Here is a 72,089-nt window from a genome sequence, read left to right on the forward strand (position 1 = left end):
GCCCTCCCAAAATCATCAAGGAATGCGCCAATGACCTAGCACCCCTGTTTACCTCCTTCATTAACGCATCTTTCCAAACAGGAACTGTCCCAAACAATCTCGAGGAAGCCTGGGTGCAGCCATTTCTAAAAAAGGCCACACTTGACCCAGCGCAACCCAACAACTACAGACCAATAACGACAGTCCCGTTCCTCCTAAAAATCCTGGACAAAGCAGCTCACATCCAGATCCAATCATACATAGAAGCTAACTCCATACTAGGCAAAAGACAATCTGGCTTCCGTGTCGGGTATGGAACAGAATCCGCCTTATTAGACCTAAAAAATCAAATCTCACAGATCATGGACAAAGGCAAACCTGCCTTGCTCCTCCTCCTCGATCTATCAGCTGCTTTTGACCTGGTAGATCACCAAACACTCACCACCCACCTCACCCATGCAGCCCATTTCTCTAATCAAGCAGCATCCTGGATCACTTCCTTCCTTGAAGGAAGAGCCATGAAGCTCTACTCCGACACAGCTAACGCAGATCCTACCACTATAAACTGCGGTGTCCCCCAAGGATCTTGTACAGCCCCCACCCTCTATAACCTCTTCATAAAACCCCTCTTTGACCTACTTGACTCCATGGGTGTTGCATATACAAACTATGCAGACAACACTCAAGTACTTTTACCCCTATCTGGACTCTATCACCAAGACGCCACGGCCTTTCACAACATCTATGCCACTATCCAAACTTGGATGGCAATCAATGGCCTCTGTCTTAATGGGGAGAAGACTGAAATTCTCATCCTGGGCCAGACAAACACATTATCGAAACTAAGCCCCCAATACAACAACTTCAACATAGACAACTCAACCATCTCTGTATCATCCTCTGTCAAGACTCTAGGTGTTCACATTGATGCAAATCTATCGATGAACAAACAAGTCAGCGCCACAGCCTCTGCATCAGCGTTCAGCACCAAACTCATCAATGCCATTAAACCCTACTTATCAACCCCCAACCGCTTGGCCATGGCTAGAGCAACTATAGGAGCCAAACTCGATTATTGCAACGCCCTTCTAGCTGGCACCTCTGCCAAAAACATTCACAGACTGCAAACCACACAAAACAATGCCCTCAGAGCCACCATGAGAATCCCTAGAAGAGACCACATATCCCACGCCAGACGTGAAGCACGGTGGCTCCAGGTCAAAGACCGTATTACTCTGAAAATCATCACCATCACTCACAGGTGCATCAACAAAACCGCTCCAGCATACCTATCTGAAGCAATATCAAGGACCACATCCACTCTCCCCACCAGAGCTCAGTACATCAACCAGCTACACATACCATGCATAAAGAGAGCCACAGCGGGAGGTCTAGGCTTCTCCTATATTGCACCGAAACTCTGGAACTCACTCCCTGCCACCCTTAGAGCTGAAACCTCTATCTCTGTCTTCCGCAACAACCTCAAGGTCACTCTCCTTAACTAGCAAGTGGAGGACTGCCTCCTCTACTTCTGCCATGTATATTGTAATATAATACAAATGTAATATAACTGTATTGTAACCTATATATATACTGCTAATGACTATGTAACTATATTGCAACCTGTATATATATTGCTAATGACCATGTAACTAAGTAACTAAGCTTTGTACTGTAACAAGTGCCACCATGTCCTCGGGCTGTTGTGCGCTATATAAATACAAATAAAACAAAACAAACAAACAAAACAAACAAACATCTGGACTAGGAATCTCCAGGTGTCCTGGTGCACTACTGATAGAGATTGCCATCTAAAAAGATGCTATCAATGGTACTTATAGTGGTGGTCACGAAGGGTCCCCACGATCATGAGGGGTTTTTGCTGCCTGCACCATATTGATGACTTGGTGTGCGGCGAACTGAGTGTGATGTTGCAATTTCATATGTATCAAGTGTAGTTAATTATAGATAGGATACGTTACTTTTAGTGTTACTTTTTGGTTAGAACTGCTACATATTCGATTTACATGCATTTAGAAAGATAAAATGTTAAAACCGCCAAATGTAACATGAACACGATTCACACACGCCATTCTCTGAAGTCTGTGGAAAGTGGGAGCCAGAGGGGGTTTTAATGCACATGCAGAGGAGGGCCTGTCCTGAAATCCTGCATTAAAGAAGGAATAAAATGTTTAAGACAATACACATGCTGAAACATATAAAAGGAGTTTAACTAGGGGTTTATATCAATCTGCATATAGTGTTTTTTTGTGAATTTATTCAGACTTTGCAGTTAGAAGTTTCACAATGAATTTCATGTAACTGAGAACTTCTGGTTTCGCAAGCTTGGGGGTTGATGGAGGAATAATGAGTCATCCAGTAGAAGGTCATCTGGCGAACAGGATGCAGTGGTGTATGGCTTAACAGTTCCGCAAGGAACAGATGTAATCTTGCCCATTGCATTGAAGTCCCGCAGAGGGGTTTGGACATTTTTCTTGGGCCAGCAATAATGGTGGAGCCCGAGGCCATGGTGTTCGGTGTTCAATTGTTTTCTCAGGGTGAAACTAGAGGCTATACATGCTTGAGTAGTAGTCGCATAAATTAGAATGACTTAAGTGGGGTCCGTAAACTAGGGGGGATGGCATAGCAATCAGTAGTTCAAAGAGATCCTATTTGCTCAGCTTTTCCTTGTGTTGCCAAGATATCCGTGTGGACCATGTGCAATCACACAGGTTAAAAGGCCATAGGCCAGTTGTTGCTAGTAATTCATTATGTTTATATGTGAATGTTTTATTATATCATGATGTCACGACCTACCACAGACCAATTCCTAGCAAAGGTGGACTTTAAACATGAGCTGAAGATGGTTGCAAAGATTGTCGATGACCAATGAGAAGGAAAGAAACACATAAAGATAGAACTTCTTTGTAAATATTTTGTCCAATCATGTATGAGGGGTGGGAGGTAATAAAGTATCTGGGAGTGTTTCAATTGTTGAGAGAATATATACAAAGTTATCAATTGATCTGTTTCAATGAGATTTGGGTTAGTGTGATCCCGTGGTACCATCTAAAGCAAGGTTGTCCAACATACGGCCCGCGGGCCACAATGTGGCCCTCCAAGCCATTTCATGTGGCCCGCGAGGCTGTACAGACAACATTGAACAAATAAAGAAATAAACCGGCCGTGGTGGAGGACTGTTACTGCCTCTGGTGCCCCCTAAAAAGGGGGAGGGGGGGTAACAGAGGCAGTAACAGGCCACGGCCCGGTTTATTTATTTATTTGTTCAATGTTTGTCGGGTCCATGGACCCGATTAATTTATTTATTTCTGCAATGTTGGGCGGACCCAACATTGCAGAAATAAATAAATTAATTGGGTCCACGGACCTGGCAAACATTGTACAAATAAATAAATAAACCAGGCCGTGGCGGAGGACTGTTACTGCCTCTGCCACGGCCCGGTTTATTTATTTATTTGTTCAATGTTTGTCGGGTCCGTGGACCCGATTAATTTATCTATTTCAATGCAGAAATAAATTAATTAATCAGGTCCACGGACCCGACAAACATTGAACAAATAAATAAATAAACCGACCGTGGTCTGTAACTGCCTCTGGTGCCCCCAGCACCAGAGGCAGTTACAGGCCACGGCCTGGTTTCAGGGGCGCAGAGTATGCGGGTGCTCCGGCCCCCCTAGACCAGAGAGAAGAGACGCAGTATGGATGGCCCTTTGTTCCACCCATACTGTGTCTCTCTCTGGCTGTCCGGGTAAAAGCCGGGTAAAAAACAATGTTTTAAAATTGTGGGACGGATGCAAAGCAAGATACTCTTGTTTTGCATCTGTCCCTCAATTTCTAAAAATCGTTTTGGTTCGGGTATACTTCTACATCTGTGTGCACGGATGTAGAGGTACACCCAACCCAAAACGATTTTTAGAAATGGAGGCACAGATGCAAAGCAAGTCTGTCCCCCAATTTCTAAAAAATCATTTTGGGTTGGGTGTATTTGTACATCTGTGCACCCCGCTTAGCAAGAGGGGTGCACAGATGTAGAAGTACACCCAACCCAAAACGATTTTTAGAAATGGAGGCACAGATGCAAAGCAAGTCTGTCCCCCTATTTCTAAAAAATCATTTTGGGTTGGGTGTATTTGTACATCTGTGCACCCCGCTTAGCAAGAGGGGTGCACAGATGTAGAAGTACACCCAACCCAAAACGATTTTTAGAAATGGAGGCACAGATGCAAAGCAAGTCTGTCCCCCAATTTCTAAAAAATCATTTTGGGTTGGGTGTATTTGTACATCTGTGCACCCCGCTTAGCAAGAGGGGTGCACAGATGTAGAAGTACACCCAACCCAAAACGATTTTTAGAAATGGAGGCACAGATGCAAAGCAAGTCTGTCCCCCAATTTCTAAAAAATCATTTTGGGTTGGGTGTATTTGTACATCTGTGCACCCCGCTTAGCAAGAGGGGTGCACAGATGTAGAAGTACACCCAACCCAAAACGATTTTTAGAAATGGAGGCACAGATGCAAAGCAAGTCTGTCCCCCAATTTCTAAAAAATCATTTTGGGTTGGGTGTATTTGTACATCTGTGCACCCCTCTTGATAAGAGGGGTGCACAGGTGTAGAGGTACACCCAACCCAAAACGTTTTTTAGAAATGGAGGCACAGATGCAAAGCAAGTCTGTCCCTCAATTTCTAAAAATCGTTTTGGGTTGGATGTATTTGTACATCTGTGCACCCCGCTTAGCAAGAGGGGTGCACAGATGTAGAGGTACACCCAACCCAAAACGATTTTTAGAAATGGAGGCACAGATGCAAAGCAAGTCTGTCCCCCAATTTCTAAAAAATAATTTTGGGTTGGGTGTATTTGTACATCTGTGCACCCCTCTTGGCAAGAGGGGTGCACAGATGTAGAGGTACACCCAACCCAAAACGTTTTTTAGAAATGGAGGCACAGATGCAAAGCAAGTCTGTCCCTCAATTTCTAAAAATCGTTTTGGGTTGGGTGTATTTGTACATCTGTGCACCCCTCTTGATAAGAGGGGTGCACAGGTGTAGAGGTACACCCAACCCAAAACGATTTTTAGAAATGGAGGCACAGATGCAAAGCAAGTCTGTCCCTCAATTTCTAAAAATCGTTTTGGGTTGGATGTATTTGTACATCTGTGCACCTCGCTTAGCAAGAGGGGTGCACAGATGTAGAAGTAACCCAACCCAAAACGATTTTTAGAAATGGAGGCACAGATGTAAAGCAAGTCTGTCCCTCAATTTCTAAAAATCGTTTTGGGTTGGATGTATTTGTACATCTGTAAACCCCGCTTAGCAAGAGGGGTGCACAGATGTAGAAGTACACCCAACCCAAAACGATTTTTAGAAATGGAGGCACAGATGCAAAGCAAGTCTGTCCCCCAATTTCTAAAAAATCATTTTGGGTTGGGTGTATTTGTACATCTGTGCACCCCTCTTGATAAGAGGGGTGCACAGGTGTAGAGGTACACCCAACCCAAAACGTTTTTTAGAAATGGAGGCACAGATGCAAAGCAAGTCTGTCCCTCAATTTCTAAAAATCGTTTTGGGTTGGATGTATTTGTACATCTGTGCACCCCGCTTAGCAAGAGGGGTGCACAGATGTAGAGGTACACCCAACCCAAAACGATTTTTAGAAATGGAGGCACAGATGCAAAGCAAGTCTGTCCCCCAATTTCTAAAAAATAATTTTGGGTTGGGTGTATTTGTACATCTGTGCACCCCTCTTGGCAAGAGGGGTGCACAGATGTAGAGGTACACCCAACCCAAAACGTTTTTTAGAAATGGAGGCACAGATGCAAAGCAAGTCTGTCCCTCAATTTCTAAAAATCGTTTTGGGTTGGGTGTATTTGTACATCTGTGCACCCCTCTGTGCACCCCTTTTGGCAAGAGGGGTGCACAGATGTAGAGGTATGATATACCCAGAGGGATCGAACCTGTGTTTCTCCTTGTCGTCTTGCTTCCAAGGCGAGGACGTTGCCCCTGAGCTATCCTCCCGAGACTCTGAAGATCTGAAGTACATTTAATGATACAGAACCAGAACTATTGAGCAAGTCTAACATCATCTTCATCATCATCAGAATAAATCAACACTGTTGTGGTTATACAAGAGCTAATATATTTAAAGGGATGGAATTACTCCGAATGTAGCAGCACTATTCAATAACCCAAAGTGCCTAAGCATAGTTAATGTGAAAATATGACACTTCTCACCAATGGGACAGTACTGCCTTGGACAGAGTTTCACAGTGAAGAAGTGAGCAAGTGATCTGGGTTATGAAGCCCACACACACGCATGGCATTCCCATGAACCCACTTACGCGATTTGCACCAAATTAGTGAGATTGTGCTCCAAGGCACACACACAGTCTTTGCTCTGAGGTTTGACACACTCACAGGATGGGATGGCATTTTGTTCTCCTATCCTAGTTGTGTTTCTCTGCCTTTTGAGGGCTACCACAACCTGGATGATTATAGAGGGGTGGAGTAGGGTCAGTATTGGCCTACTGGAATGCAACTGGAAGGCTTAAACCTCCTTCTTACTTGCCTTTAGTATATGCAATACATGCTAACCAATGTTTCCACTGTTCTACACCCCCCGTCCCCCTCGCACCAAGTTGGCGACTACATACAAATGCGGTCATGTAAGTGCTGGTTATGTCACTTCCTATATTTGGGCACCACCCGGGAAATTCATAAGTCGGCTCCCCTGCCCTATTTATTTATTTGTTCAATGTTTGTCGGGTCTGTGGACACAATTAATTAATTTATTTCTGCAATGTTGGGTCCGACCAATAAACCGGGCCGTGGCAGAGGACTTTTACTCCCTCAGGTGCCCCCTGGAATTGGATTATGCTTCTTTCATTAACACAGAAGTAATGAATGTGTATTACAGAGATAAGCTGGCATATGTATTGGACACACTGCACATGCTCAGGCAGCATCAATCATGCTTTGTAGAGGACAATGCTGGCCTAAATTGGGAACAGCCAGCATAGACATGTTGCTACAGAGGCATATTTTGGGCACAACCAGCATGTCAATGTGTTGTATCAGTGACAGTGCTGTCTTACACTGTGGACACATTGATCATTAAAATGTGTTGTGTTCTACAATGTTCTTGTCTGCTGTTAGAGACATGGAATGTACATGTTCCCCTTTACAACTGATTGTAAATTTATGGCTTTTTGGTCACTTTTCCTGCTGTAAAATGCACAATTTCAGCCCCATATTTGGAAAAAAAATCTTGGGGGGGAGACCCCCCCAAAGCCTCCCTAGATTGTTATAGCTCCCTGGCTATGCTCGGTCGCCCCCACTATTTTTGAGAAATATCAACACATACACACTGGAAAAAAAAACACAAGAAACTAACTTTGATCACTGCCCCGACACCAAAAGCTATCTTTGGGACTGCATGGCTATGCCTGTGATGATATTGTGTCAAAGGTCACACACCATCGCTTTTGAATATACTGCTTTGGGTCAGGGTGTTCACTTTTGGCTCGCCGGCCCTCCGGGTGACAAAAAGTGAATGCTTCGGCCCCACATTCAAAAAGGTTGGACAAGCCTGATCTAAAGGCTCCCCAGATGAGTGTACAATAAACTTGCTTTACGTACAAAACATGCACTTGTTCCTCAGGTGGTGGACCCGGTTTGAGCTGAGGTAATTAGGGGTCCACCCCAACATACCTGAAAGGGAAAAAAACAGACATAAAACAATCGAAGATGGTCCAATAATCACTGCACCTATTCGTACCAAGTCACATCATAATCCCAGCACCCCCATTGGCTACCACCTATAGTACATGCTAATTCCCCCTATAGTCCCTTGACCTATTGGCCACATCTACCCTACCCACATTCCTCTAGACACATGGCCCCCTACACTGTCACTGTCGACATGTCGACATGGTCCCTTACACTGTCACAGGTATTCAATTGGTGGGTTCTTATCACTAAATTCATACATTTGAGACCATCACGTGATATGCACCCTTCAGTTCCAGATATGATCAAAGGAATTGGCTTTTGATGAGACAATATGCTTCCTCATTAACTCATTTTATTGGCATCACTTTCATTCCTCCTGTCCTGAATCACAAGTCGTTCCAGACACGGTTCCCCCCTTATCTCTTCCCAGCCCAAGGTACCCAAGAATGATGTGACCACTCCTGCCCTATTACCATTAATGTATCCTTCAAAGGGCGCATCTCTTCCTGCTCTTCTAACAACTAACATACCGTTCATACCCCGCTTGAGTTCCGTAGCTGGGTACAATTAGTGCATATCTGCACACCATGGTTGCCTGTGACCTGTGGCTTCTCTCCTAAGGGATGGGAGAAAGGGATATGTTTTTGGAGCTGTACTACAAGAGCTGCTGCTCCACACCAGCCTGCATTCTCTGCTGTTAATCGTGTGCTAGGCCTTAACACTTAAAATGGCGTTACTTCTGTCACGTTTGCATACTGATCTTGCTCCTTCCACACTACCTTACTGACTCCATCTTCCGCTTGTTTCAACCCTTGCCGTACATCACGCTATACTACATCACTGTCACTACAACAATGAAACACCAGGCCTATAATACTTCCCTAGCTATACATTCGGCAACCGCAACATCAATACATTTGTTGCTCTTTCTATGTTGCTCTATGTGGGTATCTAATATGTATCAGGCCTAAAACAATGTATATACTGTTTGTGGTGCAATCTTCACTCTGCTCCCACAATGTTGCATTCCAATATGTTTTCCTCAACCTGAACCTCTTTGCCTGGCTGGGATGCTCTACTTGCATCCCAACATTACCCCCTCTAGTCACCTTATTTCTCCATAGTGATCCTCAAATTGTGGAGGGCCCCTATTGCATGGGACAAGGACCTGTTGTCTGCATCGTTTGGGATGATACGTGCAACAGGACAGACCAATTTTCTTGCACAAGCCCCCTTCCATAGCTGTAAGCAGATCCAGAACATATCTGTTCGGAGGGTGATCAATCTTAAGGCTCGCAGTTCACTTTTGATCAAATTAAGTCCCTGCTCAGTCTGGTCCACCATCTGAGTCATCTCCCATCTAGTTATCTGCAGCCATTTTGCATTGGCTGCAGTCTGGATACCAGGCACCAGGAGTGAGGCAAAAATGTCTCTATTTGTTTGAACAACTGGTACTGATCTGGGATCTCTTTCGGTTTCTCGGATGAGTCTTTGGACAGGTAATTAGATCTCTCCTGACGACTGCCTCTTAGAGAGCGATGAACACGCTTGATGGTGGGGCTTAGTTGGTTCTGAGCCCGGCACATTTACAACCAACAGATGTGAACCAGGAACTACCAGAACCGTGGAGTGCAGGGTGGTCAGCAAACATAGACCTCTCCATGATGACAGGAGTTGTAAATTTGCGCATTGTCCACACATCCATCAACACTGCTGTACCTTCAGTGAGACATGCGATAAACAGTGTTTATTGCAATGATTATTTGTTCTTATGGGTATAGAGCCATTCCCTCAAAAGCAAAATGAGTATGCTGCTGACCCATATTTTGCCACAGTTCTTGTTCTTGCGTGCCACCACGTCTTCAGGAAACCCCAGTAAGCCCCCTGCTGCACAGCTCACCAGTCCTGCAACCCACCTATTGTTGAAAAATCAAGCGCCGTCCATCATCAACAAGGGTTACACCTTGCACCGCGCCTTTTCTTTCTTCTTGGCACATTCTTCATTAACCCTGTGCATAATTACTGCTTGGGAAGTGTGCCCTTGGAAAAGACTCTGTTCCCTGCACAGGGCTAAATGTACCAGGCACTGGGTTATATGAGGCATCAATTCTTGGGTATAAACAATTTGGGTGCACCTGTCGCATGAGGTATCAAAGAGCATACGTAGCAGCTCTCATTTGACCTCTCCCTCCCTACCTCACGCATGTCCGATTCAGGATGATGCACATCAGCTACGGTGTCAGATATAAGGCCCTTATATTGGTTGCACTCCATTTCCTCCTCTGTTTCCCTTCTGATTCATGTTATTCCCAAGTGTTTCCTTCTCAAATTCAAAAACATTCCAGAATCCACCTATTCCCCCTTTTATATGCCCCACCACATGAAATAGTCTCACAAAAACAATACACAACCTGCAAAGCAAAAACAACATATATATTACACAACGTCTGTTGCACCTGCAGAGGGACAGAAAGAGCAGACATCTACACAAACAACCCCAAATTCTTCAAACTGAACTGGAAGCAGAATGTGGTGCACTATGCACTTTAATGATAATGAGCAACTGAATCAACAAATGGAACTTAACTTTTGAATGGGACGATGATGAATGTGATGCGAAATACTACTGATAGGGGGGCAAGAATTTGGGTCAGTACATATTCAGATAGGGCAATAAGGATTGTGAAGAAATGTATACTTTTATTGTGGGTCAACAGATTGTCAACAGATTGTGGGTCAACAGATTGTTCTTGCTCATGGGAAGTGGGGGCAGTGGCGGTTGCCTTCTGAACGCCGGAAAGGTAAACCCAATAACGCATTCACTTTAACTGCAAAGGGCATGGTGTAGACCACAGTGAATGGCCCCTGGAACCATTTTTGGTTCCAGCGGCGAATGAAATTACAAACACATCGTTTTTCTCCTGAAAACACCTACGGCGGCGGCAAGTTCAGTGCATTGGTCCCCGATTCTGTAGCTGCATCTTATCTTCTATGAGCAATCTGTCGATAGAGCACTTTAATGCATTTTTTTATTTCACGCAAATACCCATGAAACTCCTCCCGCAAAACTCTGGCTGTCCTGTTAGCATCTGATGCTGTGTGTGTGTAAGGGTAAGAGGCACATGCATTCTTCTCCCTGTCACTATTTCGTGCAGGGACAAGTGGTGATCTTTGCTGGGCTGCGTTCTCAGGGTAAACAAAGCCAGAGGGAGACATTGCACACAATTCCTCCCTAATGTTACACACATTTTGGACAACTTGCTCTTTAAAAGCCTGTTTAGTTTCTCAACAATCCCATTCACTTAAGGATGGCATATTGAGCACAGTTTGTGCTGTATCCCCAATCGGGACGCTATCTCCTTAAATAGGTCATTAAAAAAGTGGGTCCCATTATCTCATTTTAGCACTTCACACACCCCGAAACAATGAAATACCTTGCGGACCAGAAATCTGGCAGCTGATTTTGCAACAGGTTGTGCACAGGGACCAGCCTCAACTCAACGGGAGAATGGGCACACAACAACAATAAAGTAACAGTAATTACTGCACCTGTTAATCATATCAGCAAAATCAACGTGAAGCTCCTGGAATGGCCCAATGGGACGGGGCAATGTGCCACACAAAGTCGTCAGTGTCTGGACGTTGCTGTAAAGGTGGCACATCGTGCAACTGGCCACAAATGTGTTATAGAATTCATGCAAATTGGGGACAAACCAGTCCTCCGAGATATCTGCAGCAGTATGCTGCTTAGAAACATGTGCCAGGTAGGGCAGCTGCTCAAAAGCAACTGTTAACATCTTCTGTGGCATAACCACCCTACCTGTAATATTTTGTCCCCAAATAAGATCAATTGGGGATTGGAAGCTGTAGTGAAAAGAGGAACCCCCCCCCCACCCCACCGGGGCCAGCCCTTGGTGCAATATGACTCCTAATCACCTTCCCTCACAAGTAGGAAACTATGCGAGACACAATGAGCTCAGTCTGGAAGAGAGCCACTCACTCAGAAGATTTTCTGCTTGCATTTATTTACTACATAGACTAATTAATATCAAGCAGAAGTTTTCAATAGTATGGGAATTAAAGTGCAACCTAAGTAATACGAATTATCAATCACAGATGAATATGCAATAATTCTTATGCTCCTAGGAATCGTTGATGCTGATACGATAGAATCACATCCAGGACCCACGCCACTCAGTACCCAGCACCGCTCAGGGACTGGCCTAGCCCCCGAAGGCCTGCGCCCAAGCGGAAATGTGATGCCAGGAGCCTCTGCCCTCTAGTGCTAGCTGGTTGTCCAAGCGCTGTTTCTCTCTGTGGGCGCGTCTCACAAACAGCCCAGGAAGAGTCCTCCTCTAACTGGCCAAGGTAATGATATCTTATTAGGGGCTGCACGTCAATCACTATGACGTACCAGCTCATCGAGAATCTTCTAGGCCCAACCTTCTATGCAGCGAAACATGTTTTTTACTGGAAAGTTTCTGCCAGTCTTGGCTCCCAGGCTCTGTGTAAATTGATGTGGGAAGCGCCTTTTATATTCCTGTGTTATCAGTGCACCTGACAAGTGCAGCGCGCAGAAGCGAATGGCAGTGTTTGGCTCCTAAACGCTGTGCAGGGCTTCTTGCAAAACTAGTTATTTATGTCTCAAGAAGGGCCTTCACATTTAACCCCTCGCAAGCATGCTGGCTCACGCAATCTTAGAGGCCTGGCTGGTTCAGCATTTTCCTCCACGCTTCGAATAAGCTTTAAATACACGTTAGATAGCTCAGTAGGTTAATGCAAGTGCAGGTTAATGCAAGTGCCTAGATACTATTCATGACATTCCACACCTTTCGAAGTGAGGCCTGAAAATGCTGACTCAGTTCCATGATCTAGATGCGTGTACTGTGTGCTGTAGGCCGATCAAACGTTTTTCTAGCACAGTCATTCTATTATAGAGGAAAGTCATTCTGCGCAAGAGCCCAATGAAAATGATAGTAATTAGTATTAGGGAAATCAGCAGCCACAGCAATGGATGCAACATTATATTACGCAGCTTAGTGGAGGAATGTGACCATCCAGTGAATATATCCCACCAGTGGTGAGTAGTAACTGATTGCAGATGATCAGCAGTTTTGATTAATTGGTTCCTGTCTATCGTCATCTTGCACTCTGCAGAGATAACCAAGGTAGCTAACGTTTGGAAATCTTTCCAAGTGGTCTGAGCAAATTGTCTTATAGCTTGAAGCCGGGCAGTAATCACCCCATAGGGTAGAGTCCAGTTAAGCAGATGTGTAAGCTCGGCATGTAGCGTGGTGTGAGACCATCGGGTCAATTAATATAAGGTGTGAGTAACAATGTCTAAGATAGTCACAACCTGATCTACGCAAAATACTTGAGGGTTTCCAGCAACCTATAATTATTAATAAGCAAGGAATGGTTAATAACTATACAGGCCTTGTGCTGGTCTATCTGGAAAATGTCAGTCCCATTAATGTGGTACTGCATCCATGTGCACTCCCCTGCTATGGGATGCATGCATGGGTCCGGAACCCTCCCAGTTAGGGGACACACCCACCCCTGATCCCAGGGCATGCAGGTTTGACTGTGGATGGTGTATTTTGGCTGTCTAACCATTCTCCTCGTATTTGCGGTACCCACCAGGAGCCATTTATTTTCATAGGCAAGACTATAAAAGGGCACCTTATTTCTAAAGCATAAGCAGTTCTACTAACTTGCATTAAAGCGTGGCATGTGTTATTCATGCAATCAAAAGCAAGCGGTTTAATCCATATGTTTGCTGGTAACTGTAGCTCTCTGTGCCAGTGGGTTGAGGATAGTCACCCCCACTCAGAGCGAAAAGCCAACACCTGATGATTTAACAAGGTTTGCCATAAAATGCATCGGGTGTCTTTTACAGTCTTATTGACCTGCCCTACGGCAGAAAAGATGCCTTCATAGCTAAAATGCTGCCATCTCCAATGGTTGCCAATACTTGTAGCAGTGTTTCGCAGGGTAGGGCTTATCAAGGGGCCCCACTGGGCCAGAGGTTTTATGGCAGTACTGGCATCAGAACCCATGGTGGCTAACTTATTGTGCACAGTTTCTATGTCAAAGGCGTTTAAAGCTTCCGTTCCCACCCCCGCTGCTCCCACAATCAATGAATCTAGCCTCGTAGCTACACGCAATTTGGTGATGGGCCATAAAAATGGACTCCATTTGTAGCAGCTTGGTTGTAATAATAAAAATGTTGTCTTACTACTGGAAAATCTAACATGTGCACAGTTAATACCTTTTGTGATTTAAAGAACACCATTCTCCAAGTGGCATGCCTGCCATATACAATATTAGTTTTAGATACAAACACCATACTACCATCCGGCAGTGGCTGTTTCATCGCACAATTGTATGAAATGCATTTAGTCAAGTTATAGTTCACAAAATCTTGGTGAGTACACTCACTGCAGTTCTTGGGGCAGAAAAAAACATGAAACATCAAACAAATAGTTGGATCCATTCACTGAAACATTTGGGCCTAGGATTTCATAAGCACCAGTCATATGAGTCAGTGACAAAAGGTGTCCGACAATATGCCAAGCCAGTACTTTAGCAGTTCCATGTGGATACTCATTTGTAGCGCTTTTCTCACAGGGTGCTGTGTGATTATCATCACGCAGGACTGGACCATCAGGTGTAGTGCATGCAATTCTCAGAGTCCATGTAGCGTCTTGCATCAACCCATTCTGTACAGAGAAAGCGTTTGCTTGGCAGGTCAGGAGCACCCACAGCAAGGCAAGTCCCATCCCCGTCATGTCGCACTATGTTCGCGGTGTGAGTCTAGTAGCAGGGATATAAACAGGCATTTCAGAATTCTGCAATAGTACAACATAAGTACTTCCAACACCTTGACGCAACACTTCCACAGCCTCAGGCTTTTTGTTTGGATGGTGAACCCACACCTTTTTCCCTGTGCTACCGAAGCCTCCCTCACCCCTCAGTGTGGTGTCTGGGGCTTGCTTACTTTCAATCACTAGGGGAACAACTGCTTGCTCACAAATCAATTGTGCAATTCGATCATATTTGGTTAATGGTACCTCAGATGCATAAGCATTATGTAAAAGTACCGAAACAGTCCTTCGATAATCAGGATCAATCACACTTCCCAAAATGTCAATGCCTTTTTTTCGCCAGGCTGGATCGGTAAGCAATGCGTCCATAAGTGCCAGCCTGCAATTTGATGCCAATACCCAGCGATATGGATTTGGTTTGCCCCGCTGGTATAACATCATCTTCATAGGTAGATAAATCAAGTCCAATGCTGCCCGCAGTAGCTTGCACAGGCAGTTTTGCTTCTTTGTCTGTTTTCCACACAATAAGAGTCTTTGTGAATTCCACCTTCTCACTTGTCAGTCTCACAAAGGGTGTCTGCCGGTTTCCTAACGGACGATTGTTCAGTTCAAACAGTGCTTGTGCCAGGTGTTTGGACCACCCCTTGAGAGTGTGAGTCTTAGTCAGTTTCTTTATTTGTTGCTTGAGCAGTCCGTTGCTGCGCTCCACCAGAGCAGAGGCTTCGGGGTACCGACTGATGTGCAGTGTTCATTTGATGCCTTGCCCTAGTGCCCAGTTCTGCACATTATGTCCAGCAAAATGGCTGCTTTGATCTGATTGGATTTCATCCGGAATGCCATAGTGCCTGATGAGGTATTCCATTCCTTGCAAGGTAGCCCGATGACCTGCATGGGCAACTGGATAGGCTAACAGCAGTCCAGAATATGTGTCTACCATGGTCAACACATAATGCTTTCCATTCTCAGGCGGCAAAGGACCAATGTAGTCAACTTGCCATACGCTAGCAGCTCATTCACCTCTTCTCAAAGGGCCTTGAGGCTTCCTCTCCAGTGGATAGTGCTTCACTTCGCAGCACACGGAACATTGGGAGGCAGCTTGCTTGTCATTATCCATGGTAATGGGCAATTGTCTCCTCTTAGCCCACTCATAGGTTCCTGTTTGCCCTAGATGCCCTGAGGTTTGGTGTGTCCAGTCTGCCATTCCTTGCAATACTTCAGCTTCTGCAGGTGTTGTCACTGGGCGAATCTTTGCCATTTGATCCACTTCGTTGTTGAACAGGGCAGCCAGTGAGGTGTCAGGGGGCATGTGTACATCGACATGCCCAATGCAGATTTTGTCCCTGTCACCTTTGCGCCACATCTCTTCCCAGATGTCCGTCCCTCCCCAGATCTGAGTGTTTTTGATCTGCAAGCCATCTCTTTTCCATGCTGGTGCCCAATGTGTCAGGCCTTGATATGTGGCCCAACTGTCCGTGTATATGTATGCAGTCTCTGTCTCTTTCACCTGTTCAATCACAGAGGCCACCACCTACAGTTCAGCATATGGACTGGATCCTCCCACACCTTCTCTCATCAGCAGTGTTTCTCGGTGGGGCTGGAATGCAACAGCTTTCCATTGTCTTTGCCCTTTATCATACTTTGCTGTGACGTCTGTGAACCATGCAGAATTCTGTTCTTCCTCCGTCACTGTATCATAGGCGGGCACACATTTGAAGGGAGATTCTGGCAATGCAACTGGGGTGCTCGGTTCAGGCATTGCTTCCAGATTCACTGCCTCCAGCATTTGTTCTTGCAGTCTGGAAACCCCTGTGCGGCCAGCTTTCACATGTTGCTCTAAATACTATTTCCATTTGACATGAGTGTTGTCTTGCGCCCTGCCACTTTTCCCGCTTGCAGCAGTGTCGCACACCCAGCCCATGATCGGAATTTGTGTGCAAATTGTCACTGGTTGCTCGCCTGTGATTCTTTCAGTCTCAACTAGAGCCCAGTACACTGCAGCAACTTGTTTCTCAAGCGGAGTGTATCTTGTCATAGGATCTGTGAGTTTTCTTGACCAGAAACCTTGCGGCACCCTTTTCTGTCCTTGCTTTTGCCACAAGCTCCACACAGCAACATCATTGTAGACCAGAATTTCCAGTTCAAAAGGATCAGTTTTCGTCATGGGGCCCAGCGTGATGTAATTCTGCATCGCAGGTGCACTGATAAGGCCGCATTCCAGGGAATGTTTCCCAGAAGAAAGAGGAGGAGGCTCGAGCGCTAAGGAGAGTGGAAGTTTCCTATCAAAAGCATGTTTTTGCACAAAGAGGGTTTTGCCGAGAAGCTTCTAGAAAGTCCAGTGCATCACACTGATTGACAGGAAGGCCCTAATAAGAGGCCCTAACCTGCTCCAGGGAGGGGGGACTCATCCTGGGCTGTTCAAGATAGACGTGCACGTAAAGCAGCACCTGGAAGCCAGCCAGCACTGAAGGGCAGAGGCTCTTGGCTGTCGCATCCCACCTTTGTGCAGGCTGCAGAGTGGGGCTAAGCCAGACCCAGGAGAGAGAGGCGCCAGGCGCGAGGGTTGCGTGGGTCCTAGATGTGACAAGATCGTGCCAAAATCAACGATACCTAGGAGCGTAAAATGATTTGCATTTCACTTGCAACTAATGACTTATATTGCTTAACTTGCACTTTATCCCATGTTGTTGAAAACTATTGCTTAGATATAATTGGCTTATTAGTAAATAAATGCATGTATAAAACAGTTGTGTGAGTGGGTTTCTTCCAGATTGTGTACATTGTGTCTCGCATAGTTTCAAACCTGTAAGGGGGTGGTAGGGTGTTATAGTGCAATCAGGGCTGGTCCCAGGGTGAGCAAATACCCTTCACACGACAGTCTGCTGAGCCAATGCAGCAGTCAGTTCTTATCCCTTTGAATATGAGAATAAATAGAATTCTCTGGTGTAATTAGGGGTTCCTAATACTGGAGCATTACTTATGGCATTTTGTAATGCCGCAAAACATAAAACCATCTCACCTGTCCATGTCAATGATCCTTTTGTTTTTTGTGGTTCTTTAAGTCCCTGCTGGAGAGGATTTGTGTAACTAGAAAAGTCAAAAATCCACGCTCTACAATAATTACACAAACCCAGAAATGGTTGCATTTCTTTAACAGTAGTGGATTGTGGTGTGGTCTGTACAGCAGTGACCCTTTCTGATCTTAGTCTTTTCCCTGCTGATGATATTATATGTCCCAAATATACATCCTCTGTCTGGCAATATTGAATCTTCTCCTTGTCTACTTTGTATCCTTTGTCTGCGAGCAATGTCAGTGTGTCTTGCTCCTTACAAGATGGCCGCCTGGGTGGCTTTGGATCATTGAGTCGCCCAAGCTGCTGCCCGCGAAGCTCACCCCTCTGCAGCAACATCTATTGCAGTCTACACAAACCGTGATTGGGGGGTGCGTGAAGAACCTCCTCCTGTGACTGAAGCTGGTAGGCTTCGCCGGTGGCCCACCTCAAGGTGCCCTTAAAGCCAACTCCTGTCTGGGTCTGTCCAGGCTGGTCGGCAGCTCGCTGCAGCATATTCTTCCCCGCAACTTGTGCTCAATTCGACAATCTCGCTCATCCCTTGCCTAGCCTCCTGGTGTCTTCCTCCATATGTGATGAAGACATCTGTGATATGTGAAATGTGATATGTCATCCATATGTGAACACTCTCAACGATGGATAAAACGTACATCGCCTGAAGCCAGGCCGACTGATATGGATAAGTATTAGACTTCCATTCCTGTAGGATGAGTTTCTTTGTAGTCAACGATGCCCTATAAAGCAGGCACTTTTGTGGGTAGGACAAATCCCCCAGCAACGTCTCTTCACCTAAAATGTAAGTAGAAAAGTTGTATTCCAAATGCGTATTTAACAGCTTATTCAACACATCTGCAATGTCATACCACAAGTTTCACACCCTCTGACAATTCCAAAACCTATGTTCCAAGGTACCAGATGCATTCGTACATACCCAGCACACGTCCAAATCAATAATTCCACACTTCTTCATCCTTTCCAGGGTCCAATGAACCTGTTTCAACAGTTTAACCTGTTTTACCAGTTCTCCTAAGCTAAAATACATGTTGGTAATATTCCCACAAATAGAGACCCATCTTGTCTTTGTTATTTCGGAATCAAGGACATTCAGTCTAGCAACTTGACATTCCACTTCTGATTACTGCTCAAAAGTTTGTAAACCAAAGAGGCCATATGCTCCTGCTTCCCCATCTGTACAATTGCATCCATTACCAAGGCAGTGTTATCACCCTGACTCAATCGCCCCAATGCAGATCTCAGGGACTTGTACTCCCTAAACATGCAATCCTGAAGACCATGGATATCCCTGAGTTCCCTGAAGGAAAGCAGTCTCTCATCCTCAAACAAATCACCAATCCAACATATGCCTTCTGCATACCAAGTGGGCCAGGACAAGTATTAATGAGCCTAATGGTCGAGTTAAGACACAAGGAGGCCTCTCCATTTAGTATCTTACAAATGGTACACTATGAATCTCTTAAAAAATCTGTAGGTATCTCTGTTGCACATCCCTTGCTATCCTAGTCAACAGCATTGCAGACGGTTCCAACGGGCCACATACACTGGCTTCAGCAAGTGTCCAAACATCTGAATCATTCTCCAGGAAAAGCAGAATAAGTCGTGCAAACAACGGCAAGTGGTATCGTGAAAAGTCAGGGACACCCAAACCGCCCCTATCACAGGGTAACTGCAATTTCCACAACTTCACCATTGGTGTCTTGTGATTCCACAAATACCTTTGGTTCCACCTATCTATTTTCAGCATAGAGGTTTTAGCAGCCAGGAGGGGAATCATGCCAAGAATAACACAACATATAATTAATACGTTGAGCAGCCGTCATCTTTAACGCATTCTTCTTTAACCCATAGCGAGAGCTTTAAAGACTCCCATCTCATCAAGTCTGCCAATAATCTATCTACTGTAGATCCTTCATCATCGCACCCACCTCTGAATTAACCATACCCGTAGGTACCACATCCTACACGTTAATTCAGATACCTGGCATGCCTCAGAACAAGACATTGCCTCAGATTTCAGCAAGTTTACTTTGTAATCCGAGAAGGCCCCAAACCTCTCAATCTGTTGCATAAGGGCAGGCACTGAGGTCAGAAGATCTTGTAAAACTAGCAGAAGGTCATCAGCATACAGTCATAATTTTTGCAATGCCCCTGCAATGCCCTGTGGAACCGAAAACCCTCTATTCTCTCATCTTCCCTGATAGCAATCACAAGTGTCTTCAGTGCTATACCAAATAACAGAGGGGACAGAGGACAGCCTTGTCAAGTACCTCTACCCGATTCAAAATTCCGCGAACAAACACCATTAGTCAACACTGCTGCTGTCTCTGCAGATTGGAACTCAGGCCCAAAATTCATTCTTTACAGAATTAGAAACATGAACTTCCAGTTCACTCGATCAAACGCCTTCTCTGCATCCAATGAGAGGGCGACAGCACCAGATTCAAGCTTACCCGCCTCAACCAGTCAATATCAGTCTCCTCATTTTCATCACAAAGTGTCTTCCTTTAACAAAGCCAGGCTGATTTATGCTAACTAGGCAATGCAAAATTATTTCCAACCCGCTGACAATATTTTTCCATCTGAATTAATAAGGCTTATGGGCTTGGAACTTCTCAAGGACTCTGCGGTAAACCCTTTTTAAGCAAAACTGAAAAGAAGGCATGACAAACAGATTCAGGGAGCAAAGGTCAAATACACTGGACCTCATTACAAGTTTGGCAGCAGCCTTGCCAGTAAAGCTGGCAGGCTGCCGCCAAACTTGCAAAGTTTTCCAGCACCCGCGAATGGGCAATTACCGGGTCACTACGGCCCCGCCGGACCCGGTAATTGCCCGCTCACGGGGCGGCGGAATTTTAATGCTCCCATTCTCATTTGAGCCCAAAAGGGCTCAATGGGAATCGGGAGGTTGGATGCACAGGCACCATTCAGAATGGTGCCGGTGCCTCCGACATGCTCTGCTTGCGGGTGCCGCTCGGCCCGCCAGGTCAGACCTGGCAGGAGAAAAGGCACCCGCGAGCAGAACTTGTAGTTTGCCAGTCCTGTAACAACGGTACCGGCAAGCTTACCGGTACCGTTGTTACCAGACTAGCAAATTTATAATGAGGCCCACTGTCTGGCATGATCCTATAAAATTCTGCTGGGAAACCATCTGGCCCTGGACATTTCCCCAAATTAAGACTGAACGCTGCTTTTTTGATTTAATCTAATCCGAACCCTGAGTCCATATTCATCTGTCCTCCCCTGACAATTTTGGTACCTGCAAGCCATCCAGGAACTGTAGGGCCTTATGTCGCACATTAGAATGTTCCTCAGAATACAGCTTCTCAAAGTAATTCCCAAACTCTTAATTAATAGAGGTATGGTCATATGTCACAGCAAACCCCCTTAACCACCCCAAGCGTCTCCCTTTAGCACATATAGCCCTGCTCCCCTCCATAATCCTCAATCGTTGAGTAAGCAGACAACTGCATTTCTCACCATTTTCAAAGTATGCACACCTTGTCTTAAAAAGAGTTTCTTCGTACCTGCAAAATTCTTCCTCAACAGGATCATCACCCCTCTTGAGCAAGAGGAAATGGATGAATAGAAAACCTGCCTTTGAGAACTCTTGATCCGCACTCTGTTTGCTATGAACACTGAATCAATCCTATCATGAGAGAGAACACATTTAAGGGTGTCAGACTGTCTAAATATGTAGCAATGTGTCTTTCGGACTGTGCCAACTTGCCCTGCCCACTTGTTATCCACCTTTCACACACTCTGCTCTTTACTAGCCCACACTTCTATGTTAAGGTTTACTATGGGAAAGTGCCAAGATAATCCTGGGCAAAAAGCCAGCACATTCCAAGGGTCCACTTGAGCACATCTTCTATCCATCATGCAGCCAAACACTATTAGGGGGGTGGGCGGTTCTTTCAAGTTGGCAGGGGTTGTTTTTTCAGGGAGAGGGGAGGAGGGGATGTTTGGGGTCAGTTTTAGGGCCCCTGGGGAGGGAGCAAGGGAGAATCCAAGCAATCTAGAAGCGAAACAAATGAAGCAAGACTGGTTTTTTGACATGATGTGGGTGGCCAGCCGGGAGAGTTACATAGATAATGGCTGATGGCTTGCCGGCCCTGGGGGAGGGCACCTTGAATGTGCGAGGTCTGAATACCCCCACAAAGAGGTCCCTGGTTCAGAAGAGCTAAGCTAGACCTGCTTTTCTTGCAGGAGACTCATTGGGCCCGGGGGAAGGAACCCAAGATGAGGGGAGGAGGTATCGGCGAGATTTTTTGTGCATCACATAGGTCTAAGAAGAGGGGAGTGGCCATTTTGCTAGCAAGGAGCGTAGGCTTTGAGCAGGAGGCAACCCTGAAGGACCGCGAGGGCCGCTACCTAATGGTGAGGGGTTCACTACAGGGGGCCCCCTTAACCCTCGCAGTTGTATATGGCCCAAATGAAGGCCAAGCCCAGTTCTGGGAGGAAGTAAGGGACAGGCTTAAACTCTTTGTTCACGGTAGAATAGTGGTAGGGGGGGATTTCAACATGGTCCTAGATCCGGCCTTAGATAGGAAGCGACTTGGCCCTCCAAACGTCAGACCTGTGGACGAGGCCACGGCACGCTGCTTCCGGAGGGTCAACAACGAGCTGGGCCTGGTCGACACAATTCCATCCCCCAGGTCCGACATCCCCTCGTTCACATACTACTCGGCCATTCACACCTCATTCTCCAGAATCGATTATATTCTGGTGGACGAGACGCTTCGTCCACACGTCTCGGGCTACAGTGTGGACTCGATCCCCTGGACGGACCATGACATGGCCCGCGTCACTATAGCTGAGGGCTGGCACGCGGAACGCAGAGGCCGCTGGAAATGCAATGACTCCCTTCTCAAAGACGAGGTCGTTGCACAGGAAGTGCTAGATGCCATAACGGAATTCTTTGACTTGAATGACAATGGGGAAGTCGGCATACACACACTGTGGGACGCCTTCAAAGCGACCCTACAAGGCGTGCTCATTAAAATAGGAGCCCAGAAGAAAAGAGAAAGGGAGGCCCTGGAAAAGACCCTAAGGGATAAGATAGCCCAGCTCCAGCCTGGTGGCCCTCCGGAACGGCCGCTTGAGCGTGACCAGGTCACTGCCCTGGAGGATTACAGACTCCAACTAAAAAACCTCCTCCTGCACAAAACGGAGAGGAGCCTCCAGATGGTGAAACAAAAATATTACGACAAAGGGGATAAGGCAGATAGTATCCTAGCCTGGAAACTGAGGGAAGTCCAACGAAGCAGAATGGTCAAGGCAGTGAAGGACGCCCAGGGGACGATAGGCTATGACGCTCCCCACATAGGAGAGGCCTTCCGCCACTACTATGAGAAACTATATACCTCAGAATATGACGAGGGCGATGCCCAGATAGAGGGCTTCCTGGAATCTATTCAAGTTCCGGCCCTAACAAAAGAGATGTCGGAGGGGTTAGAGGGTCCGGTCACCGAGGAGGAGATAGACAAAGTGATTAGCGGGATGAAGGTGGGAACCTCCCCTGGGGAGGATGGTTATACAGTGTACTTTTACAAGAGGTTCCGCTCCAGTTTGGCCCCGCATCTGGCGAGAGTCTTCAATTCTGTCCTCGAAGGAGGCACTCTCCCCGACTCCATGATGGAAGCCATTATAGCAGTACTGCCCAGGGAGGGGAAAGATCCCGCAGAGTGCTCCTCATACCGCCCAATATCATTATTGAACACGGACGTCAAGATCTTGGCCAAGGTGGTGGGGAGGCGGATGGAGGGGATAATGCTGAGGTTGGTTCATGGGGACCAGGTGGGCTTCATAAGAGGGAGACAGAGGTCGGACAATATTCATAAAACAATAGATCTGTTCCACTTCGTACAGGAATCTGACCTGGACGCATGTGTCCTCTCTCTAGACTCCGAAAAAGATTTCGACAGGGTGGAGTGGAGATACATGGAACTCCTTCTCCAGAAAATGGGCTTCGGGTCGCACATTAGGAACTGGGTATCGGCACTCTATAGAGCCCCCACAGCGAGGGTCCAGGTGAATGGGAGGTTGTCCGAGTCCTTTGCACTTTCACGAGGGACCAGGCAGGGCTGTCCCCTCTCCCCCTTGATATACGTCCTCACGATAGAACCGTTAGCTATAGCGATCAGAGCGCATGCGGGCATCAGGGGGATTAGCAGAGGCGATGTGGAATTTAAGCTATCCCTCTTTGCAGACGACATCCTTGCTTATGTGGTGGACCCGGCCACCTCGCTCCCCCCCTTTTTGTCCCTGGTGTCCACATTTGGCCGCTTCTCCGGACTGAGAATCAACACAACCAAATCAGTCCTGCTCCCAATGAAAGTACGAGACCCCGAGTTGGACCCCCTGGACAGGTTCGAGGGAATCGCGGTGGGAAAGACCTTCATCCGATACCTGGGAGTCCTGCTAACTATCTAAACTAGCCTCCACCAACTATGACCGTATAATTGCAGGGATCAGGTCAGACCTGAGGAGATGGGACAAGATGATCCTGTCCTGGTACGGCCGGATGACAGCGGTCAAGATGAATGTCTTACCGAGGCTTTTGTACCTGTTCACAGCGCTCCCCACCATCATCCCAGAGCAGACCTTCAGGGTCCTACAAAACGCAGTCCAAGAATTCATATGGCAGGGGAAAACCCCGAGGACCGGGAGAGCGACCCTGACATTGCCGAGGGAGGAGGGGGGATTTGGGCTCCCTGATTTCCGCCTGTACTTCCGGGCTGCACAGTTGGGGGTACTCTTGGAACACATGAAAGAAGGGATGGGGACATACTGGTCTTACTTAGAGGACATGGACGCCCACCCCCTGAAGGTCAGGGACCTCCTGTGGGCCCCACGCAAATCTATCCCAGGGAAGTTAAGAGGTCACCCGACCCTGGGAGTTCTTTGGGAAATTTGGAAGGAGGGCCCACAGACAGCCTACCTCACTTCATGGCCGTCCCCGATGTCCTCCCTTTGGGGACTCCCCCTTGACCTGGGCGGGAGGGGGTTTCGGAATTCCCAGATCTGGTCCGACTTGGGGATGGAATGGGCTGGGCAGATGTTCAGGGAGGGAGAGTTTCTCTCATATGAGGACCTGAGGGAGGCCCTCAGCCGGGGGTCCCTCACCATCTTTGAATACCTCCGTCTCAAGGGCATACTGTGTGACCAATCATGGGGCCAAAACTTGAGGAGGCAGCTGACCCCCTTTGAAAAGTTCTTAGATACAGCGACCTCGAGAAAGGGCGCGGTGTCGAACATGTATAAAATCTTGAACACTTTCAACCTCCCTGGGAGAAGGGGCTTCCGCTCATTCTGGGACGATTTGGTGGGGGAGGTCATTTCGGAAGACACCTGGTCAAGAATTTTCAAAATCGCTTTCCATGGGAACCTGTTCACCGCAGATATGGAGCATAACTTCAAGGTATTGCAGGGGTGGCATAGGGACCCAGTAAAACTGTCTAAAATGTTCCCAGGTGTTACTCCAATGTGCCCGAGGGGTTGTGGCCAGAGGGGATCCAGGAAGCACATGTGGTGGCTCTGTCTGAAAGTTCAGGTCTTCTGGGGAAGAGTACGGACCTGGATCGCGGAGGTGTCGGATGAGCCTCTCCCCCAGGACCCTTTGTCAATGTTGTTGGGGGTACCCCCGGAAGATATGGAAATATATAGATATCCAAGGATGATGGAAAGAAAGCTGCGGGTGGGGAGGGTGTCCCTGGCACAGAAGTGGAAGAGCCCGGAACTCCACTCCAAGGAGGAATGGCAGAAGAAAGTAAAGAATATGTTCTTGATGGACAAACTCACAGCTATGGTGAACAATGACTCAGGGCCTTTCATGGCTCATTGGCATGGGGTGCAACAATCTTGGGGATGGGACGTCCACTGACTTGAGACACTGGCCCGCACCGAGGGAGGGGAGGAGGGCCCGGAGCCCAGCTGGGCTCGCTTTGAATGCCCACGACCGGGGGAGCGGCAACATCGAGCACAGCCGGAAAAAATGGTCACCTCCCACATCGTCTCCTGAGCACAGGGGAGGATAAAGCCGCTCATTGTCTCTCTCATTTGAAGTTATATCAGGATTGCGGGGGGGGGGTTTGTTGGGAGGGGGGTGGAGGGAAGGGGGGGGTTAAGGGTTGAACGGGACAGTCAATCGCTTTGCTTTGTGTGCTTTATGGGTTACTCAGCCCGGTTTGTAAAACTAATAAAATGCCAATAAAACCAAAGTTTAAAAAAAAAAGAAAAAGTTTGAGTCTTAGTTTTCTCAATAATCTATGGAAACATATTTTTGCCTCAAACAGTGTGGTGTTGCTTGTAGGTACAAATGATAGTCCACGGTTGAGCATATCTAGTTGACCACTCGACAACTTTTTACTGGATATATTTACCACCAGATTTTCGGTCATTTGTTTTTTCTTTTGTTTGGACCCTTTCCCTCTCCTCGTTTTTCTTTTGACTTGTCTCTTATTCCTAAAAAAAAACACCACCTGAGGCCCCAGGGCTGGCTGGCGTTGGTGGGGTTACTGTGTTTGCAGCGGCAGAATCTCTGGGATCGGTGTCAATGTTCACAGTTTCCTTGTTGGTAGGTCGACGTCTATCATCAGATTGGATTGGGTCCCCAATACTGCTGCTGCTGCTTTCACTACCGGAATTAGATTTATTCGGAAAGCGAGTTTTGCACTGTTGATCACGGTGGTGGTAAAACTCTTGCCACGTATAGACAATATCGTTGAGGTAGTCGAAAGTATCTCTTTTGAACTTCCTCAATTTACATTGTTCTATGTCCTGTTTATATCCTGAAAGTTTGGAAATGATATCACTTAAAAGTGCAGCAAGTTCTTCAGATGATTTAAACTCACTTGGTTGGGTTTTGAGTGTAGTGATTTCTGTGTCAATTGAGGTCAGGGATTTCGACAGTTCTTCGATTGTCAACAGTAGGTCGAGAGAGCACTTGTTTAGAATTTGGTCCCACTTTTCAACAAATGATTTACTTTCACTGCATAGAGTTGGACGTAGGTAGACCCTTAGTCCACGAGGTATCTTCTGCGATTTATAATACTCTACTAGGGTTGTCGCGTGTAGTTTTTGAGAGATTTCATGTCGGATAGGTTTCTCCAGTTGAAATATTAGTCTTTCCGGGTTAGCTCTACATTGTAGCGATTTCCCTGTATCCTTGATCAGAGACAATATGCGTTTGACTTCAGACAGTCAAAGGCAAGTGTAGTGGTGCGTTTATCTGTTAGATCATTAATGCGTGAGAAAGACATATTATCCAAATTATATGAAGAAGTGGGTGCTATCTTCGATTTGTGCCACACTGGTATATGGTACCAGTGAGAAGATATCGGAACAAAGAGGGATAGAGGGTGCACGCTCACTGATTTAGGAATAAGAGGTAACAAACTTTAAGGAACAAATAACAATGACTTCTAGGTGCGGGGGAGGAAAAGTGGCCCTGGCACAGGGCTACCTAGATATACAAAGAAAGAGGAAAGAGGATCCAAACTGGAACCCTCTCATCCCGTGCACACCGTAGTGATGCGTCAATACGACGCCTTAATGTCACTCCGGTATTTTACGGTCTCCCGAAGATCCACAAGAACCCAAGCAACCCTCCATTAAGACCCATAGTAGCTAGATCTCATAGCATTTTCGATCCCCTAGCTATCTATCTAGCTATCTATGTGGACAGATCACTTCAAAAACTTGTCCACGATACTCCCACATATCTGAGAGATACAACCGACTTTCTAAACTGTATTCAAAAGATCACAGCTTTGAGTGCTGACTGTATAATCTTCACCATGGATGTGTGTAGCTTATACACATCTATCCCCCACGATGAAGGCATCAGAGCAGTCCAATGGTTAATCTCCAATAGCTCTAACACCACGGGTAACAAGAATTTGATTTTGAAGTTTTTGGACATTACACTCTACAATAGCTATTTTAGATTTCAGGGGAAATTTTTCCTACAGACAACTGCCACCTCGATGGGCTCCTCTATGGCCCCAGTTTACACCAACACATTTATGTACAGACTGGAACACCAACATGTACTGGATCACCCTGAGTGGTCATACAAGATCCTAATATGGAAACGATATATCGATGACATTTTCGGTATCTGGTGTGGTACACGCGATGAACTGGACTCTTTCTTCAATTACATGAACACCATCCACGATAACATCAAATTTACCATGGAGGTAGGATCACCTCATCTACCCTTTTTGGATGTGGACATGGAAATTAAGGAAAACCGCATTAACACCACTGTTTACCATAAACCGACCAATGAAAATAATTTGTTGCATTTCACAAGTCATCACCCAAAATCAATGTTGAAGAGTCTACCATACAGCCAAATTTTGAGATTGAAACGCATAATTTCAGATCCTGCAGGCCTGGACATAGAAAGCAGCAGATTATTTGAGAAATTTGAAGCCAGAGGATACCCAGAGACAATCCTAGAGGGAGCCAAAGAAAGATCATAACTCATCAGTAAAGAACAGCTCCCTGTCCCTAAAATAAAAACCAAGGAAACACCATTACTGAATATTACTAAATATTCCAGACAGAGTTTCCAAATAGGAAAAACCATCAGAAAACATTGGAACATTCTCCACAATGATCATACACTCAAAGAACTTTTCCCCAAAGCACCCATGATTGCCTTCAGACGTGGCAAGAATCTCAGAGATAAACTCGTCAGAGCAGAAATACCTCCTAAGGACAAAAAATGGTTTTACAAACCAAAAAAATGTGAACTTTCCCCTGCCTCTGCTGCTCACACTGCAACAACATCACCAAAGGTGACCATATCATTCATCCATATACAGGCAAACAGAACAAACTACGGCTCTATGCCACCTGTATGTCCACTGGAGTGATCTTTGCGATCAAATGCCCGTGTGGCAAACTCTATGTGGGGCAAACTACAAGATCCGCTAAAGAAAGACTTACAGAGCACAAATCGAACATCAGGTGCAAAAACATGAAATCACCCCTCTCGAGAAACTTTATGGAGAACAACCACACTGTGGCTCATATTAAATTTCAAGTCCTAGAAGTAGTTAAAAAATTCTATAGTGTTGGTGACTACCAATCAATACTTTCCCGTAGAGAGAAATACTGGATTCATGCATTAAACACACTACTCCCTAGGGGTCGCAACGATGAATTTTCTTTAAAATGTTTCATCTGAAGAGGTTTTCATGTCTAATTTCTCCTTTTTTTCAATCAGGATCTGTATGTGTATAGTCTACCTCTGCCCACTTCACATTATAAATATCTGCACTTTATTACTGTATAGAAACCTCATTAGGTTATCTAATAATGTATGTAATCGTATAGACAGTGATTGCCCATCTGTCTCTGAATACCTGAATACATGAACTACATCACTATGTGGAAACTGTCTACACAATGTAGTTGGATCTGTCATATCAGCCACATAATCTCTCTGTACATCTTGTAAATGCAAAGCCACCCAACCTGAACCTCTATATTTGGATCTCTCTCATTAGGTGATCCGATCTATATTGAATATTGTCAAATTCAGATCTCCTCCTGTACCTTTTACCTATTATCTGTATGGGATATATTTTCAAACATGGCCGCCGGGTTGCACAAGTTCTTAACGTGAACTCCACTGTAAGTCTGTCATCTATTTCGATGCGCCACGCACTATACGGACTACCTAATGCATGCATGGGGGTCTTTTCTGCTTCGTGGGAAGCGTCTCTCTCCTAGCAACAATCTCCACTAACGAACGTGCACCCACGACCGAGCTGCGCGATACACACTGGATAACTGCACGCCGGGTATAGGTTGCATGCTTTGAAGATCGCACTTAGCTGGACTGATAGCAAGTTCCATTGCTCTTACAGTGTTAACGATCAACTCATTATTTTGTATATACGCGCTCGCTCACAATCTAACACGCAGCACCATTGGGTTCCCCACAGGTCCTGCCACTGTGCTCTAACCAGCACTCGATTTACGATCACACGCCATCCACGGCGCCCATTTTACAAGACTCAGACGACCGTAGGCGGACATTCACCTTGCCAGGGTGAGTGCTTGTATTTTAAATCTTGTCCTTTTAATTTAGACCAATTGAACTATCACTCAGTGACACTGTACTGACAATAGATCACTCACATTATCTATTGCAGCCCATTGGACATCCGCTTCACGCTGAACCACTTCAGTATTCACCATTCAATTGAACCCTCTGTTCTCACAGAGTCACCTCTAAATGCACTAACATAAAGGACTTTTTGAGGAATGGTGAGCATCTGTCCACCTTTTTTAAGAACATTCATTCTCACTGAACCTCCCTCTTTGAATTGACCATTTGGCCTTTTTTGAATCTGGTTGCCTGTGGCTTTGGATATATCTCAATCCAAAATTGTGTTATTTTAATTCAAATATGTTTCCGTTGCTGACAATATGATCGTGGAGATACTGTGTGTGTCATTTTTCTGGCAGTATTCGACTGTATGATGATAAAGACTATATAGGTTGTGGAAGCGACTGTGTAGCAACACTATCCTGATTGTTCTTTTCTTGATTTTCTCTACATTTTTTACATTTAGTTCTTATACATGAACTCTGGCTCATGAAGAAGAGAATATACTTCTCGAAACGCGCCAGCCGCCCTCAATGAAATGAACGGAAGTTTCTCTGTCTTTTGCGTTTGGAATAAAAAACGCTTGTTTTCTATATTTAAAAAATGGACTGCATTATTAGTTCAATTAGATGTGCTCTTTTCCATTAAAATGTATGCAATGTTGATATCCATTACAATTTTCTTGAATTGACATTAAGGCGTCATATTGACGCATCACTACGGTGTGCAGGGGACGCGAGGGTTCCAGTTTGGATCTTCTAGCCATTAAGTGGGCCATTATCAATCTCAGGTACTATCAATTAGGAAGAAAGTACATAGACCACTCACCCTTAGTCTGGATTAGCCAACGCAAAGAGTCCAACCCTCCGGTCATACAATGGTTTCTAGACCTACAACCCTATTGTTTCATGGTGGAACACCGGAAAGGAAAAGACCAGGAGAACGTGGATTTCTTTCCCGGTTCCCCTGTGAAAGAAATGTGACTTCATCGCATGGAGGAAGGGTATGTGAAAAACGTGAATGTGTCTCCCTAGCGAGTCCCCGGGGATCCATCATCCAGGTGGCCAGGACACGCCCAGCACTATTGGAGCCAGTTTCTGGGGGTGGACCAATGAAGGAGGATCACCTGGATGGGGGGGTCCTCGGGGAGTGGGACACCAGCGGGTTACATGCGGTATCCCCCTTCCTTTAACACCTTTACCCATCCTCTCACGTAGGGCATTCCAAACCACTGCCCTCCCCTTTTTCACGTGAGCACTTTCGCACAACACAACGGACTAACACTAGAGCCGTTTACCTGACATGTCCCAATACCCCCAATACCAGTGTCAGGCAAAGTCAGGCAATTAATCAGAATCACACACACCTGACGAACCTTTCCCTTCCCCACAGAGATAAAAGGTTGAGCCAGAGAGAACAGTACGAGAGAGACGAACACGGCAGACAAAATATTGAGACGGCTACCAGGCGGCAGTTCAAGAGAAGGAGAAAGGCAGCGGGAAGCGAGAGGGTGGCGAGGAGAGAAGTAACCTTGCCCTTTTCGTCCCAGGCCCCTGGAACCTTTGTGGGGGAGAAACTAAGTTGTGAAACAAACCTGATGAATTATAATTGAACTGTAAAAAGTGTGAAGGGGAGACCAGCGGCAGAGGGAAACCGACACCATGTGGGCACCAACTCAAGAGACTCTGATCGAGTCCCATGTTGAGAAACTACCGAAACCAGAAGGCCATAGGAAAGCCGCCAAAGGAACTCAAAGTGGTCATACGTGAGGGTCGAGCAAAAGCCAGGTACAATCGAAAGACTTTAATCCATAAATTGGCTGAACAAAAGAGTAGTAAATCCTGCAGTGAGAGGAAACCCGGGAAGTGAATCCCAAGAGGAGCCGAATCTAGGGTCCCAAGAAACCGTGTGTTTTGGAACTGTTTAAAAGGACTTTGAGATTTGTGGATTACAATTGAGAAGGGTCAGCCCAGAAGAGGGGGACCCAGGGGCGAGGACCCGATATGAACTGTGAAGTACGACTGACAAGGGTCAGCCCAGAAGAGGGCGATCCAGGGATGAACCTATCACCCAGCGAATATTGGGAACAAACTTTAATTTGTTAATGGAACTTTTGTTTTTGGTTATCTGAAAATGTCAGACTCGAAGGCAAGAGACTGTCTGAGGAAACAAGACTTGCCCATTGACGCAGTGGAGTAACTTTGCTGAAAATTTTGGGGGGACATGACACCTGAAGAAAAGGTGCCCTATCCAAATTAATGGGGACAAAATGGTGTGCCATGCAAGTTGGGGGGGACAAACACCCCCGTCCCCCCCTAAAATTACACCCATGCATTGACAGTCCTAAAAACTGCCATTGGAACGGTTGTCTCATGCTAAAGAAGCATGGGACTGTACTGTGCTCCACCTTACCCCGTGCTCAAACCGTGGGGATGGGAGACCCAGGCTACTGCCTCCTGACTCATCATTTCAGAACACTCCCTTTTTTTTTAAAACTTAACCCCAAGCGTAAGGAATTTTCTTAGTATAGGTTTTCTTAGTATAGGCCCTTTCATTTTGACTTGTCACCACGAGGACTGCTTTATTTTCATTTGATGGTCGACACCTGTCCCATCTTAGATTTAGGTTTAGATTAGACGTTTTTTCCGACCCGCATTTAAACTTTCATTGTTCAATAAACACCCTTGAACTGTGATCACTTGTGTCTCTCTTACTTGTGTAACCATGAGTTTCTCACAACCATAAGGTGAGGCTTTGCCAGTCTGCATTCACTCACACCTACTTTGTCTCATTCATCTTTCTGCATGTCTGATGTAGCTCCCAGTTCCATGAGGTGAGGCTTTGCCAGCTTGCACTCACACACCTATTCAAACTGTAACCAATATGCGTGTTCTTACACTTCGCGATTTGTGCTACGCACTTTCTGTAACTAGCGCCTAGATGCCTATGGGTTTTATGTGCTGAAATAAATGTAAAAAAAAACAATAATGTAATTGAATCTGCTATACACATCTCTTCTGTGGAGCTGCACAGCAAAAGGTTGTCTACATACTAAATGATCGTACTTGGTACATGTTTGTTGCCTAGATCTGTGTGTGGTACTCTGTTAAAAATACTAGGGGACTCACAGTACCCCTAAGGAAGTCTAGTGTGTTGGAATATTTGGCCATGGTAACTAAATGCGGTAAGACACTGAGAATCAGGGTGCAATGGAATCAAAGGCATGTGTAGCCTTTTTTGGTATGTTGAAAGAACTGTCGCAGGATTCGGTACAAGTGGGAATTCAGCTTCAACTATGCTATTCAAGGGGTGTCAATTTTGTATGAATCTCCAAATGGACTCCTTTGCTTTCTTGACAAGGTATAACCCAGTATTACTGAGAGATTCTGATGGTACAATGACTTGTTGCCATAGTGCAACAATTGTTTTGTGCATCCCTTCATCTGCTTCTCTGGACAACAGGTACTGGCGTACTCTGGGTAACACAGCTCCTTGTTTTAACTTAATACGTACTGCTCCTTCACTTTTCAAGAGTCCTACACCGTGAGGGATGTCCGTCCATAAAGTGCTTGGGACCTGTAATATGTCTTTGTGTAAATGTGCAGACATGCTTCTAGCAATCAATACAGGACATGGGACATTCCTAGATTTGCAATATCATCTTACCGTCATTATAAACATCTTCAAACAACCGTCCATCTGATATCCCATTCGATGGTTGGCCCGGGTCAATACACAAAATGGTTCACCATTCAGCTTCGTCTTCATCAATCCCTATGAGTACTACTTTGTAATCCGCAATTACCACTCCTTCCAAAACTAACGAAATAATGGTACCTGGGACATGGTCTTGTTGCACTGCAGGTCTAAACAAAAATTCTGATGGCACTCTTCATGGCTTGTTTTGGATGCCTGGCACTAAACTCAGCAACACAGTTACTCCATAGGTAAACAAATCCGGATGCATGGGACTCCTCTAGTAACACCATCACTGAACAATGCTCTTGTTATCGCCAGGACCCTAGCATAACAAATCCCTCGCATGGAATATATCACCCCCTCCTCTGAAAATGAAATGGTCATATTTTATTTACTCAGCAAATCCCTCCCCAACAAATTTACTGGTGTTGCCTTTGAAAACAACAGTGGTGCTAATATCTTTTTATTACCTGCCTTGATATATAAGTCTTCTCTGAATTGAACCAAATGCATTGCCCCAGTGAATCCCTGCATGTCCATTACTTTACCTGATACGGGGAATTGTCCTTCCTTAATGCATGATTTTGTAGCACCTGTGACAGCCATCCACACCTGCCATGGGTATCTCTTCCGGGTCGGCAGTGACTGACAGGACTGGGCACATCAGGGCTCGCTGGGATGTCTGTTCGACCCTGGGAATACGAAAGGGTTACCACCGACCACACTCGGCCCTGTGTATGGCATCATTGTGCCGTGCAGCAAAACATTTTTCCCCAAACTTGTGGGGATGGTTGTTGTGTCTGCTGCTGCGCATACACGGGTACATTATTGGTTATTGGGGTGGCATCTGCTGGGGTATGCTTTAATCTTTTATGTCATTCCTCAATATGTCACTGAGGGGGTATTTGTTCATATGAAATGGCCACATTGACCTTCCAATGACATCATGTGATTAAGTCCTAAATGGTTGGAGCAGTTTTAATAGGTCTGTTTAGTCCTAGTTTTTCAAAAAAGCCAACTACAGCTATGACCCACCGCATTTTCTCACCACTCATCAACCTGTTCCACCATTCTTCTTCGTCGTAATAATTCAAGTTTTTGAAAAGGTTGGCCAAGTGAACTGCACAAGCTCATTTTGTCCCTGGGCAAGTCAGTAGGAGATGTCTTATCATTTCTATCTCCTCGGATTGTGTATAAAAGCTGCATATATTTGTTTCTGATTGGTTTCTTCTAGCCAAGACTTCTTTTGTGTAGAGCAGATTTAGGCAGATCCGGAGAAAGTTTTGACTTAGTTTTTTATCCGGGCATTTGGCCAGGTATCCTCTAGTTTGATTCACTTTCATCGTGTTTGGTGGCAGATGTGCTGTCAATTTTGAAATTCCCACTTCCTCTGGCGCTCTGGTCCAGTCTCTTTCTAGAATGTGTTTTTTTACTTTGATCGGGTTGTTTTTTAGTTCCTCTTCAGAACGTCCCACCCAGTCTAAGAGCAGTTTGTTTTTAGTTGACCATTTCAGCAACATCTTACAAGGTTCAGCTTCTAGTTCCTTGTTGATGGCCTTGAGGATCAGTGGTGGGGAAGGAAGGGTTGTTTTTCTGTATAGCATTACTTCATTCCGAGCTATGATAGCTTTTAGTGACTGCAGGCTCAGCTCTCTTCTAATTAGGGATACTGGTAACTGACAGGTTTAATTCCTTGCTCCAAAATGACCCCTCTAGTTTATACCAGAGGGTATCCGAAGATATGCCATTGCTTCAGTGCCGTGGGTAAGACTTGTTTTCTCTTGCAAATGTCCACTTACAACTATGCGTTCTTCCGAGTTCCTTTGATACAGGGTCCGGTCAACGGCTTGCACACTGTGGGAGCAGTGCCCCATTCCAAGGAGTAGACACAGGCCTTCTGGTCAACACGGTGTTTGCAAACCTCTTCAGATTGTGCACGGGGGAACTGTTCAATGTAGACGGGTGCCGCACCCCAGAGAACTCCAGCCAAGGGTGGCATCAGGGCCTTTCAAATCTTTCAAACGAAATGGGCCTGGAGCCTCACAAGGGGGGCCAGAAACAGCCCCCATGCTGCCAGTCAGCAGTTTTGTACCAGCACAATATGTTAATTTCTCTATTTTCTCTCTGGTACTTAAAATGTGCACTTAGCAGCATTCATATTACACGTTGTGTTTCTGGGGCCCTTCTGGCTGTCACTTATCACAGGATACACAGAAGTGTTATCACCTCATTGCCTTCTGACACTGCTGGGTGTGCTATTAACCTTATCTGTGTCTCCATTGTAATGTATGCACCCCATGGGTGCCTCAGACTCTTTTTGTTCTATTTAGGGGCCCCCAACCATCCTGTTGAAAAGGGCCCCAACACATCCTCAGCCGTTTGGATTCCAACTAAACTATATCCTTTTACCTGACCCCATACTTGCCAAGCCTACCGATTTAGGTGGTAGGATACAACTCTTTAAGTAGTCCTACCTACTGCCTACCGATTTAGTGTCAACAAATACTGATGTAAAAATATATATATATTTTTTTTTTTGGCCTGCATTAAGCAGCCTGTTCAGCTATGGTTGCAGGGTGCGCAAGTACACAGAATCTGAGAAACGTTCTTCAGTAGGGATGCGTCCAAACTGCTGATTTTATAATGGTGTGTTCTTACTGGCAGCAGTTAGCAGACCAGTGCGCCAGTGCAACCTCCCCAGACTGTCAGAGGCGCCCGTGAGATCCGCTCCAGCACTTCTGGATATCAACAGCCACATGGTTCACTGTACCTCAGCTCCCCGGTGCCAGTCCTCTACATGCTGGGGCGAGCCGCTGAAGCAATGGCGAGCCACTCCTCTTAATGCATAGCTCTCAACTCACCTGCTTTTGGCTCATCTGTTTCACTCACCTTGGAGCCATGGACTAATTTTTGCCGGGACCCGATTTCGAAATCCTGAAATCGGGTCCAGGCGCGACTCTTCCTGCGTGAATGGGGGTGTGAAAAGCAAGTGAAATGCTTTTCACGCCCCCATTTCCTCCACCTTCCCCTCCCCGGCGCTCTCCTCCAATGCATAGCTCTCAACTTACACGCTTTTGGCTGGTGTCACCCGCTTTGCAAAGGGCTGACTCACCCGCCAAGCCTCCTGCAAGCCCATTCATTCCAACGGGCATCTCACCCGCCAAAAACAAAATCTGGTGATTTCACCCGCCTTTGCAACACAAATGGTTGAGAGCTATGCCATTGAGAGGATTGTGCCTGGAGCAAACCACCATACATGCCAACCCTCCCGATTTAGGCGGGAGACTCCCAATTTTTCAGTGAAAAATATTGCTATTTTTCACGGTATCACGCCTAAAATAACTATAGCCCCAATGCATTCCTATGGGCAAATGTGTGTCTCCCGATTACCCTATGGAAATGTCCCTCCCGGGTGCGTCTGAATGTTGCCATATTCGATCCTGGTTATGTTTGATATTATGTACCTGAGTAGAAGGAGGTGCGATTTCAGAAAGAGTGTGAAACGGGCAGCTGTAAGTACTGAGACGAGGAAGAAGGGGGCGGAGGTAATATTCCATGTATACTAACATGACCGCTAATAAAGTAGGTTGCACCGCAGGCTTCTGAGTCGTGGAGCAAGATGGCGCCCGAGGAACACGTTGCGGGGGTTTTGACGTACGGCGCAGGTGTGGACCGCCGCGGGGCATCATGGGAATGGGCGGCGGTGCATCACGGGAGTGGGCGGCGGTGCATCATGGGAATGGACGGTGCATCACGGGAATGGGCGGCGGTGCATCATGGGAATGGACGGTGCATCACGGGAATGGGCGGCGGTGCATCATGGGAATGGGCGGTGCATCACGGGAGTGGGCAGCGGTGCATCATGGGAATGGGCGGTGCATCACGGGAGTGAGCGGCGGTGCATCACGGGAGTGGGCGGCGCTTGTGTGCCTGGAGCGTTCATTTCGCTGGGGGACTTTGCGGAGAGAGGTCGCAGTTGAGGGAGCGGAGTGGGCAGAGTTGCAACATGGAGGACGGTAAGAGGCCTGGTCACTGGCGGTTCGGGGAGAGGGTGTGTGCCCTTAAACACGGGTATTCGGCTCCGCGGGAGCTGGCTCGGGGGTGTGGGTGTTCGGGAGGGCCGGGGAAGATGGCGGACCTGGAGTGGGGGCCGCGGCTTCCGCGCGCCTTCAATATCCGGCCAGTGCGCGCTGTAACCCCCGGCAGGAGCGGGGGGAGGGGTGGGAATGCGGGGAGCCAAGCGTGCAGGCCCGGCGCCCCGCCATCCATGTGCGAGGCCCGGCGCCCCGCCATCCATGTGCGAGGCCCGGCGCCCCGCCATCCATGTGCGAGGCCCGGCGCCCCGCCATCCATGTGCGAGGCCCGGCGCCCCGCCAGCCATGTGCGAGGCCCGGCGCCCCGCCAGCCATGTGCGAGGCCGTCTGCACGTGGCCCGGGCGCCTACTCGCACTACTGCTGGGCTTCAACCCGCTTTCTCCCCTTCTCACGTGTAGGTTCTGCCAAGAAGCACAAGAGGAAGCACAAGCAGATCCTGGGCGATGCAGCCGTGGCGGTAAGTACCCCCGCAGCCCACACGGGCCCCAGCACGCCCGCCTCTTGCTTCACATTCATGCTCGGTTGGAGGAAGGTTACTTATTTTTCTCACCACCACATTAACGGGTGCCCTTTTAATGGGAGGTGTGCACTAATTGAATCTTGTATCTGGCATATTCTCATCTGGGTGGGGATAGTAACTGTTAAGTCATTTAGTTGGATTACTTTCCAGGCGACTTTTTGTAGCTCCCCTTCGATTCACTTTTGTTTTGATCCTTGCGTTTACAGACAATTTTTTTTTTTTTGGTACAGTTTTTTTCAATCAACTTTAGAGACTGCGAAACCTACTCTTTAACATCTCAATGGTTCCCTTTGAGTCAATCGAGTCTTTCTCCAGAGCTAAGTGCCAACCTTGCTGTCTTCCAAGCTCAGTCCACTGTGCCCGTATCTTTGTTTTGATCGCATTTTCCCTATTGTGCAGGAAATCCAGAGTGCGGGGGAGTTCCTCATCCAGCCCTCCAACAAAGTGGCCCAGCTGAACACGTCTCAATGGCCCCTGCTGCTCAAGGTAAATATAACCAACGTTGACCATGGCCCCGGTCATGGTCTAGCTAATGATTAGGGGGAAGTGGGCCCAAAAAAAGAGAAGGCATTCCTGACTTGGATTTTAAAATGTTTTGCTTTTTTTGTTTAAAAAAAACGTTAACATGCGGACTTAATACTACTGTAATGACACTTTACGAATGATCGAGTCCAGTGTGGGTGCCCACTGATTACACCCACGTGTTACTTCATGTTCTACCACTTGGCAGTCTCATGTCATGTACTGCTAAAGTTCAGGCTCCGTGTCATCAGCCCGATACGGCCTTATTCTGCATCATGTGAAATGCTAAGTGCACGAGCCAGGCGTCACTAGATCCCCCAGTCTTGACTCCTGCTACCCTAAGTGGGGGCTTAATCTATAGACAGTAAAACGTCTGGCATATCCAATGTCTATGGGGCCTCCCGCCCCACAGCTTCTGCAGGGTGTTTGAGTGTACCATGCGTTGCGTGTCTGTCTGACTGCGTGCTTTCCCTCTTTCAGAACTTTGATAAGATGAATGTGAGGACGGCACACTACACCCCTCTTCCGTTTGGTGCAAACCCTCTCAAGAGGGAAATTGCTGAATATGTGAGGTAAGCATGTCACACGTACCGTTAAACCCTAAAAGTCACGTGTGCTTATGCAAGTCAGTGCGTGGGTGGAATACTGGGTAAAATGCACCCGCACCAGTCTCCTATATCACACTATGAACTGGATGCGTCCTTTTTGTTCACAGAACTGGGTTCATAAATCTGGATAAACCAGCCAACCCCTCATCTCACGAGGTGGTTGCCTGGGTTCGTAGGATTCTGCGTGTGGAGAAGACCGGACACAGCGGAACTTTAGACCCCAAGGTGACGGGGTGCCTCATAGTGTGTATAGACCGAGCTACCAGACTGGTGAAGTCTCAGCAAAGTGCAGGTAAGTCACTTGGTTGGTGTTTTTTGGGCACTGCTCTAGTGGCAGACCATGTCTGCTTTTAATCGTTTCAAACGGCCATTCTTCGAACTCGGTAAACTGGACTGTCTTCCCCGTAGATACGTGCACATTATAGTAAAAGCCACAATCTGCCGATCTTGTATGCTTAATGGGGACTTCATTTTGACTTATGCAGGAGGGCAATGGTTCTATTGACGATATTGTGACTCGTGCACGGTTGTGCTCAGTAAAAAAGCTGCCACTGCTCACTACTCTTGTCGTCACTTCTAGGCAAAGAGTATGTGGGAATCGTTCGGCTGCACAGTGCTATTGAAAGCGAGATGCAGCTTTCAAAGGTAAGACATGACTTGTCTCATCTCGCTATCATTGGACATGGGTTTCGGTAGAGCTGTTTCTCCACGTGTGCTGTGATGAGCAAGTTTATCCATTCTCTGAGTGGCCGTGACCCTCCCGCTGCACTGCCTGTTGCAGGCCTGTGTCCCGTGGTCTGCCAGCATCCTGTAGTGATGCAGTGTTCTACTGAGCACTACAGCTGCTGTCTGTGCCACTTGTGGGAGTGGGCCCCACTGGCCATGGGTGGCATCTTGTTTAAACATGCTGCCATCTTGCCAAAGAAGAGTGAAACATTTCTGATCGCGTGTGGTGGAAACTGTCTGTAGAATTGAGGAACCTTTAATGCAGTTCTTGTGTAAAAGTCGCTTTTGGCATCCCTTTGCTATGGAAGAAATTAGTTGTGCGGTGCCGCTCACATAGTTTTTCAATGTATGCTGCTACTGGGGTGCGTCTATTCCCTCCAAATGTGGCTAGACTACAGTTACTATTTGTGCCTGCACAGAGGTTACTGTAGTTTCTAGAACAATTGGGAACTAGTCGTTATATGCTCAGTTCTCCGGCCAGTAATTGCCTACTATTGTAACTGCTCGGCACCTACTTGTTAGATTTGAATGGCGTCCGTACTTAAAATTTGCCTCGACCTCTTGTGATTTGTTACTCCTTAACTAACAGGCTTGTTGCATTGATTTATTTTAACTTGTCAGGCCATGGAAACATTGACTGGCGCTCTGTTCCAGCGACCGCCCCTGGTTGCTGCAGTCAAGAGGCAGCTGAGAGTGAGGACCATTTACGAGAGCAAGCTGATTGAATATGATCCCGAGCGGAGATTGGGTAAGGATTCGTATTTAGGGACATGCTGCCCAGCAGCCCTGAGCCAAATGATGTGACCTAGATGTCACTAGCATTCGTGTGAGGATGACCAATATCTATCACCCATGGCTGATGGCTCGTGCTCTAGTGTCTATGCATCCTGGTCCCGCCCTTTGATCTATTGCTCATTGCTTCTCTCTTCCCTCTAGGTGTCTTCTGGGTTAGCTGCGAGGCTGGCACTTACATCCGGACCCTGTGTGTACATCTGGGCTTGCTGCTTGGTGTTGGTGGGCAGATGCAGGAGCTGCGCAGGGTTCGGTCTGGTGTCTTGGGAGAAAAGGTATGCTGTGTTAAACTGTCTGCTTCCTGGCACCAAGGCGTTGAGTTCAGCTCAGGGTATGGTCCCCTGTTCTGGTAATTTAGTCTTGGTAAAGTGAATGGACTGGAGATCTGCAGACTGGAGGTGACTTTCTCCAATCGAGCATTCTTTAGTCCACAAGCAATGTTCTTGTACTGTACGTACGCTTTCTTTACCTACCCCATGTATGCTCGTGTGTGGTTTTGTTATGTTTAATCATCGGGAGAACCATGGCACATCTGGGGTGGGGATTGGCTGCTTAGCCTATGCTGAGGCTCAAAGTTCCTCTGGCACCAAAACCTGCAGTCTGGGGAGTGTATAGTTCGCTAACATGGGATTGTTTGCTTTATGTGCTGCTGTGGGCGGGGAAGATGTCTGGGTGTATATGCGAGCTTATTTTGCAGGGTTGTGGAGACTCAACTTGTTTTGTTTGTAGGACAATATGGTTACCATGCACGACGTGCTGGATGCTCAGTGGCAGTATGACAGCAGCAAAGACGAGTCCTACCTGAGGCGGGTCATCTACCCCCTGGAGAAGCTCATGATCTCCTATAAAAGACTAGTCATGAAGGACAGTGCGGTATGTATGGATCACTAGGGCTCACCTGCCGGGCCATGCGCATGCGCCTAGTGCTTTACTGTCTGCCCGTCGGATGGTAGAATTGCATTCAACGTATATGCTTAAGGTGGCACCTTTTTTACAGTAGCACCAGTAAAAATCCCATTATAGCCGGGCGAGTGTATTTTCCCTTGGCTTGATTACAAAAGTAGTCTGGTCTCGTGGGAGCTGTTGTCTTAACTTGGTGTGTAGCTGTGGCGGATGGGCCCTAGTTTGGTCCGCGTGGAAGGGGTGGGCGACGGCACTCTACATTTTAAGAGCCAAATGATGTGAACTAGATTTCATTAACACTCTGTGTGATGATGACTTTCATCTATCACCCATGGCTGATGGCTCCGCCTGCAGGTCTCCCTGCATCCGCCGCGTGCACGCTGTTCTAAAGCAGTGCGATTCCGCCCACTGTGTTGGGTAGGCTGCTGCATTGACTAGTTGGATGTTGACAATTCTCATTTCCTTACAGGTGAATGCCATCTGCTATGGTGCCAAGATCTTGATTCCTGGTGTGCTGCGCTATGAGGATGGCATTGAGATGAATCAAGATATTGTGGTGATCACCACTAAGGGAGAGGCAATTTGCATGGGTAAGGTGAACCCGTGTCTCTTCCCGCCCTTGGGCATGGGGGGGGGGGGAGAAATTGCAGCATGTAATGTGATGATCAAGTTTATCCATTCTCTGAGGGCCTCTGTCCAGTCCTCCTTCAGCACAGGATTCCTGTTCTAGGTTTCTGTGTCCGCGGCCTTCTTGTGGCCTCTGGCGAGTAGTGTTCTACTACACTCCAGTGGCACTAGCAGTGCTGTCTGCGGGAGAGTACTGGACTGGCCTGGGGTGGCGCCCTGTAAAGGACATCACCCTGCCAAAGACGAATGAAACTCTTCTGATCACGTGGTGCAAGTGGCAGAGCGGGAGAGGGGTTCTTAAGCCACACAAATACCTAACGAGGGCAACAAACAATGCTACAAATGGGGTATTATCGGGGTAACCAATGTGCTTGACTCGGTGCAGCAGCCACGCAACCTCGTGTTGTAGTACCTCTGGCATTAAACTAGCTGGTTCTCTGCCCTAGTGGTTTCGCAAGGGGCTGCCGTCGAGGAAGTAACAGGGAGACGGTGCGCTACTGTGGCACGCTCTAATCTGCGTTTATTTTACTCCCCTGCTTGTCCCCAGCCATTGCTCTAATGACCACAGCAGTGCTTTCTACCTGTGACCATGGCATTGTGGCCAAAATCAAACGTGTAATCATGGAGCGAGATACCTACCCTCGGAAATGGGGCCTTGGGCCCAGGGTAAGTTGATGCTTTCGCTTCAGTCCGCCATGTCCGCGTGATTAGCCTGTTGTGCTAGATGTGTGACGTGTTTCCCACTACGATCTCTTCCCAGGCAAGTCAAAAGAAGATGATGATCATAAAGGGCCTTCTGGATGCACGCGGCAGGCCGAACGAGAGCACCCCGGCGGGATGGACTGCGGAATACGTGGATTATAGGTATGTGTGTGGGTACGGGAGAGCTGCGGTGCTTGCAACTTAAGCCCTCCCGATTCGATAGCCGGAAATAATGGTGAACACTCTTGGAATGAGGTCGGGTCTGGTGCAGTCGGTCTAGAGACTGTATTGGCACTGCAATGAGCGCCGGGGGGGGGGGGGGCACCTGATGTCGGCGCACGGGTGGTTTCCCAAGCAGACAGTTATCCCTTTCCAGTCTCTCCTGTGGCTCTAGAGGGAGTCAGTCTGCAAGAGCAAAGGTGGTTTGATTCTTTGGTACAGCTTTGCGCTGCTGCCGAATTTGGACTTCCGTACACATTCTCTAAGATACCTTAACATAATGCTGTTGAATGTCTCATTTCAATTACACGTTGTAGGTTAGATGCTCTGAGAATGCATTCTGTCATGTGATGTAACATGGGGGCCATTGGTGCTACGGTCTCCTGTCCTTTCAACGCTGTGAGCAATTACTCTAGATTCTGTTTTCCCTTACAGCGCTGTGAAGAAAATTGCTCCCGAAGAAACGCCCACATCTTCTAAGGTGAGTCTGGGAAGGGTACCCTGAAAGGTTTGGGGGTGGGGGGGTTATTTGATCTGAGTGTGGTCCTGTTTATCTCGTTTAGCTAGTGTCGTTGGCTTGGGGCCCTCCTGATCTGCCTTGTCACCCGGCTACAGTGAACATGTAGGCCTTCAAAGGGCTTTGGGCACCCCGACTGATGGCTCCTGATTGATGGCTTTACCATCGACAGCTCAGTGGCTTACTCCACTGCGACAGCGAATCTGTTCGCGTTGGAGCAACTTGTGAAAGGGTCACTCTCCAGCTAACACTTATAACACTGAGGTTTGGGGGGGGGTGTTGTGCTCCTAATCCTTGGTCGAAAATTACTGTCTGGCTTTCTTATGTTTACATTGGTTTCCCTTAGTATCAACCACACTTTAGTAAATGCAATTATTTGCCTAGCCTTGGTGTTGCCCTCTGATCCTGTACCATATCCTTTAGCTGCCATCTTGGCAGGTTTCCCGCGCCTCGTGTAGAGATTATCCAAAAATCTTGCATCAGGAATACCTGGGTTGCGGCTGGCCTCGGGTTAATATAGCGGTGCTTTCTGGCCTGGCTAAAGTTTACACAGGACACCCATTGCAGTAGACCCAGCACTTGGTACATAAGTGCTTACATTCCTGCAAGTTTCACGTTTATTTTGATGTTTGAGTTGGCTGCTGCTTTGTGTGCATAGTGTTCATCTGTGTTTGGTAGTACAGTCTTCTTGCGTTTTGCATTTAGCTGTTCTGCACACACGAAGCGTGAGGCCGCATATTAACATGAGATCATAGTACTGGTCTAGTGCTGTCCACGTGACGACTTACCGCTGACCAGCCTCCAAACTCTCAGACATTATGAGCAATGACTGGTGGTAAGCAGTCAACAGTGTGTTTGTACTTGTACTCTTCAGTAGAGATGGAATGATGCAGTTACTGGTACCGTTCACAATATCATGGGACTAGTGTTGCAACTTGTGTTTGTGCCATGTGTCTCTTTTTCGTGCGTCTCCAGACGAAGTGATTTTTGAAGATTGCAACGTGTGCTTGTAGCACTATTGAAGGCTTTCATCCATGCATCCCGTCACTGCAGGATGAAGTGGGGGCGTAGCATCAGGGTCATGGGATGTGAGTCCTGTCAATGTCGCCATTACTGCAGGTCCTGCGGGCATTGCTGTAAAGGGCGGCTATTTAGTGTCAGTCAGCGGCTCGCATCTTGCACTGCAGTCTCCTCTGCCATCTGTAAATGCAGACGACTTCTCTGGTCCGTTTTGTGCTTTACTGTGGGCTTGTGTTAAAAGACGCCGGAATTAAATGTGATTAGTTTCCGCTGCTTTGAATTCGGCCACACACATCTATAGTTGACTGCACGTCTGGTCTCTGGCTGCACTGGTTTCAATCTAGACAGATTCCAATTGTTCAGGGCCCTCTCCGCTTAGCCTCAATATCGCCCTGCAACACCTTCCAGCTATCCAATCTCCGTTTCCCTTCACTGAGCCCACTTGACACTGACGCCTTCATCACGCCTTTACTCTACTTGCTCCCAAGACTTCCCAACCCCGTCAGAGGGGCTTGCGCATACGCCTCATTTCCCCAACGCTCCTTGGGATGGACGAAGCGTGTAGCCCCTCCACCACCGCGCGATATTTACTCTACACTCGCATCTATATTTCCTTTATACAAGATCCATGGCGACCCGTTCTTGTAAAACACCCCTCCCCGCCCCCCCCCCTCCCGGATCGTAATAAGACTTTTGTTTTTCCAGTTATCTGGCACTTGGGGCTCATCTGTGCATGGGGAAGGTGGTGAGTCGTTAATGGGACGGTAGGTGCAATGAATGGTAAGAAGCGGATCTTCTGGAGACGGTCGTGGTGTTTCCCGCACACAAGGACGGCAGTAACAACTAAAATGAGTTACGAAAGGAGTTAATCGACTTGACCGACTTTGGGGAAACCGGGATGGCTGGGAGACTCCTGGGGGCACTCTGGAAAATGAGCAGGGTTTGGCAGATGGGGTGGGGGCTGGCTTTTCCTATACCAATGTTTGGTCCTGCCTTAATGAACCGCGAACTGGTGAAATTTTGGTTTGTCTATTAGTACAAACCATGACCCCTCCCCAATCCCCTATTAACGAATGTGTCCGCTATCGGCTAACATTTAATGCATCGTATTTTATTCTCTTATAGCGGAAACGGGAAAGTGGCAGTGAGGGCGAGGAGAGTCCCGTCGCATCGCCGGTGAAAGTAAAATCTGAGGCAGACATCAAAAAGGAAAAGAAGAGGAAGAAAAAGGAGAAAAAAGAGAAGGCGCGAGAAGAGATGATGGCCCAAGCAGAGGGGGCCCAAGAAGATAGTCCAGAAGAGCAGGAGACCTCGGTAGGTGTGCTTAACTTCACGTGCAGGGCGATTCATTATAGTGGTGTTGCAGTGGTAGAAGTGCGTCTCCAGTCCTTAAGTGTGCCCTCATTTTTAGGCACCTCTGCGTAAGGGCGGCTCATGGAGTCCAATGTGTAGGTGCGTTATCACTCGACATAGTCGACGCCTGGCTGCCTGGTGGGCTGCCTAGAACTCGCCCAATTGCTCAGTTAAGATGACGTTAAACTTTGGTCTTTTTGCCACAGGTTACCGACAGCAGCAAGAAGAAAAAGAAGAAAAAAAAGAAGCTGCGAGAAGCCGACACGGCGTCGGACTAGCTGCCACTGCGCATAGGGGCGGAGGCACGGCGTCGGACTAGCTGCCACTGCGCATAGGAGCGGAGACTGTGGCTATTGTACATAGAGCGGCTCGGCTGGACCTCTCATGGCATCTCTGTAAACTGGCAAAATTAAAATGTTTCTGGGTGAATGGCATCTTAATCCTGGCAGTGTTGCTGTGCGCGCATATCAGCAGTGCGCGGTCCCCATGCGCTGCTCGTACAGGAAGTGGTAGCGCCAACTGTTGCAGCATAGGCTGTCCCGGTTACATTGGACATTTTGTTCCGTTTGTGGGAAAGCATTTTTGTTCAAATTGAATAATTTCTATATCGGCTCTAGGGGTTTGTTTCAAAACACTAAATGGGCTGTTAACATTATTATTTTTTTTTGCTGGTGTGCAGCTAAGCAGTGTAAACCTGTCCTGAGTGACTACACAACTGCTTCAGACCTGTCGACACTAGGGTTTGTGTTGAGCACGGACTGGATTTTCTCTGTCCAAAACCTACGTGCCGTTGCACCATAACTACACCTGTTGCTCAGCGGTATTGTAAAATAAAGTTGTTTTGGATACTTTTTTTTCTTTGGGTCTTCATTGCCTTTTTAGTTGGTGAATGGTATCTCTCGCTGCCCTGCTTCGCTTCCCAATGATCGGCGGCATGGCCGCGAGTTGCTACGGCACCTCCCCAGCACCTGATGTATTGCCAGTGTTTTACCGCTACCCAGGTAATTTGCCAATAAGTAGGGGGTCTGTTAAACTGGGAAGTGGTCCTTGCAGTTTTATTGTGTGGGTATAATTTTTTTTATGACGATCCTATCGGTTATACCTAGGGTGTGCGTTTCACCCCAATGCTGAATTTCCTTAGTTTGGACCAACTTACCACTTGGCAGCTTTAAGTAACTCATTACTTTGTGCCGCTGGCAAATCTTTACTGCGTGCTATACCATGATGCTCTTGGGCTACCAATGTGCTTTCTAAGGGTTGATAACATTGTATGTTTCCTTCAGAACGCATCCATTCCTTTTTACCGTGTGTTTTTAACCATGCATGTTTATTAGATCTTGGACCCACGAACTAACATCAAAATTGGTGCGCCCGTGCAATAAGCTTTCTATGACTCCTACTTCACGCCAGTATAATCCGGAGGCGACTGGTTGGTTGTAAATTTATTGCTGCAGGTGGGCGAGAATAATGGCACGATGGGGAAGCCAGAATACGTTTTTCCAGCCAATGCTAAATCTTGGATCAGTGGACTGATGCATCCACTAGAGGGGGACTGTGTTTGACCTCATGGTCACGGGTGCGAATCCTTGCCGGTCCCCTGAGCCCACCATCCTTCCAAGGCCGATAATAAAATGGAATATAATGGTAGAAACATACGCTCTACAAATACACCCCTCTTCAGTCTATGCAAGAAAGCCCCTCCCTTGTGGAGCCACATCTGGGATCTAGTGATTTACTGCAGGAGTGTTTTGGGAATTCGTGTGGGGGCTCTTGGGTCCCTACAGCCAACTAAAGCAGGATACTTTCTTAGGGGTATATATGCATTTTGGGGTTGCCAGCTTGAACGCTACTCCATATGTAGCCAAATGTTAGTTAATGAAGTCTGTGGAAGAGAAAATCTTAACACATCTGTAGTCACATGGAAAGCTATGAACAAATGGCGCTTGCTCGACTAAAGAATTATGTAACGGGAAAGGCCTCGGCTGTAAGTCTAACATACTGAATTGATTCAAATGTTGGACTTGAGAAATCCCAAAGTAGATCAGTATCTCCTAGGCCTGATACTGACTTGAGTGGGGATATTGAAGTAGATTGTGACTTAAGTGCGAATCTTAATGGGGAAGAAGGATTTGAAGGAAGACTCGTCATCAGTTGAAAGTCCCCCTACAAACTATCCTCCCATGCCAAAATCCCCACCTACCATGTCTCCTGAAATATGTTTGGAACTGGAAAAGCAAAAAGCAAGAATTCTGGATATGAAGCTACAATTAGAGCATAGGAAACCTGAACTTTGAAAAGGGCATCTCTGGCTAACTAGTCTTCAGTTTCAGAGTCCTCTTGTGTGGCTCCTTCCAGGACCAGATAACCAAAGGAACTGGTGAGTCATGTATGCTGTGAAGTGTGATATCATTGACTGGTTAAAAACATTTGAGTTGGCATGTGCCATGCAGGAGTTGAATGTTGTTGACTAAGACCCCTGGGTTCTTTCTAGACTTCCCCAGAATGGATGTGATATTATTCTGGAGATGGATGTTGCAGACAGGAAGAACTATAGCATGGTAAGACAAGCCCTCGTAGCCAGATATGGGTAGACCCTATCCCAATATCTGAAAAGGGCTAGGGAACATAGAAAGGACGGTCTGCTAAGGGCAACCTGGGTATGTGAATCCATAAAGTACCCATATGATTGGATTGAAGGCCACAAAATGAGAACATTTGATGGCACAAGGAACCGTTTTGTGCTAGAATGCATTGTTGATGCCTTTTTCCCCAAAGTTGAGACCGCACCTGTCTCACTCAAAAGAATTAGATCCAAAGAAGCTAGCTATTGCTGCTGACGTGTGTAGCCAACAAGGCCACTCACAAGGATTCTGCGTCTCCTCACAAGGAGGGAAAGACGCACAAGAAGGAAGGGAAAGATAATTCCACAAACAACCCATCCAAAGAGGCCCACAAACATAACAGAAATGCCATGGTACATTCAATAGGGCTAGTGAAACCTCTGGAGCCAAACCAGAGGGAAGTTAATAGAAACCACCATTCCAAAGTACTTTTGGTAAATGTGTTTGTGGGTCTGGTGATCATGTGAAAGGTGAACACAGATGTAAGGGCAACCCCATGGGGGTCTCATTTGTGTCCTCAGCCTTAACTCAAGAGGGAGAAGCTCCTATGACAGATGCCAACTTGAACTCTATCTCAAGTACCCGTTGGAGTTCAGGCTAGATACATCAGTGTCCCTTAGTTCCTCTGGAGAGCTATAATTTCATCCCAGATAAAACAAAAGGCTATTTTTAAGGACGGTGTTCTCATTAATGGTCAAGAACCTTCTGCCTTTAGAGACACTGGGGGCAGCATCAGAGTGGTTGATGAGAATGTGTCCTGCTCAGAAGTAGCTAAGGCTTCTCTGAGACCCTTTAAGCTTGCTGGAGGCCCTATCCAAATGTTCCCCATAATAATGCCTGTCATCCTGAAGTAGAATGATAAGACTGTCTGCATTCTTGTCCGTATCCAGGCAGAGGTGCCGTCACTGTGCTGCTGGGAAAAGATCTCCAGTTATTAGATATTTTCTCACACGGCACACCAGGGACGTCATTTCACCAAAAGGCCAAGGGTAGTGAAAGTGACATGACCCTTGACCTCTGTTGCCATCACAGGAAGTGATGGCACACAACCTTTCACCCATGACAAAACAGGAAATGGCGTCACAGCATCATTCCTGAGTACACCAAGAAAAACATGGTTACGATATCACTGTAATGTGATATACATTTCATACAAGAATGTATCACTCACTTCATATGTAGTGTTATCAGTGTGTAGAGGCCCATGTTGCCAAATTAAAGTGAATGTACGATCATCTCGAGGTTCCAGACAAGGCAAAGGAAGCTGCTCCTGCTCAGGGTTGGGGCACTCCGGCGGGACCGCTCTTCCTGCTCCCAGTCCTGTGCCACAGATTGCAGAAACTGAGCATAGAAGAAAACGGCCATGTGTGGTCACGGTGTACAATTACACGTAAAGTAAGGCAACGTGCATCTAATGAAAGGAGGCAAAGCAGCATGCAAAAAGTGACAACAAATCTTTACTATAGTTGCTGTTTTTAGGCAGCGCTTAAAGCACCATTCATTTGCCAACTTCTGATTCCAGAGCTCTCAAGTTTCAAGAGTCCTGTGTTTTCCCTTTGGATCCTGGGACTTGTAGTTTCGTTTATTTCCATTTGAAATGTATGAAAAACTACACGTCCCAGAATTCCTAGCAAAAGTAGGGCTTTGTGGACATGTCACACCTCACACATGGCCACTGGGATTTTGAGAGCTGTGTGATTCCGGCCTCCCTGCCACTTTAAGAGTAAAACATTTGAGCTTGGACTCCAATATCAGTGAGCTCAAACTTACAAGAAAGCATTTTGAGTTTCCTCTGTTGCCAACCGATGGTTAGGATGGTATATTGTGATTTGTTCCCAGCCCATTTCCTGTCAACCCCCACTCCAGTGTTTAAAACAGGGCAAACTGAAAATAGAGTGTTTTGTTTGATTGTTGGGCGCTTATACAGTAAATACATTTTGTTTCAAAGAGCCCACAGGGTAACAGGGACGGAACATGGGATTGCAGTACGAATAAATATACATAAAATACAGAGGGAGAAGGGCCGGCCGAACCTACTATGCCTTGAGTATTCAGAATGTGCAAGTGCAGCAAGGACGAGGGCAGTGGGGTAGGGGTGCAGTGTCCGTGCTCAAGTGTGAGCCACAGGTGAAGTGCAAGGTATGGTAAGTGCTATGCGGCCAGGAGCTGTAAATATTTCAGAAAATGTAAGGATATGACACATGGCCATGCAAAAAGCTGTTGCATAGGTTTAGCGAAATTAGGAATGAAGTACACAATATGCAGAAAACACATTTCCATTAAACTTTGAAATAATCAATGACGTGAAAGTATTTACTGTTCAAAAGGTACCACTGTGCAAATGTCAGTCAGTGCAGTAACACTACTGGTTACTAATGAATTATTATCTTATAAAAATGAATGAATAAAAATCAATATTGGGGCGTTTCTGACCCATCGACCATAAGGAGTTTGAACTAATAACGCTGCATAGTCCCCTGATTTGATGCATATGTAGGGTTTTAGTGCAGGACACAACACTATTGTTAGAAGTTCTCAAGACACTCAAAGGACGGATCTTTCCAACTCCCTAACATTTCCCACTCTACGCAATCTCCAGATTTGCTTGTGGTGTCCCATGCGTTTTAGCTCCATTCTGGCTGCTTGGGGCCTCTGGGCATGTGGTCTTTCAGATGGATTGTCAGAAATTGCTGAACCAACAGTCACCTGTTGGTGGCCGGAGCTAAAGTGGGTACACTATGGTCTGTAGACCTGTGGTGGGGCACAGTATGCCACTCCAGGGCAAGTCGAGGTACCCCATACTACTACGGAGGTGGGTCGGCGCAGTATAAAAGCATATGAATGAAATACAAATGTTTCCCCTCTGAAAAACGTCATTGGATTCTTAGAACAAGAGGCAGGAAAGAGTTGGGTCACAAGTGTATCTTAAAAAGTGCTGCGTAACCAAAAGTTTAAATCTATTCATATCGGCATCAAGTTGGGGGATTCCACATGAAATAAAAATGATTTGATTCAAAATATGGAGACAAAAAACCAAAAAGTATGTATGGAAAACATCTTGGTGCCACACAGGGAGAGGGGAGATGATACATACCAATCTAACATGAATGGGTATACTTATTCCTTTGTTGTGCAGACTCCATAAGCCTATATTTATTCAGATGGCCTGTTTCTGCCGCACGAAAACAACAATCTGAGTAAATTGAGCATGTCTTGCCCTATTACCTCCTCACTGTTGCCTTGACCATGATTATTTACTATCAGGTTTAAACCCCCATAAATCTATTTGTTCCTTATTGCAGTGTCTGTCATATCATAGCCAGGTAATTAGGAGACACTTGGACACATATAAATATGAAGACTCTTTATTGTTACAGGGTTAAGTTATAGAAATGGGAGTAGGGATCTATATAATATACCTCCATCTCTGTTGCGCTCCCATCCTGTCTGCCCCTCACTGACACTGCTGGAACCTTATTACACCACAAGATTCCAGCACAGAGCAACATTCCTATACTTGAATTGATATGCCCATATACCAATGCAGGTGCATACCACACTTATGTGGCATAAGAGCCATTTTGAAACTTGAAAGGACCGTACGTTGTATACGTACGCAAATTAGTCTTAAGCCCACTCAGCATGCAAGTGAAGATGAAAGAAGAAAGAAATATCGAGGCTGAGTACCACAAAGAAATACACCAATCACGAGTTAAAAAGATTCCCAGATCTTTTATTACTGTACAGTTTACAAAGCGAAACACATAGCTATCTGACTCCCAACACCTTGCAGTGTGTTCCAGCCGACAAGGGGAGATGAGAGTGCTGAACATCTAAAAACTTGTGCTTTTATACAATTCATGTAATTTTGTCCAGCCTCTCCATGTTAATAATGTGTGGTCTAGAATTTGTGCCTAGTTCACATACAGATTTTACAATATTGTGCGAAGGATTACATAGGTTTGTATTTCCATGAGGACACAATGGTGATGTATGTTCTCGGATCCCGCGGTAAGCCTTGTTCCAAGTTACTTCACAATGTAGTTCAGCTAAAGCATGGGCTCGAGGTTTGTTCTTCATTGTCCCAATGTTTATACAAGGATGAGGCTTGTGAGCGCAGACAACACTTGAATGACGGTTCCTACGAAGTACAAGGTCTCTTTGCTCGGTCTAAACAGTCGGCTCTCGGACAACCTAAACATTAACAGAATGCAAAGGTCGCAAGGCTTGGCTGCAAGTCGAAAACATAGTCCACCATTTTAGAACATAGAACACACAAGTGGAAATAAAAAATGGTGGATGATTCTTAAAAGTGGCGGCAAAGTTAACCTAAAAATCAGAACTTTGCAACACGGTTTTCCGTGTAGCGTGAATATGCTTAGGCCAATATAAATTCTAAGGAGGCACTATATAATTACTGCTTAATAAACCCTTACTAAAATATTCGCTTTACTTGTAATTCCACGTTTCAATGTCCATACATCCTGAATCACATCCATCAGATACATCAATTGCCATTAAATCCTTAACAGTAATATCCTCCATTACAAAAACATTATTCATCTTCTTCGCTGCGTGTATTTTCAGTCCTAATGTTCCTACAGTTTGCACACAACATCCTCCTAACATCGAACATATGACAGGAAGTAATTGTATGCAACAACAGAATACCAAGGATTAGCATTACGAATGAAGAGTTTCCATCCCCAAGACTGTAAAAAGCCCCAGAACCAAGCACTAAGATCCCAGTTTCCCTCGGAAACATGTACTTCTGTACTTAGGAAGTGCAGATTTTGTATTGCCTTAAATATGGTAGGGGAGGAGTCGGGTACGAAAACGCACCAAGCAGATCCTACCAATTTACATACTCCACCACGCTCAGCCAGGATGGCGTCTAACACCATCCGGTTCTGTAGAGCCACTAATCTAATTGCCTTTTGTTCTAACATCATGTTGTAGAGTATATCAGTGATCCGGTTGATGGTTCTCTCCAATACTCTTGCTAGTCTCCTAATATCCTCGGAATTCATGATATGGCACAAAGGATTTCCCTACATCCCCCATGACTTGTGAAGGAGTATCACCGTTCTCGTCCCGCCTTGGATGAGCCCTAGAGACCTCAGAGGTGCTAGCTAGATATACCCCTGGTAGCAAGATACCCTAATAAAAAGTACCCTGCCAATCCCCAGGTAGCCAAGGATAAGCTTCATTGCCACAAATGAAGTAAACAGGATCACCTACATACAAGGGTCTGTCCTCACCAGTCAAATTTGCAATATTGGTACAACCCTCAAAAGTACCCATTGACTGAGAACCATTCCTTTGTGTGCAGAAGGAGATAGAGTTGGGGCTGTGATTAATAGTGTAGAAAGTCTATCAGAAGGCCTAATAGAAGCAACATTAAGCTTGCTCTTATTTGCGAAAAGGGAGCATCCCAGAGGCGTCAGGACTCGCCTTTCAAACTCATTCAAGTTAGTCCCGTCAAAGTTCCCTGAGACGCTATCATTCCAATGACCAAAGAATACTGCCCTTAGAGAGGCATAACATGCTGTAGTTAGAGGCAAAGGATGAATATACCAGCCCAGCACTTTTTCAGTACGCATGGGTCACATTCATGATTAACAAAAGCGTATTGTTGTGATAACTCTGTCTGTGTTGGGAATCCCTAGGAGATAAAGTGTGCAGATGCATGAAAGGAGAAGACATAGTGGGAACACTCGCAGTAGGTATAAAAGTTTCAAGTGGACGCACCCCTTCGATGTACCAAACCCAAGAGCAATTACTACTGTCGGACCAGTTAACATAATTATAAGAAAAAAGTATGTCCTCACGGACCATGTATTTTTCTGTCCAATGTCTTTGGTAGCCACACAATCGATCAGTGGCTCCGTACGAGTGGAGATAGCGAAAGTTTCTGCAATCGACTCAGTAAGTTCGTTTGCTGGTGATCTCCTGACCAGGTAATCTTGATTGAAGATAGCTTTTGCTGGTCCCAGCCACTTACTTCTGTTTCAGCACGAAAGTGGCAAAGGACAAGCTCAACAGTCGTTTCCTGTGCTGTAAGTCTGGTGCTGTGGACGCAGATCGTACCTTAAGACTCCAGGCACTGCGTGATTTGCGAACAGTGTGTCGTTGCTTCCTGATGCAAGTGGTGAAACGGGCAAGGTCGTGCAGAAAGATCCAAAGAAGAATTCAGAGACAAAGCAGCAGTCTCCCCATGCCCCACGGGCTCAGGAAGAGTCTCTGAAGTACCCTTGATGATGTTAAAGACCGGTTGATCACCAGAAGCAGAGCAAGTAGTTTCCGTCTTTTCTTCTCCGTAGTGTGGCAAAGGGAAAGGTATCCTCTTGATGTGTGTAGCGTGTATCCAGTGTCGTCGGTCAGCTACTCGAACAGCAGTCTGTGTGGCTAACGGGACCTGAAACGGTTCTCTCCAGCACGGTGTAAGGCTGGATGCTTTCTCAATTGACTTTGTGAGCACCCAGTCACCAGGACGGATTCTGTGACCTGGCCCCTCGTATTTAACTGGGAGGGCTTCTCGCAATTGTTGATAAATCAAATACAGGTTTTGAGTTAACTGGTCACAGTATTCAGCAAGAAGCAAATGCTCTACATCTTTCAACACTTTAGGTTTCGGCAGGTTCCAAATGTTAGCTGGCCACCCCATTACAATCTCATAGGGGGGAGTCCAGTTCTAGTCTATGGGGTTGCCTGCATGGAAAGTAGTGCTATATGTAAGGTGTCTGGCCATTTCAAATTACTACTAGCACAGACCTTCGCGAGTTTATTCTTCAAGATACATTATGGCATTCTACAAGTCCAGTACTTTGAGCGTGTCTAGCTGAATGGAACCATTTATCGATCTGTAATCCCGTGCATACTTGCAGAATAACAGCAGCAATAAAATGTGGACCATTAACCGACCAGATGACCCTCAGCAAACCAAACCTAGAAAAATATTCCTTAAGCATGGTTTTCGCCGTTGTCATTGCTGTAGCATCTTACACAGGGAAGGCTTCAACCCACTTGCTAAAGGCACAAATGACTACCAAGACATATTTGTAGTTATTACAGCGTTCCATCTCGATGAAGTCAAAATGAATCACTTCAAAAGGCACAGAGGGGGGACCAAAACTACCCCTCGGTGTCATTGTACCCTTCCCTGCATTATGCTGTAAGCAAACCATACAATTATGGACAAAACGCTCAGCAGTTTTTGAGATGTTGACATTCACCCAGACAGATTCTAGCATTTTACAGATTTTCCTAGCATATATGTGAGTGGGACCATGAGCCGTTGCAATCATAGGAATGACATATGCATCGGGTAGCATCCATCTTCCCTTTAAACTGTCTACCCAACACCCTTCCTCATCCGAACTTGCCAAACCCTCAGCCCAGTGTTTAAGTTCATCTAAAGTGGCATCAGCTTAAATATTCTTTATCGAGTCAATCCCTTCATCTACTGTACAGGTATTTGTGGCTTCCTTTGTAACATATATTTCTGAATATAAATCGGTAGCAGTCTGTCTAGCTATCATGTCAGCAAAAGCGTTCCCTTTCCCTACATCATCTACTACCTTCTGTGTGCGGCGCACTTCATGATTGCTAGTTGAGTAGGAAGTGCAAGTGCTGAGAGTAGCTGAACTATCAAGGTGCCATGTTGGATTTTTGTTCCGTGTGAGGTCAAGAAACCTTGTTCTGCCCATAATCTACCAAAGTTGTGAACCACCCCAAAGGCATACTGGCTGTCCGTATATATATTCACCCTAAGCCCTTCTGAAAGTTCACAAGCTCGAGTCAGTGCGATAATCTCTGTGGCCTGCGTGGAGTTATGCGAAATTCTCTTGGTTTCCACAATCTTGCTTAATGTAATGATGGCATAAGCAGCAGTGGATGTACCATCCGGAAGTTTGAGGCAGGAGCCATCGCAAAACAGCTCTCCTTGTGGATCATTCAGAGGTGTATCTTTTAAATCAATCCTGCCTTTAGTTTCTTGCTCTGTGGTATGAAGGCAGTCATGTGACATTTTGTCATTGCAAGCAATTTTTTACGGAAGGGGTAACAATTCAGCCAGATTCAATACGCAACACGTCTTAATTTGGATATGCGGTGCAAATAGGATCAGATCATATCTTGTTAATCGTGCAGAAGTAAGGTGTTGCGTTTGCATTCTATTTAATAGAACGTCTACAGAGTGAGGTACCATCACGGTCAAAGTATGGCCTAAAACCATGCCCTCACTTTGTTTTACAGATGAAGCAGCAACAGCTCTCAAACATCTCGGCAAAGCGCATGCAACAGGATCAAGTGTGGAGGGAAAATAACCGCGCAGTCTATTCTTCCCCCATTTTCCTGCGTTAACACAGCCAAAGCACATCCATCACGTTCATGCACATAGAACTCAAAGGCCTTATCATAATTTGGTGTGCCCAAAACCGGTGCTGAACACAGTGCAGTCTTGAGCAGAACAAAAGCTTTCTGGTGTTCCAAGTTCCACGGTAGTGGCAAAGAAATGCCCTTCTTTGTAAATTCCAACATTGGTTTGATCACTAGTGAAAAGTTAGAGATCCACCAGCTACAGTAAGCAGCCATTCCTATCAAGGCTCTGACTTCCTTCTGTGTATTTGGGACAGACATGCTAGAAATGCTCTTAATTCTTTCAGGTGTCAATCTTCTTCCCTCCTTTGACAGGAGATAGCCTAAATAGGCGACCTCCTGTCCACAATACTATATCCGTATCCATATGTATGAGTTGGGGTAGGCTTGAGTTGGGGGGGGGTGGGTTAAAAGCAAACAGCATAGCCTAAACTTTAAGTATCAGATGTTGCAGACTCATGATGTATATTGCTGGTGTGTTAAATGTTTATAGTTTGTTGAGAAAATTAATAAAACTTGTTTTTTGGGAGGACAGAGGAGGCTAACTGTCCAATCCTAGTTGCTAGAACTCTTGCAGGGTACTTCTCCCAAGATTGTTAACTTGATGGTGTCATTGCTGCTATATAATGTGGAATGCACTATGAGAATATCAATCCCTGTCTGATATTGGTGGGTATTCATCTCTACCACACAAAAGGGAGAGTGGCTGGACCAATGTATCCTGGGAAGTAAGGAATAATACTGTAAGTCCTTCAGACCATGAAAACTCTTATGATCCAACAGTCAGGGAGTTAGATTAGCTGGAGATGAGACTACAGAGAGACCCCCTAGCTCGCTTCGCTGGAAAAGAACCTTTGAAGCTCTATCCCAAAAGGGGCTTTCTAAAAACCTGCGTACATTTAGGAGAAAGGGGGGAAATTCTCCAGACTCCCTGGAAGGAGGGAAGAGGAAACTGTGTTCTATTCTGGGTCTAAAAGTAACTACAGGGAGAGTGACCCTGAGAGTTTACTTTTGCCCAGACGAGAGGAGTCCAGACCCCATGGTTATGGGAGATATACCCAGTCTCATTGAGATGGAAAACACCTAGAAGACAGGAAAGGGAGTACTAGTAGCACTTCTGAGTCAGAAGGTAAATGAACTCCGGTGCAGAGGAAGAAAATAACGGAAACAGAGCAAGGGTTTTGTGAAAGACCCAATAAGACAAATCAGGTCCATAGAGAGCTTCCCACCACATACTATAAGAATGCCAAGTATTCAGTATGGGAGCACCTGGAACTTTATGAGCAGATGATGGCATCATTCCAGATCAGGAATTATGTGAATTGTATAGCATTTGCTAAATGTGGACGTTCTCACCTGAGTACTCCAGCTTCTTTGCAGGACTGGAGGACCAGGATCATCATAAATGGCCCACTTATAAGGTGTCCATATTGAAACAATTTTCCACCCATAGGAACCCACAAGAGGCCCCATAGGAACCCACGTAAGGCTGCATATAACTTGCAGTGTGGGGAAAATCAGGCGCCTAAGCAGTTTGTGCAGGAGCTAAAATGCGCATTTGCTCAGAATTCCCGGTGGGTGAACACAAATAGTAGTGAGTTCATAACTACATATTTTCATGCGCCCCCAAATACATCCTGACTCAGTTGGTGCGCAATTTTCACAAGCATAGGACCCTGGATTGGGTGATTGAACAGGCCAGCAGGATCTATGAGGTCCAGAAGCCTGCTGAGAGTACATATTCCCCAAAACCGCCAAACCATCTAACACCACTCCTGCTGCAGAGGTAAACACTACCCCTCCATTGGATCTGGAGATGGGGGAGCCAAAAAGTAAACCTTTTGCCAACAAGTAAAATGGAAGGTAGAAGGGATCCTCCAACCTGGCCCAATCGAATGGTAGTCAGGCAGGAGCCCAGAACAATGATCTCTCTGACCCTGCCACCTATATAAGCCCTAGGTACAAGGTACCAAACCAATCCTGGAGTATGTATACACTCCCCCCGCATCAAGGAAAGGAGCCAATCAGTTATGTACTGCCCCAGGAAAGTTCCCTCCAAACTTGCCTCAGGAGAGAAGTATCACTCCACCTCCCAATCTGAACTTTCCCCAAGATATCCCTCAAACCAAAACAATCCTCCCCTCTGTCCCCGGTTCCAGGACAATAGATCCCTTAACCTGGGAGAAGGGAGATTCAGGATGGAAAATTATATTGGGAATGTCCAGTACCCGAGCTACTCCGGCAGAAGGGACATTGACCTTTTTCGGAAGCAGCTGAGGTATGACTTGAGACCCCCCCCCCGCCATACAGAAAAGGTCTTGCAGCTGGAGTGACAGATCCAGCAACTGACCAACAACCTGGGATGCATGGAGGGCTCACTCCAACCCTCAACCTAACCCTACTTCCCAGAATTCTCCAAGGGCTGATATCTCAGAGGGTGGGGGAGATGGGAGGAAACATCTGACAAACAGGTTCCTGAAGAGGGGGGCCCGGGTGGAGGGGAGATGCCAAGCCCTAGAGGAAGCCTCCTTTCTCACCCAAACAGAACCCCTAAAAACCTCTCAGCCTGAAAGAGTCTCTTCTACCCTTGGAATGTTAGAACCCAAAGAACAAAGGGTAAGTAGGAGAAGCCACAGAAGAACCCACTTTGTGGAGAAACTCTGGATAATCCCCTTTAAAAGAGAAGATTCCCTGGAGGGTACAGGTAAGCAGACCACCTGTTTCCCAAAGAAAAATGGATCTCTAAAGACCCTCAGTAGAAGATATCAGGTAATATTATCCCCATATATAGAGTCGCTATACATATGGGGGCCGGGAAAAGGCTGCAGCAACTTTATATATGGGGTGAAGGGGAGCGGGGGTTGTGAGGGTGCCCCCCGCTACTCTTGAAGAAAAAGGGTTTGGGGTTTGCCAGGGTGTCCCCTGCATGTTCAATGTGATAATGTCCCTGCAAACCACGGCCATTTTTTGACAACATTTTTGTCAGACGACTGAGTAGGACATGGTAAGTATGGAGACCGACCCAGAACAAGAAACACTTAAACCCCCGAAAGAGAGAACCACATAGAATTGAAACAGATGGGGTGTCCTTTCTCCAAACCAGTTCCGAGAACTGTCGCCATGTAAAGGTAGACAGCTAACAAGCCGGGGAAAAGGAGGATTTCACAACCACTCCCATTGCGAGTTGCAAAGTTTTCTTTACAGATCCCCGAACTCCGACCCAGATAATTGCCCACGATCATACAGTGTCGGAGTTGAATATTAGTAAAATGACCATCGGGCTGTCAAATAACTCACATTTTCTTTGCACCTTGGAGGAGAAAGAAGGCCAATTTTATGCACCGGTCAAGGTGCAGGATCAGTGTGAATTATCAGTTCTGGTGGATCCTAGATCCCAAGCCACACTCCTGTTCAGAAAGGCCTTTGACCATCTAAATTTAGGACGGGGGAGGGCTACCAAATTCCCCTCACCATTTCCTAGACAACTCCAAAATTTCGAAGGGAATGATATTTACATGGAAGGGACTGCAGATCTGGAAATAAATATTCAATGGAATCGGCTGAAATATCCAGTTATAGTTGCGACTCCAGAGGGCACAACTTGTTTACTGGGGAACGATCTCCTGAGGAGGTTATCACCTCTGATCGACTGTGTAAATAAGGTCCTCTGGACTCAGACTAACCACGCTATGAAATAAAAAATGAGTACCAATTATGTAAGCCTGAATGGTACCTGTCACTTAATTTATCAAGGTTCTGAGAATGTAATTATTTCTAAAATAATCAAGTCCCAGACATCACGGTCATCTCTGTAGGAGAGCAAACTGCTGAGGGGAACCCTTCTCCATTCTTGTAAATCTACCTTCTTCCCAGATTTAAGTGGCAATCCACACTGGAAGATAACAACCTAAAATTGTACACCAGTCCAAACATTGAGTCCCGTGAAACCAGACAAGGCAAAATCCTCTCAAAGTCTGAAGGACATTCAGAAAAAGGACAAACAGTTGTTTTTCCCCATTCTGTTAAATGAGGGGGAGGAACCGGTTCTCGCCAGAGTATGCCTGAAAAATGGAAGGAGCTTCATCCACGAAAAATTATTCAGGAAACTTCCAAAAGATCAGACCATTCCCACATTTAAATTGATTGACAAATGTGAAGTAGGTCTGGAAACCCCGAATTCCAAGAATCTCCTGCCTAGCAGGTGTATGCTAAAAATGTCCATTCGCAACAAAAGCATAGAACATAATTGTTGGGTTGTGAGAGATGTCTCTTCTGCCTTTTATCTGTTAAGTGACATTCTCAACCGATTCACAATCAATTTGGACATAATTAATAATAACGCCTGGTCCCGACTGGGGGTAACCCCATGGGCATTGACAACAATGAAAAAGCATTCCGGTCAGCTCAATTGCTGCGTTTTGCCATTGAAGTTCAAGTGTGAGAACAGGTTCCCATACCAGGACAGGTGCGACATTTAACTCTTCCCCTCAAAATTAAGTGAGGACAGAACCTCGAACATCAGGATGCCTATACAAATCTAAATTCCCATCTCCAACAACAAAGTTTGTATTTAAATCTGACACCTCTAGTAGACCTAGAACACGACACCATTAGAATATTGGTGGATAACAGCGACCCTCGAAGTATTACGTTGGGCACAGACACCTTTGTTGGAATGGCAGTTGATGCCCAACATTATTCTATTGATTTTGGTAATGTAATCATGGGACCAATCCCAAACGACGGTCTTGACATCAGCAAGATTTATGCTAGGCATGGGGGTAATTGGTAATTTCATGGAGTACTCTTCCTGCACCCTACCGGGTGTAAGAGGATACCTGTGACATCAGGAGGTAGGAGGTAGTGTTCTGAGTCAAGGACCACTTCCTTGAATCCCTGGAACCTGCTATCCAGGTCAACGCCATCAAAAGAGATCTCACCATCCAACTGGAGAATACCGCTTAAATTGCCAAGCCTGAGGTCTTTCCAGGTTTCATGCAGATAGTCGAGGAAAGGATTGATCTTGCCGATGCCTGTGAGACTGAGGAGCAAAGATAAAAGCTAAAACAGGTCTTCCTGGAATTCAGTGGACTCATATTACTGTGGATGCACATGCATTCATTCAACCACCATACCCACCGACCCTGAGATGGCTCCAGTATTTATGACACAATACTGGTTACCTCTCACATCCATGGAGTCACTCATGGAGATTGGGGGTCATTACGACCCAGGCGCTAATTGCGCCAACATTACCACCATGGTGTAAACTACGTTTACACCATGGTGGATGGCGGATTTACCGCCCCATTGCAAGGTGAGTGGGGCGGTAAATCCCCATTTCCCATTTTCCCTTCCCCATTTTTGCCCCATAGGGCATAATGGGAGTGGTGAAGGTGCTAATTACGCCACCGTAAATTTCGTTTGGCGTAATTAGCATCATGGCAGGTTAGCGCCATGGATTTTAACGGCTGCTAAAAGCAGCCGTTAAAATCAGAATCAGGCGTTAAGGGTTAACAATGGCGTTAACCCTTAACGCCTGGGTCGTAATGAGGCCCATTGTTAAGAACTTAGATTATTCGTCCTATCCATAGTACCTTCAACAACCCATTACTGGGGATACTCAAACCAAACAGCAATGGAGACTATGTGCAGACCTGAGGGATTTGAACAAACGTGCTCACATGTCTAGATGGCCACTTCCCTTCATCGATTAAGGGCTATCACAGATTCAAGGGTCAAAGGTATACACTGCCATTGACCTGACCAACGGCTACTGGACAGTACCGGTGAGTAGGGAAGACTAGTACAAGCTTGCCTTTACCTTTGGGGGATAGCAGTACACATGGACCTGAACGCCCTTTGGATACATAAACTCTGGCAATGAGTTCAACATCTTTCTACATAAAGCCATGCCCAACCTGGGCGAAAGACGAAACCTGGTCTATGTGGATGATGTTCTGATTAAGAGCTCAACTGTGGAGGAACATATAGCAGACAGAAATACGCTATATTCTGACCCTGTTGCAGAATGTGGGAGCGAAATGGTCCTTTCAGAAGGCACAGCGGTGTAAGACCTGAGTGAACTTCTTAGGGCACGAGATTACCCCCGAGGGTCTTAATCCCCAGGTGAAGAAAGTGGAAGCCTTATTGAAATTAAAAGACCGTATTACCCTGCGAGAATTCTTGGACTCACTAGTTACAGTTGGAAGCTCATTGAAGACTACGCAGAGGTCACTCGACCCTTGGTCCATTTATTAAAGGCCGGAGTCAAGTGGGAGTGGGTTCCGGAACAAGCCTGGGCAGTTAAACAACTGAAAAGAAGCCTTTCCCAGACTCGTTGGTTGGCTTAATCCATAAAGAACAAGGAGTTCTTTTTGGAGACTGGGTTCTCAGATACTTGCCTAACAGCGGTGTTGTATCAAAAGCATGACAAGGTCAACAATGTCATCCCATACGCGAGCAAGATTGTCCTCTGTGGAGGAAAAATTTGATGACTGCAAGAAAGCACTCCTGGTAACTGTATGGGCGTTGAAAAACTACCGCCCATTCGTCCAGAGGGAGCACATCATTGTCGAGACTCCTCACCAACACTTACAACATCTCCAAAGTGACAGATTCCGGGCAGGGAACGTTAGTCATTCCAGATTTACTTCCTGGATTCTGTTTATGAAAGGCGTTCCTGTGGAGGTCAGATATGGCCAAATGAAGAAGAGTGCCCTAGCGTAAGGGTTGGCAGACGTATGTGATTGTGCTCACAAAACTGTCTATTGACCAGCAACAACATGGAGGTGTACTTAACTTCCCCACACAATGTCTAAGAAGAAGACAAGTGTTAGGGGATACACACAGTTTCTGTGGATGGGTGCTCCTACCATGTTGATAACAGGGGAAAATAACTGGTGGCTGGCATTGGGAATGCCTGGGTGAATTATACCCTGTACCCTCTGCTGGTTTTAAAATATGACACTGAAGTAGTCAGATTGCAGAGTTGATGACCATTGATCAAGCCATCCTTATGTCAGAATGGGTTTGTGGAGCACATGATTAACTGGAAGAATCGAGGCATGCTTTGTGCCAACAACAAACCCCTAAAGCATGCCAAACTGATCCAGTCAATTGACAATCGGGTGACGTCCAATGAGATTACTATCTAATGGAAGAACATAAGGGGTCATTCCAAAATAGAGGGCCATGTAAGACTGGGAATGGCCTGGCTGACCAACTGTCTAAAATCGAAGCCCTGCAGGGGGATTTCATAGACACGGAATCCCTGCTGGGTGAAATCCAAGTTGCCGCTGTCACCCGGTCACAAACCTGTGCACACAGCAAACTCTTGACAGCCCAGTGGAGTAAAGATACACCAGATGCAGATTTGATCACAGCACAGAAAGAGGATCCAATCATAGGGACATTTTATCGACACATTGAAGACCCTGTGAGCTTTCCTACAACAGAGTCTGATTATACTTGTAAAGAAGATCTCTGGGTGTTGAGGACGTTTTTCAGGACGTTATGGATCCAAGACGGTTTTATGGTAACGACAGCCCTATATACCAGTGACCAGTGGGTGGTACCTACCTCATTCCGCTGCCTGATGTTGAACCACGCCCATGACGCAGCCACTGCCGATCATAGGGGGTTTCACACGACATTAGAAATCTTGCGCAAGGTTGCCTACTGACCACACACTGGCCTGTATCTCAACACTTACCTAAAGGGGTGTCTTGTGTGTGCTCAATTTCAACCCAGTTCACCCACACACAAGCTTTCCTATAAAAAAGGGGATTGACACTGCCTTGGTCAGATTTGCAAGTCGATATCTTCGGGCCATTGATTCGCTCCTCTAGTGGAATCAAGTATATGTTGACTGTGACATGCTTGTTCACAAAGTGGGTAGAATTTCTTCCAGCCCCAAATTGTATGTCGGAAACAGCTGCTGCACTAATGTTCAACCACATCTTCTCACGGTCCGGCCTCTCACAAAGGACAGAGAAATCATTTTACTAGTGAGGTGATGGCAAAGATGTGGTAAATTTTAGGGGTAAAAAGAAACTCCACATTGCCTATCACCTGGCCTCAAGTGGGGGAGAGAGAGATATAACAAAACAATTGTGAGTATCTTAAAGAAGTTTGTGGCAGACTCTGGACCGAGTTGGGACATCCGATTATCACTTGTCCTGATGGCTATTAGGTCTTCCACCATCTTCTCCAACAAAGATGTCTCCATTTGAGCTCATGACCGGATGAAAAATATTGTTACTGCAGCATCTGCTCTATAGAATTCAAGAGCAGAGACTGATAAATGCATCCACTACTCATGAGTACATTGAAAATTTAAGGAAGCACCTCCAACATGCTTTTGCGTATGCACAGCACAATTTAGAAAAGTCGGCTGAAGGAATGAAGACCTATTATGATCTAAAGACCACCCAGAAAGAGTATGAAGTAGGGGACAAGGTTTACTTGTACAATTTTCAAAGGAATCAGGCCATGGAGCAGAAATGTCTTCTATCTTGGTGTGGTGCCTTTGAAATTGTAGATCAAAATCACCCGTTGCCTACAAGATCCACATCCCAAAAGGAGAAGAGACAGAAGAAAAATTGGTCCACATCAATCAGTTGAAAAGCTGTAATCCCAGACATGCTTTTCGACTGATTGAGGAGCCAAATGAAAGTTGAGCAGAGGAACCATTTGAAGAATGAAAAGCAAGGATAAAAAATTGGATGGAAACACAGACGAATATATGTAACAGGAAGTAATTTACTAGGTGCTCATTGTAAAAAGGAAGAAAATAGATAAATACGGTTTTGTGAAATGGTGAAAATGTCTTTTTATACTTGTATGTGGTCAATTCTGGGTAAAAATGGTGGCAAATGTGTGTAAAAAGTACTGACCTCCTTAACTACCAGATTGGAGGCAAGAGGGGAGTCCAGGAAGGACCCTCTGGATCCCAGAAAGAATGAAGAAACTGATAGATAGAAAGGGTGGCTAGAGTACCCACTCCCTAATGAAGGAAGAAAGGGGATGCCGTGCTACACACCCAAACCCAGAGAGGGAAGGGGAGGCTGGAGTGCCCACTCCCTAATGAAGGAAGAAAGGCCCACTTCCTAATGAAGGAAGAAAGGGGATGCCGTGCTACATCCCCAAACCCAGAAAGGGAAGGGGGGGATGGAGTACCCACTTCCTAATGAAGGAGATTGAGCCAAACGGGCTCCAACAGAATGAAAAAAAACTTGAAGACAAAAAATAGAGAAAAGGGGAGTTGGATGAAACTCCACTCTGCCCTGATCTTCCCTACTAAAGAGTCATGGAAAAACAGGGGGTAGGGGATGTAATCAAAGGCCCCAAATTGAAGGTCCATGTGGAAAAAGGCCTACCTGGCTTTGCCAAAGGAAAAGCAGCATTTAAATTCATAAAGGAAGAAAAAATACAAGGGTCGCTGTCACATGAAAAACAGGATTTTTAAACACTGACATCAAAAGGGCTTTGCATGTATGTTTGCAGTTTAGATGTGAAAAATGTACCCCTGCTAACATAAAAATGTAAGGGAAAAGACATGGTGCGTGTTGACAAAAAGTAAGGTATTATGTTTTGCATGTAAAATACCAGTAAACATTATAAGAGAAAAGCCCACTTTGTTTCCATGAAAAAGCTTCTGTAGGCCCGAGGCAAACCCTTTACTTGAGTGGGACAAATGCCACAAAGGTCTCCCCCACCGAAAGCCTGGTTTTACCTAGCTATTTTACAACTGCAATAACGTGTGGCTGCTAATGGGTGTTGAAAACAGACTTTCTCTAGACTTGCACCCTGATTCATGGAATTATTTGCATTTAAAACTGGGATTTGTGTGCCATTCTGCCCGCAAATCCCTTTTTGACAAATGGAGATTTGCAGGCAGAATGGCACTCACATCTCTGTTTTACATGCAAATTATTCAATGAATCAGGGCTTCGTGTCTATGAAAGGGTTCTGTGTAGCGACAGAAGGCCCTGGCTGGTGCATCCCCAGAATGTAGAGAGGTGTGAAGACAGGTGCTACAATTAAGAAGAGCTGAACTTTGAAAGAAATACAAGAAATTCAGATCGAAATAGTGGTCCCCTCCAGATAATGGGACAGGCCTTGTGACATCAAAGGGCCAGACTGGCTGCTTATTTACAGTGGGGGTTCCCTTTGTAGCAGATGCATCCCGTATTTATGAGCTGTAACCAACTTCAAAAGACCAACTTCAAAGAGACTAATAAAACACTGACCCAGAGAGACAAAGGGCACTGAAGACAGGAGGCCTCCAATTTGCATATCACAAAAATGTGCTGTTAATTTAAAAACGTCTATTATCATTTAGCCCATTTTCTCAGCAACCATAAGTCAGATTATCTTTATATATATGTCATTTTGTAGATAATTTCCAGGTCGATTTTGGTGACATAAAATCCATCCACCTGCGACAAGAGTAAATCACATGTTCATAACCGTTCTGCTTTCTGTGAAAACGGCAGGAAATTGACAGTCATGCAAAAATGGTGCAGACCTGGCTGCCGATTTATTTAATTCCCCATATTTAGCTGAAAAGGAAAATATATATATCATGACTGCTCCTGCCTGCGCAGGGCATTCTTTCTCTAAGGCTCCCATCTCCAACCATGGCAGTTGCCAGTAAAATTATGAAGTTTTGCTACAACTGCTAGCCCATAAGCGTGCAGGAAAATCAAAATTGCACAGCACTACATCTATAAATTGTGTTCGCTGACCAGAACCATTTATTTCTAGCAATTAAATTGTGATCCAAGTATTGTGAATTGTGTTTTTCTCAACTAATTTGCATAATATATTTGTGTAACAAGCAAATAATGGTGAGTCACAGAGAAAGTGGCGTGTATAGTTTAGTGTGATGTCTATTACTTCTAAAAATACAAATTTATTTCCTGTACACCGGCCTGGTTCTTGGCTCATTGGTATCTCAGGGGGAGGGATCCAAGCAGTATTAAATGAGTTGAGATAGGGCTGAAAAACAAGAACCAACATTAACTGTTTATTGTGTGACACTTAGCTTGGGGAGAGAAGGAACTCCCTGTTGCGAGGGTGCCGCTCAATAAACTCTTACAAAGTATATTGTTATGCAGGCTGCAGCGGAGGCAATAGCACCAGGTGCGAGACTACTTTTTGATGCAGGCACACAGAGACAGTTTGTATAGTGCCTTGCGTGAAGAGACACGGCTTCCAGAAGCTTGCAGCAAATCATTGTCCTTTATTGCAAGCAAAACCTGCTTTCTTTTGAATGGGTTTCTTGGATGGGATTTAGGTTTTCACTATCTAAAACATGGGTACAAATTAGGCTATAGTCGCTAAATTAAGTGTGTGGTAATATAGGACTATTTCTTTGGCTCTTTGTCATTCCAGTTTCATGAGCGTGCTCTGTAGTTATTATTGTGATGTAATGCTGAACATTGGTGTTGTTTGTGTAAAACAAGCTCCTGGTGGTGCAGTTTTTGAGGACCTCTGTGAAACTGAAATCCTTTGGTCAGCTTGAGGATGAAACAGCTGTGCATCGGGGTGACAGGGCCTAAAAGGGAAAGCTCAATGTCTTAACACGGAAAAGGAGCTTAACTTTCCCCAACCGTTCTTGGTTTATGACAAGTGAACACTGGAAAAGGAGCTTAACTTTCCCCAGCCGTTCTTGGTTTATGACAAGTGAACACTGGAAAAGGAGCTTAACTTTCCCCAGCCGTTCTTGGTTTATGACAAGTGAACACTGGAAAAGGAGCTTAACTTTCCCCAGCCGTTCTTGGTTTATGACAAGTGAACACTGGAAAAGGAGCTTAATTTCCCCAGCCGTTCTTGGTGTATGACAAGTGGAAACTGGAAAAGGAGCTTAACTTTTCCCAGGCATTCTTGGTTTATGACAAGTGAACACTAAAAAAGGAGCTTAAGTTTCCCTCAGACGTTCTTGGTTTATGACAAGTGGTGTGAGGATTCCAAGAGGCTGAGTGCCCCATTCTGATAAGAAAATTATATAGTGTAATGTTTAACAACTGGAAGTTAAGATAGGGGGCTGCCTGTCTGCCTTTCACAATCCAAGCATTTTCGCACACTTGCCAGGCCTAAGGAGCAGTAAGCTGTCGTGATAACTCAGGTAGTTAATGCACCAGCTCCACCATCTGTATGCACCTCAGCGTTGCAGTTTTCATGGGTGTGGCCTAGCACGTTCTTTCTTTTGAAGGATTGAAACAGACTATGAATGTTAGAAAATTAATTTCACTCGTTTTACTCTTGTCTTGCACATGTATTTAGGTGGTGCCCATGCAAGTGCAGCAGTGTCTTGCTCTTTTAACTGAGACCCTTCTCTACCTTCCTCTTGGATGACTGTTGTGTGTGATGATGTGTGTGATGATGGTTGCTTGGATAGCACTTGCGCCCCACTGTCTAGCGCCGCTAGAAGGAAATATGTCAGGAAAGTGAGGGATTTGGAAATGGGAAAGCAAGTGCAGAATACATGATCCCGGGTGAGTGCGTGCCTCATAGTGTCCTACCCGTCTGTATAGCAGGTTGCTCCTACACGTCCACATTTGCCAGAGGCCTCCCTTGCAGTTCTTCCCGTGGCCTCTGTTGATATTCTCTCTTTCCCTCCGCCTCTCCTCAACCCCACTTCTTTTCATGTGTACGTTGTACCAGCCAGATAAAGGGATAAAGGGCACTCAGCGCAGGGGAATAAAACTTACCATGCAGTACTGCTGCAAAATGAAAGCAGCGGTTAAATCACACATGCAGCACCAGTCCACACAAGGCAGCAAACAATCACACAAGGCACGCTCAAATACGTGCTATAATGTGCATTGGCACACATGATGATGAAGGCAAAAGGGGCCTCCTGCTAGAGCCGAATGATGGGAACATTGCAGACAATCTTAAGTATCCATGGCCCTATAGAGGCTAGTAGGCTGGCCCTTTCTTGGCACCTTGGCATGGAGTTGCAGGGGGTAAGAGGGTGCTCTACACCACTGCTTGCAACCCCGGCGCCTCCGTTTCTATAAATATAGGGATCACAATAAGACCATGCAGGGGTAGAAGCTGTGCCCAAAACCTCCAGAGGAAACAAGCTATTGAGCCCAAAAGGCTTAAGGTCACCCCTGTCACCCCTGTGACCCTACCTCCAGCTCAGGCAAGGTCACCCCAGAAGACCCACCTACTGGTGACACAGAGGTGGAGGAGATTCGACCTTGCTTGGAGGACCTGGATCCCAGAGATCATCCTGATCTGCATACTTTGCTTGCCGAAGGCAGACCCTATAGGGCAGACTTCAGCAAGGCACAAAGAGAGTGTCCCACACTTGAAGGAGTGCACAGGCTAGCTGCTTCCCAACTTGAAGGGCAAGATCCTGAGAAGCACAACCTCTATTGGGAGGATGACCTCCTATATAGTAAACCTGTAGAGACTACTCCAGGGGACCACAGGAGACTGGTGGCTCCCCAGGCAGTAAGGCCATTACTTTTGCAGGTGGAACATGAGGTTCTCCTCTCTGGTCACCTGAGTGCCAAGAACAACCAAGATAGGCTATCCTTATATTTCTACTGGCCCCTGATGGGTACATCAGTAGATAAACACTGCAGATGTTGCCACACTTGGCTGGCAAAAGTGGTTCCAACAATGTGGCACCCTTAGTGCCTCTTGCAGTTGTGGGAACTCCTTTTAAGAGGGTAGGGATTTACATTGTTGGTTCCATAGAACCACCCGCTTCCTCAGGTAACAGGTGTATATTGTAGTAGACCATGCCACTAGATACCCTGAGGCAATTCCCATGGCAACTCTCACTGCTCGGGCAGTTGCCAAGGGACTACTAGGTATTTATACCAGAGTAGGATTTCCCAAGGAGGTGAGCTCTGACAGGGTTTGAGGGGGACGACCAACTTTATGTCCCACTACATGAAAGCCATGTGGAAAACCTGTGGGGTAACCTACAAGTTCTCAACAGCCTACCATCCACAAACCAATGGATTGGTAGAGAGCTATAACCGAACTTTGAAGAGCATGATGGGAGCTTTAGAAGAACCCCTTTGCAGAAAGTGGGAGATTCCACTGCCATGCCTTCTTTTTGAATATACACAAATACCTCAAGCAAGAGTGTGCTTCAGCCCCTTTGAGCTTCTCTATGGACATCAGATCAGAGGCCCTTTAGCACTTATTAAGGAAGGCCGGAGACTTCTCCACAATCCAAGCCAGTGAACATCATTGATTATATGCTAGGTCTGAGAAAAAGGATGATACTAATGATGTCTGAAGATACAGAGAACCTGAAAGCTGTACACTCCCTGGTAAAAGACTGGTATGACCAGAAGGCTAACATGGTGGAGTTGACTCCAGACCAGCACGTTCTTGTAATGGTCCCAGTGAGGCCCAGCGCCTTACAAGATAAAATGAGTGGACTGGACCCTTCAAGGTTGTAGGAAAGCTTAGAGATGTGACTTATTTGGAGTACTTGGGCAACCCCAAGGAGTCCCCTCAGGTCTTTCACGCCAACTGTTTGAAGCCAGGTCAGGGCAAAAATAGGTGCTTTGCACTTAGCATCTGACCTAGAAGAAAAGTAGAGTGAACCTCTCCGTGGTCTTCTAAATGGACATCCCTCAGATGGCTCAGTAGAAGGAGTAGTACAGCTCTATTCTAATTTGGCACTGGAACAGCAGAGGGAGTGCAAAGATCTGTTCACTCAGTTTGCCCCGTTTTCTACTACACCATTACCCAGAACAGATGAGTTTATGGATATGCTGGGTTCAGCAAAAGTCCTCAGCACATGTTTATCTAAAACAGGATATTGGCAAATAGCTCTGACTGACCACGCCAAGGAGAAGACAGCATTGTCTACGCCAGGGGGCCTTTATCAATTCAAGGTAATGCCTTTGGGGCTGAAGAATGCCCCTGCCAATTTGATGCGGTTGATGAGGCGACGTGGGATGCTGTTTTCTCTTCTTTGCCAGCGGGTGCCTGGTACCACCAGGGCCGGCGCCAGTGGTGCCGTCGGCATCAT

General features: G+C 46.1%; 1 protein-coding gene and 6 non-coding genes across 7 annotated transcripts; all 7 read left to right on the forward strand.

Moving 5' to 3' along the window:
* Nucleotides 1-37,309: 37,309 nt before the first annotated feature.
* On the forward strand, nucleotides 37,310-46,923 carry DKC1 (dyskerin pseudouridine synthase 1). Its single transcript, XM_069648976.1, has 15 exons — nucleotides 37,310-37,482; nucleotides 37,960-38,018; nucleotides 38,481-38,567; nucleotides 39,084-39,175; nucleotides 39,319-39,503; nucleotides 39,792-39,856; nucleotides 40,559-40,685; nucleotides 40,874-41,004; nucleotides 41,459-41,602; nucleotides 42,102-42,222; nucleotides 42,807-42,925; nucleotides 43,020-43,123; nucleotides 43,616-43,661; nucleotides 45,843-46,031; nucleotides 46,277-46,923. The coding sequence occupies exons 1-15, from the start codon at nucleotides 37,473-37,475 to the stop codon at nucleotides 46,346-46,348; spliced, it is 1,551 nt and encodes a 516-aa protein (XP_069505077.1). The 5' UTR covers nucleotides 37,310-37,472; the 3' UTR covers nucleotides 46,349-46,923.
* Nucleotides 39,924-40,158, forward strand: LOC138570369 (small nucleolar RNA SNORD17). The gene has a single exon (XR_011303451.1). It is a non-coding gene; the product is annotated as a small nucleolar RNA SNORD17 (small nucleolar RNA).
* LOC138570855 (small nucleolar RNA SNORD83) lies at nucleotides 40,728-40,802 on the forward strand. The gene has a single exon (XR_011303876.1). It is a non-coding gene; the product is annotated as a small nucleolar RNA SNORD83 (small nucleolar RNA).
* Nucleotides 41,035-41,165, forward strand: LOC138570363 (small nucleolar RNA SNORA36 family). The gene has a single exon (XR_011303446.1). It is a non-coding gene; the product is annotated as a small nucleolar RNA SNORA36 family (small nucleolar RNA).
* On the forward strand, nucleotides 41,901-41,976 carry LOC138570854 (small nucleolar RNA SNORD83). The gene has a single exon (XR_011303875.1). It is a non-coding gene; the product is annotated as a small nucleolar RNA SNORD83 (small nucleolar RNA).
* On the forward strand, nucleotides 42,286-42,524 carry LOC138570368 (small nucleolar RNA SNORD17). The gene has a single exon (XR_011303450.1). It is a non-coding gene; the product is annotated as a small nucleolar RNA SNORD17 (small nucleolar RNA).
* On the forward strand, nucleotides 44,338-44,516 carry LOC138570362 (small nucleolar RNA SNORA23). The gene has a single exon (XR_011303445.1). It is a non-coding gene; the product is annotated as a small nucleolar RNA SNORA23 (small nucleolar RNA).
* Nucleotides 46,924-72,089: the final 25,166 nt, after the last annotated feature.

This window comes from Ambystoma mexicanum, chromosome 2q (assembly GCF_040938575.1).
Source record: "Ambystoma mexicanum isolate Mex_15411 chromosome 2q, UKY_AmexF1_1, whole genome shotgun sequence".
NCBI classification, from domain to species: Eukaryota; Metazoa; Chordata; class Amphibia; order Caudata; family Ambystomatidae; genus Ambystoma; species Ambystoma mexicanum.

Coding starts and splice junctions, on each gene's coding strand:
- DKC1 (XM_069648976.1), top strand. Junction 42,223..42,806: donor GGGAGAGGCAATTTGCATGG/GTAAGGTGAACC, acceptor GCTTGTCCCCAG/CCATTGCTCTAATGACCACA. Junction 43,124..43,615: donor GCGGAATACGTGGATTATAG/GTATGTGTGTGG, acceptor TTTCCCTTACAG/CGCTGTGAAGAAAATTGCTC.